This window comes from Salminus brasiliensis, chromosome 10, assembly GCF_030463535.1.
Source record: "Salminus brasiliensis chromosome 10, fSalBra1.hap2, whole genome shotgun sequence".
Classification (NCBI taxonomy): Eukaryota; Metazoa; Chordata; class Actinopteri; order Characiformes; family Bryconidae; genus Salminus; species Salminus brasiliensis.
The window spans coordinates 22,071,867-22,143,955 of record NC_132887.1 but is presented as its reverse complement, the minus strand read 5'-3'; the positions used below and the strand labels follow the sequence as shown (position 1 = coordinate 22,143,955).

General features: G+C 41.4%; 3 protein-coding genes across 4 annotated transcripts in view; 1 reads left to right on the top strand and 2 right to left on the bottom strand.

Moving 5' to 3' along the window:
• The window catches only part of eef1akmt2 (EEF1A lysine methyltransferase 2), a 3,697-nt gene extending 2,345 nt beyond the window's left edge, over nt 1-1,352 (bottom strand). The window contains exons 1-2 of the mRNA XM_072690215.1: nt 1,261-1,352; nt 864-929 (exon numbers count right to left, since the gene is read on the bottom strand). Of these exons, the coding sequence (XP_072546316.1) occupies nt 864-929; nt 1,261-1,352 (158 nt within the window). The remainder of the gene's footprint in view (nt 1-863; nt 930-1,260) is intronic.
• A 1,377-nt stretch (nt 1,353-2,729) lies between these two features.
• Nucleotides 2,730-14,132, top strand: abraxas2 (abraxas 2, BRISC complex subunit). Of its 2 annotated transcripts, none has more exons than XM_072690482.1 (9): nt 2,730-2,815; nt 5,444-5,534; nt 6,886-6,922; nt 7,422-7,488; nt 8,034-8,224; nt 10,025-10,144; nt 10,434-10,518; nt 10,908-11,025; nt 12,643-14,132. In XM_072690482.1, the coding sequence occupies exons 1-9, from the start codon at nt 2,744-2,746 to the stop codon at nt 13,119-13,121; spliced, it is 1,260 nt and encodes a 419-aa protein (XP_072546583.1). In that variant the 5' UTR covers nt 2,730-2,743; the 3' UTR covers nt 13,122-14,132. The 2 variants fall into 2 exon arrangements, with proteins under 2 accessions (XP_072546583.1, XP_072546579.1); XM_072690478.1 differs by having other exon boundaries at nt 10,022-10,144.
• A 6,916-nt stretch (nt 14,133-21,048) lies between these two features.
• Nucleotides 21,049-61,610, bottom strand: arhgap5 (Rho GTPase activating protein 5). Its single transcript, XM_072689715.1, has 7 exons — nt 61,345-61,610; nt 54,718-58,610; nt 54,337-54,487; nt 30,896-30,973; nt 29,519-29,650; nt 25,959-26,064; nt 21,049-23,279 (listed from the first exon to the last, which is right to left on the bottom strand). Exons 2-7 carry the CDS (start codon nt 58,432-58,434, stop codon nt 22,961-22,963), a joined length of 4,503 nt encoding a protein of 1,500 aa, XP_072545816.1. The 5' UTR covers nt 58,435-58,610; nt 61,345-61,610; the 3' UTR covers nt 21,049-22,960.
• Nucleotides 61,611-72,089: the final 10,479 nt, after the last annotated feature.

Genomic DNA, 72,089 nt, shown 5'->3' with positions numbered 1-72,089 from the left:
TGAAGAATCTTATGGACAGTAGATGAACAGCATTCTGGCCTTCAACTTTTTTAAGGAGTTATTGGTCATCTTATTTAATATTGTATTACTATGCATTGGAAGTTTTTAAAATTTGCTAATGAACCCAATCTGTAATGAGGGATGAATACAGGATTAGACAGGAGTGTAAGAACACACAGAGTCCATGATTGAAATTTCCATTTTAGGTCAATCTGAATGAAGAAAAATAATGACTGAATGATCTGAATCTGAATGACCGTTCAGGGCCCCCTTTCCTGCACATTTTAGTGTTTACCCTGCTCTTACCACATCTGACACATCCAGTTAGTAAATGGGTTGCAAGCAGAAAACCACAGGGCAGAAGGTCCTCTAGGGCCACACACTTAACAATAGAGGTGCTACAAGTGGCTCTATGAGCAATGACAAAAGAGCCACTTTTGTTTTTTTTAAAGAACCATGTTTATATGCAAAGAGTGCAGCATTGAGACTCACTGGACTTGAGCAGCTAGGCAGGAGGATTGTGATTGAGTGGGTTGTTGATCGGTGGTAATTAACAGAATGGCCTTTGTATGTACAGGATTACTATCCCATCTCCACAGTGCCGCATATATACAGCACTGGGCCTCTCTCCCTCAATGCCACATTACACTGGCACAATGCCATTCTTAACTGTAAAACTTTATTTATATAATATTATATATATATATATATATATATATATATATATATATATATATATATATATATATATATATAATATTATTATATAATAATAAACTCTATGAACGAATGCTCTATGACTCTATGAAAGTCATGAATATAATTGAAGAAAATGTAAATAACGTTAGACATTAAGAAATTACCATATTTCTCCAACATCTCCAATGTCTTTATACGTCTGGAGATCCCTCTTGTAGGTATTATCCCAACTAGGAGGAAAACAGAATGGTCAGCGCTTCATGGTAGAGGATCTGTCTGTCCACCTCAATGGGGGGTAACAAATAAACAGTTTACCCTGTAAAATAAACTTTTAGCACCAAAGACCCTGTTAAAACTAACATCACACCAGCTAGCTTTCTCTTCTCTTTAGGACTAAGCACGTTAACCCTCTAACAGCAGTCCTGTAATTACACAGTAAAATAACCTGAAATCTGTAAGCAAGTCAATTTCAGGCTGTGAGATATGTGTTGACATAAAGACGTGCTCATTCACGACGTATTATAAACTAGGGTAAAATGTCTCTGTCTAAGAAAAGCTTACTATTCTTTTGTTCCAAGTTTTGATGGAGCAAAGTCGTTCTCCGACTCATGCGGCTCTGAGGAGCGCTCTCTAACGCTGTCCAGTGCAGCCATTGCAGCTGCTAAAAATCAAACATGGCGCTGTAGTCAGACAACTTTCAAAATAAAAGCCAGAATAACCCCCCCAAAATTATATATATATATATATATATATATATAATGTATTTTTGTATATATTATATATATTTTTATATATTATATATATAGTATATTTATTTATATAAATAGGTTTTCTACCAGGAACGATTGGGGAAACCTTTACTATTAAATACTGTTAAATACTGCTATTATTTTTCTTGTCATATTTGTTTTTTAATTAGTTTATATATTTTCTGTAAAATACAAAATTAAGTAATAAAATAACTTAAAAATTTATTAGAAACTAATATTAATATAAGTTTTTAATATAACTAACTTATTTAGTAATTAGTAGATTTCTATAGTGCTATCCACTTCTATAATATCTATAATATTTTTAATTAAATAATCTATAATCTTTATGTCATATTCTTGTGATTCTCTTTTGTAATAATATACAATAGAATACTTTTGGAGTGAAAGTTCTGCAATAGCTTGTTACAAAGCATCCCCAAAACCACCAATACTACCTCCACCATGTTTCACGGTTGGTATGAGTTTCTAACTTTGAAAAACATGTCAGCCAAAAAGCTCCACATTAGATTCATCCATTCATAACTCATAGAGGGTGGATCAAGAGGATCTTCTAGGTTTTTGTTGGTGAATTTGAGATGAGTCGTTCTTTAGATGCCGTAATTGATCAGAGATTCTTAAATCAGAGATTCTTCAATGTGTGGGTCATCTGTCTCTGAGTTGAAGCACAGATGTTTCCTAAAAGCAGCTAAGCAAATGGATGACTCTTAAATAGTAGATGATGCATTAGCACAAACTAACAGGCCATTATGAAATACTACAAATGAAAATATATTATTTATTCCTACATATCATATTTGTAAAAAACAGAATTGTCACAAATTAATTCATAGTAGGAAAATATGTTACCATAAACATAAACTGAAAAAAACATAAATATAAAAAAAAAAACATAAAATTAAAAAACATGAATTAAATCTAAAATAGAATTCCTACGTGCAGAAATGACTTAGAAATGACCCAAAGGTCTACTTTTATGGGAGGAATTTAATTTCGTAGCAGCTTTAGTAACACTTTACTTGTCAAAACTTCATTGTCACATGCTTCCTATGCCCCCTGGTTTTACAGCACCTGTATCAAGTCCTGTAGAAGCTAAAGTAATCAGTAATTGCAGATAAATCATGAATAAACTGCAGGGATATGATGGATGTCCAGTCTGGTAAACAGAGGTGTGCGCTGGGCTGAGTGAGTGAGTGAGTGAGTGAGTGAGGGAGGGAGGGAGTGAGGAAGGTGCGGGCACAAGGCATTGTGGGAGCGGCGGGTATGTTTCCATCATGGCGGCATCGATTTCGGGTTACACTTTTAGTTCTGTGTGTTATCACAGCGCCAACAGCAACTCCGACCACGTAAGTACACCGTGGGCTTGCTCCAGCACTCGGACGCGTGTTCGTGTTGTGAAATGTCGGGCAGTGCCGACGGTAATCGGCTCCCGGGGTGAATGTTGAGGTGTGCTCCTCCTCCTCCTCCTCCAGGCTAAGTCCAGCAGTGATCCAGTATGAGGGCGATGACAGCAGGCTAACCGGCCACTTAGCGCTCAGTCCAGCCCTGTGGCAGCCAGTGCGCTTGGTTTTACCACAGCTGTTGGTCTCTCGGCTGGAAGGTCATCACATGTAGGAGTTGTGGGATTGTTCGGACATGTCGAAGCTGTTGTCTTGCTCAGAAAACGCCCCAAAGGAAGCAGGCGTTAGCTAGCGGTGTAGCCGGCTAACTTGTTCGTGCACTACAGAGATACACAGCTGTGTTGTCACCCCATAGATAGCTGTGACTCTGACAGGCTGGGAGTGCTACAGACGACTTTTTGTGGGAAGGGAAATTAGCTTGAACACACTCGAATAAAGCTTTTTTTCCTGTGTGTGTGTGTGTGTGTGTGTGTGTGTGTGTGTGTGTGGTGATTTAGTCTTCCTTTCTGTTGCTCTGTTATTAGTCGAAGTACAGACAGAGAGGCACAGCAGGTCACGTAGCTTAGCTGTGGTGAAAGATACACAAGGAAGTGGAATCAGTGTCTGGATGATGTTGTGAAATCTGCTGGAACTTAACTCCAACGTTACTAATTAAAGCGAGTAAACAGGGTAACTAAAAATGGATGTTATGCCTGGTCATCCACCCCCTGATCATACCTATTACCCACCCTATAAAACCATTTTACCACCCTGGTTCATAACAAGCGTGGGTTGTTAAGATGTGTGTGTGTGTGTGTGTGTGTGTGTGTGTGTGTGTGTGCGCGCTCACTCTGTGTGGCTGAAAAAACAGTGTAGACATGCACAAGCTAAGTACTTCAAGAGAAGCTGTAAGGCCCACCCCAAAAATGAGGATCAACAGGAAAGCTGTGTTAAATAGAAAGTTACTGAGTTGAACTAGGCTTTGCCAGGAAGGCAGAGAGGCACACCTGTCAGGACTAAAAAAAAATGCAGCTCAGCCAGATCTTCTGTGGTGGAATTGGCCTGGTTTGACTTGAGCTCAGTCTTTAATGTGACAGGTGCCGAGTACAGGGCCGGGGCTTATTGATCTCACTATAGATAATACTGTACCTGAATGGCACCACAGTGTTGAACACACTGACATCTGCCCTTTAATAATGTGTGCATGCAGCCGCTTGACATTTTTGCTGGGTTTCTTTAAAGCTGAAAAAACACAAAGCCATTGGTGACAGTGCTTGTTAAGTGTATAGTTAAGCGTTTATTAATTTGTTGAGGAAGATGAGAGTTTATGAGAATTCCATCAGGCCTGTTGCTGCGTTAATGTCAGCAAACCTTGGTGCCATCCATTTGCAGAGTAACTTAACTGTCTGATTCTGGGCAAGCTTTGATTTTTGTACCTTCTAGAGAAATTATAGGGTCAGAAATGTGAACTCAAAGCGTTAAATGCCTCCAAAAGCTACCTGTCACGGAAACCTATTAAATATAGTGGTGACAGATGTTTCCTGCTGCAGAAGATGTTGTTTTGATGGAATTTCCCTTCCTGTAACATTATTGATGAGCTTAGGTAAACTAGGTATTCAGTGGGAGCCATATATCCTGTGCTTCCTTGAGGGGAGCTTTAGAAATGGTTAACACAGGTCAACAGAACTGAACAGAAAACATGTCAGCGAATTGATTATTTATCACGTTAAACACTGTCTACCATTTAACTTAACTCTCAGATTAGTGATTTTGATCTAAATCTGAGTTGGTTTAGTTTTAAGCAGAATACCAGCTTAAACCTGCAGATTCTGACTAAACAAATATCACACTTCCACTATCCCATACTCCTCGTCAGGGATAGGCTGTATAATATCGTTATGTTATAGTTGATATCTCAGTAAAATTCCCTGTGAATGTTGTCAGTATCATCAGTCTGAATACTAGTCCAGTAGGTATGCGTGTTAACACTATGTATAGATATATAAGGCAGTGGTGGCCTGGCCTTGTGGTGTAGCCATCTAAGGTTTCTCCTGTCTAAAGGAAATTGTTCATTCGGATCTCGCAGAGTGCGTAACTGAGAGCCAGTGCTGTTTCACTGGTGCAGTGTGTCTGCTCAGCCTCAAATATTGATGTACACATCATGTTTTGTGAAAATGTCTTCAGGTAAGGTGATATGTTTCTGCCATATCACCCACCCTCAGCCTCAACTACTAGTGTTGCAATCCTGCATTTAGATTCAGCTCCACAGTCTGACACTGGCTGACACTGCCTGAATAGGGAACATTTGTGCACAACAGAAGTGGTTATTGAAGTTCTGCAACCAAAATAAAATGAGAACAGCCTTCAAAGCAGATATAAAGGAACATGTTGGCTCCTTTGTAAACAGCCCTGACTGACTGAATTCTATTTTAATGGGAGCGCTAGCATTACTGAGCTATTCTCAAGCTTTTGTTGCCCTGCAGCCTCTGTTTTAACATGTCAGTTGATCAATTGATATTGCTTGATGATCTGCGTGAAAAAGGTACCAGTCGTACTAATTGTGATTATTCTGTGTTTTTGGTTTGTTCTTTGCAGGAGGGATTCCTGTTGGGAGAAGTGAGACAAGAAGAGACTTTAAGCATAAGTGATTCTCAGATTAGTAGTTCAGAGTTCCTCCACATAGTAGGTAAGTAGAGTACATGCAGCCCGATGATCCGTTAATAATCAGACTAATAGCTCAATCGGAATACACTAGTCCGATTGAGCTCATTCTGGATACAATTTACAAGTAATCTTTTAAATAATTCATTAAGTAGATGGATAATGGCCATGTAAACACCTGTATCCGAGTACATTTCCAATTCCAGTGCAAGACAACCGCTGCATTCATTATTACTGGAATAGGAAGTGTATGTGTCTACAACGCTTGATGCAGATTTTTCCATTCGCTACCATTGCCATTTGAGGGGGAATTCACATAGAAAGGTGTCAGTCATGAAATGATAGATTCCAAATATTCTCTCAAGAAGACTACTCTTAAAGTCGTTTCTAAAAGACCTTTTTGAATTAAATATTTCTCATTTGTCTGTTTACAGTGGCAGCCAGTGACATGCATTCCTGCTCAAAGGAAAAATTCTGCTTTTTTTATGGCTGTACTCAGCCATAAATATGGAGATTAAGTGCTCTAAATTAGCTAGAAGAAGAGGGTTGTATTAGCACTATTAGAAAATATTTTATTCATAAAAGGCCTTTTTTATAACGAAGTTACGAGAGTAGTCTACTTCATCATTAATTTGAAATATGCATTGTAGACAGACATGTCCCAAACAGCGAGGTGTTGGCGAAGGAAGTAGACGTGCTACCTGACGCGTACCGCTACAGTATGGTCTGCGGCCCGAAATAATCCTTTATCAAGTCACATAAAATCATGAATGACTGCTTTGTCATATAGAAATTTAGCTTTCGCTCAAAATCTGTGGATTTCTTCACTGGCACGACTCTCTTCAACCAATCTGTACTTTACACTTTTATCCAGACGTTTCGCACCATCAGCAGTGGGACTGGATAACTCAGAATGTGTCTCAGAATGTTGCAAGACATGACCTCTTCATCTCACCCTTTTTTAAATAAGTGAATGTAAAGTAAAAAAAAAAAAAAAAACACACACCACCTGAAAAATCACTATAACACACTGCTGACTGGATTTGCGTAATGCTTGGTAGAGTATGCATATAAACACCTCAGTCTGACTCTATATAATCAGATTGGAGAAAATCTTTAGATGTAAACATAGCCAGTTTTCTTTTTTACTGTCTAACTAGTGAGAAAACTGTACAGTATCCAAAAATCTTGCAGATCATTCTTAAATCATCCCTAAAACTCCATGGTCATAAATTTCAGAGCAAGAGGATGACAGCCCCATCTATAAATAACTAGACTAAAATAAATGACCTCACATTGTTTACTTTAAAAAAATGAAGAAAGCCTGACCTAGCTTCATGTGAACTGATCGTTTGTATGTTCGGTTTGCTTTTCAGAGGTCCATAACCATGAACCGTGTGCACAGCTGTTCAGGTAAGAAAGCTGGCATGTACTGTAAGTTAGAAATGTCTAGTCTAGGAATGGTTTGAGGTTTTAGCACTTTTTGTATCACTGTATAATCCAGCACAGTTGAACATCCTAGCTGTTCTTCTTAGACCGCTTTTTTCCTGTCCCAAGTGCCCAGATTGTGACTTAGTTGCATCATCCTCCACCTTTCCATCCTAATGATGTTTATTTCATCATTATTTCAAGTTGGCATCACAAGTTAACTACTGTTTCCTTTGATTGCACTCGGCTGGTGTAATGTCTTGCCTAGCTCTAGACTAGCATGCTAAGTTGTCCTCCATTTTTATATTCCCAAACTTTGTGAAGGTCTAAGGTTTAAAAGGCACTGGAGTTTATTTAGTTTATCCCATGGCAACAGACTACAATGCATGTGATTTGTCTTTGCTCAGATCCTGAAGCCCAGAGCAGATTGTAATTCTTTGTGGTTGCGGTTTGGTGCAAACAGCTATCCTTTTGTATGTTTCAGCTTTTATGACTACGCAGGTAAAGTCAATGAAGAAAATCTCAACAGAATCCTCAAAGACAGAAGAAAAGTAAGCGGTGCTGCTACCAGTGTTAATAATGTCAGTAAAGTATAAAACAGACTTGACCAGATCTCGGTTGGGTTCCCCAAAAGCATCTTTGCACCAAAATGATTCTTAAATGCTAAAGTGAGCAACTCACCAGTAAAAGGCTTTTGGGAAACTGGGCCCATTTCTGTTATTTGTTTCTGGTCAAAGCCCTCTAGCCCTCAATTCTGTAGCCCACAGGTTCCCAAACCTGGTTCTGTACTAGCCCCTGTCTTGCACGCTTCAGTTTTGGTCTGCTGTAGCGCACCCACTTGATCTTAGTGAGGGCATGTTAATTGACTGCGCTACAGCACTACAGTGGGCAGGACAGAGGTACTGCTATCGACTATATATTTTCCCTCCATTTTTAATGTCTTATTAAGTAAGCTGTGTTTTTAAATATCAAGTCGGAAATATAGTTTAAATTGACCTACTGACTCTTAATAGTCTCGTATGTATGAGTGTTTTATAACTCTCTGTATTACACAGTCTTGACGACTCCCTAAACGTTTGTTTATATTTCCCTACAGAATGTTATCGGCTGGTACCGGTTCCGTAGGAACACACAGCAGCAGATGTCGTTCAGGGAGCAGGTGATACACAAGCAGCTGACCAACATTTTAGGCATCCCAGATCTTGTCTTCCTTCTCTTCAGCTTCATCTCAACAGCCAATAGCTCAACCCACGCACTGGAGTACGTTCTCTTCAGGCCCAACAGAAGGTAAAGACATATATAGTTTTGTACTTTCACATCATCACTGATGAAAATGACTAGACACTAGGGCTGCACAGTGTATCGTACCCAAATCAGTTATCTGCTTTCACAACACCGATACAGGACAACTGTATAATATGGAAATGAGCTACCAGCAAGTCACTGAATGATTTTATTGAGACTGTGGACATCCAGGCCATTCATAGATCTTATTTACGTTTTTGGATCATGTAAACGGCATTCACATAATCTAAAAACCTAAGTAATTTTAGATTAACCTTATCATAGTAAGAGTTCAGCAACATTCTCAGAATAAAGGAAGGTAAGCTCTTGTCTATGAAATCTATGAAAGTTTATTCATGGATTGAGAAGAGGTGGTGTAGGACCGGGATTGTCTTGTTCGATGTTTGTAAAATGGGTCGCAAAGCAGATTTTCATACTTGGCTGAGTGATTGCAGTTGGACATAGTGTGAAGGAAGTAGCTGAATTTGCAGGTGTATCTAAGCGTACAGTCATACGGGTCTACCAGCAGTGGCAAAAATCCTAGTCTACAGGAAAATCTGATCATTCTTGAGCAGAAGTGAGCATAGGCCTCTTGTGTGCCACCCTGCTCCGTATGTTTGTGGCATGCAGTTCCCTGCAGAGTGTTTTTCAGAAATTGGTTGTGAAGGACCTGCGTTGACCTCTAGAAGCAATTCTTGACTGAAACCGAAGCAAAGTGATTTTTATTCACAAGCTGTAAAATAAGCCGCCAGTCCCTTTCTGTCAGTTTTGTCTTTCGGCAAAAAATTCTGCCAAGAATTTCCTGGAGACCTGTATGACCGAACACTTCGATACACCTGCAATTTCAGCTACCTCCTTCACACAATGGCCTTTGGTCCACCCAAATGCAATCACTCCTTTTTGCCAATCATGAACATCTGTTTTGCGTCCCATTTTCCACACATCGAATGAGACACTCACTGCACACCTGCAGGTATTTATAACCCCATCATCCTTGTGCATTGCCATTTGCAGGAGCCTAAAGTCATTACCACCTGCAAGGTGGCCTATTTTGCTGACATACATGTTTTTATATATATATATATATATATATATATATATATATATATATATATATATATATATATATATATATATATATATTGGAAAATTATATATAAATATAATTATATATTTATAATTGGAAAATCTTCATTCAACAAAACAGGATGTTGCAGGAACATGGTTGGTTTATTTATTTATTTAAGATGGAGCAAAGAGGCTTACGTCTTTTTTTATTATTTAAAAAGAGCTGCAGCAGTTTAGATGGAAATACAATGAAATAAAATGCAGAAAATCCAGATCAGTAGTTTAAAGGGATGCCCAGGAAGCCAGCAGTATATAACTTTCTACATACACAAAATTATACATGGCAACATGCTTTTTACAGTGATAAACTAAAAGGTATGTGACAACGCACATTGATTGAAATGACTTCAACATGTACAGCGTTTTTAGTGCAAAAAGTCAGTTTGACCAGTATGCACTATGTACCATGTTGCCATTTTGTTGCTTGTAAGTTGTGCAGAAAGTCAGTAGAAACATTGTTACATTGTTGCTACTGTGATGCTTTGTTTACAACATGCATCCTTAACCAGAATTTTCATTATCCTAAATCCTAATTCCTTTGTGATGATGTGTATCTCCACTTGTGTATTGTCTGGGTGCGTTTTTGACTCCCTATTTGTTTGTCATGTCAGGTTGACTTCCCACAGTGTCTTTCAGCTGTATATATCTGCATGTGTTTTAATGAAATTTCAGCAGGTATAACCAGAGGATATCTTTGAGCATCCCAAACCTGGGCAACACCAGTCAGCAGGAATATAAAGTGTCCTCTGTCCCTAATACCTCCAAGAACTACGCCAGTGTTATTAAAGAACATGGGTGAGAATGTTTTTTGTTTTTGTTTTTTTATGTTGAGGATTAACACTGAGCGCACACAACATACTGACCGGGGTGTGTTATGAACTGCAGTAACGAACATAGTTAAAGAAATGGCTAATTAATATTGAAAAGTGTATATACTGTTTTAAGAGTGATATTGAGAATGAGCATTCTGGTACCACAATTAGAAGTCTGTGAAATGCTGTTTGGGCCAGCCATTATTTTTGGGGCAATTGTTAGGGAATGGTTTATAATGATGTTTTGTGTCTTGTGTTTTGTGAATTTATAGGGCAGAGTTCTTTGACAAGGATGGAGTGATGAAAGATATTCGAGCCATTTTCCAGGTATACAGTGCCCTTCAGGAGAAGGTGCAGGTGAGCTGTGTGCACAAATGGCAAAATAAATCTTTATCTCAAATAAGAGATATTTATTTTTACATGTGAATTTTTATTCTAGCTTCATCTTTGTCAGTCTGATTCTTGCACTTGTCTCAAAGTGATCCAGTATCAGCTGTCTGTGATTAGTGCCAGTTCAGATTTAGCTCAGTTGTAGTTCTTTCAGCATTCAGAAAAGGCACAGATGGCTTGCGTCCGCTCGTTGTTAAAACTTCTCTTGGTGATTGTGTAGCAATTGTGTAGTTTTGCTTTCACAGTAATATAGGTAGGCTGTTGAATTATGTGAGATCCCTGAAGTGGTGCCCTAACTTTTTTTTTTTTTTTTTTTTTTTTTCCCCCCCTTCTCCCCCTTCTTCTTCTGTCTCTAGGCTGTGTGTGCTGAGGTGGATCAAAGTGAACGTGTAAAAGAGAAAATCCAAGAAGAAGTAAAAAAGCTCAAAGAGGAGATCACTCTCAGGAAACGCGCCACTGCTGCGGAGGAGAGGAGTATGTACTGGCTGTTATTTGATCTTTCATTTTTTATTTAGGTTGCTTTTGGTTATTTTGTGGTCGGTTGGTTACTTAATCAGGGATTTAAATAACAAATGTGTAGTTTGACATTTAAGGGGGGGAAAAAAGTGTGATCTTAAACTACAGACACAAGCAACCGATATTTTGTCTTCTGTTAAGCAAAACCAAACAAAGTGGAGCTGAATATGGAAATACATTCAAATGAAAAACGGATCTGTTTCGATTGGTGGTATTTGAAAGTATGTGTATTGTGGTTTTTTTGTTTGTTTTTGTTTTTTTGTTTTTTTTTTGCTTCTTTGTTTTTGTTTTGTTTTTTATTCATAATATTTTATATTAGGAACTTATTTCCTCTTTAAATTGTTCATGTAAACATGTGAACATTTGGGTAAATATACCTAAAATGCACATCTAAAAGATTTGTCACAGATAATTCATAATCAGATGTTGAATTAGTAACATTTAGCAAATTAGTTAAATTCGGTAGCTTTTTTTTTTTTAAAGCTAAAGCATTTTCTTTCATTTATCAAGGTGGAAACTGGGGCAATTGATTTGATTTTTTTTTTTTCCATTGTTTTTTTTTTTTTAATCTTTCATCCAAGTTATGCTTGAAGCTTTTATTTGTTTTGCCCTACTTTTTGACAAGAGAGTATTCTATGTCTTAATGAGGCGTTCCACAAAAAACTAAATCCTTAATTTATAGTCAGCAGGAAGGAGTTTTCTTCAGTATTCCTTTAGCATGTGTTAAAAATGTGCAACCTTCTGTGTTTTTGGTGCTTGAGGAATACTAAACCAGTCCACTCCAATCTGTCTCCATAGTAAATAATGGCACCTAAAAAAAGATGCGCTTTTGTGTGGACTGTGCCTTTTACACGTCATCTGGCACTGGTACAGTTTAGCCATTCGCCACCTGTAGTAAATGGCCAGATATCAAATTCCCAGTTGTTGTTTTTTTAAACTCCGACTTGAGATTACATGTTTTAACATCAGCCAGAATGAAAGAAATCTTAAGCGTGTCCTGATTTTAGGCACCAGAAAGCACATGACTGGCTTGCTCCTGTAGTACGGAACTATTCAGGATATATACGAATAGAAGCGTTTGTTTTTGATCTCCTGTATGCTCCCACGTCAGCTGTGACAAGCTTTTTACTGTGCAGTCCTGGTTTGCGGTACTTGGTTAGATGAGAGGGTGAAACGCTTATTGAAGGAGCTGTTATGATGTCACGTTCTGTTTAATCCATGACAAAGATTTACAACACTGTATTATTATTATTATTATTATTATTATTATTATTAGCAATATTGTTTGTAATTGCTTGACAGGTCAGAATGTGCATTCAGGGTCATGCAGATATTCGCTGGAAAAAAAAGACCTGTTAATCCACATGATGAAGAGTTTGAACACCAAAATATGTTCACCACTGTGTCCAAACTTAACATGACTTTATTTACTCCTCCATAAAGCATTTTGAATGCTATTCTAACCCTGTGGATATTTAAAATATTTTAAAATTATCTGTAAAATGTACTAATCTGTGTGATCTGAGTGATTGTTTTCCATCATCTAGTCTTATCACTTGTTCCTTGCTTCCTTAGGACACCAAGAGTCAATAAACACTGACACCCACTCGCTCCAGGATGACTCAGCTCTTTCAGATTCTTCCCCCCCTTCGCTGACTCGCGTGGTTCTCCAGAGTCCCCCGCTGGAGGCCAGCCTGGACTGGCCTGCCAACTCAGCACCCCTGCCACTCTACACTGCTGCACTGCCTCCGGACCCACCCAGCGCCATCCTGCTGCCCCGACCCCAGGCCGTCGGGTCTCCCGGGCACCCTTCCCCCAGCCTGGGCCTGGGCAACGGTGACGGCTCCAGCTCGGATTCCCTCAATCGGCAGGCCATCGGGCAGGAGGACCAGGTGGACGAGGACGAGGAGGAGGACGACGAGGACAGTAGCGAATATGAGAACCTAGTAAGCGAGCAGTTGCAGTCGCCCCTGTTGACAGACACTGTTTCTTTAGGACGGCCGGCCACGCTCTGGCCCGACGGGGACACCCACAGCTCCAGCGGCTCATCGTGATCCGGAAGGCGGATCAGGCTGAGGAGAAAGGAGCTGAAGGACAGAGCTAGGCATTATTGTTGTACGCTGGGAACGGAGAGAAGAGGAAGGAGACGACCAGGGAGGATCAGGAAATGGTGGTGCAGAAAGTAGAAGAGCCCTGCAACGGTTGAAATCTGAGCTGGTCAGCGCACCTGATTGTTAACACCCACCATTTTGACTGACTGACATGGTCCCTCTCCCTCATAGTTTCTCCCTCCCCCATCTCCTTTTCTGATGAAGAAGAGAGGCTCCACCCTGCTTACTGATTACTTATTGACATTGCTACAAATCTAGATCATCCAATTATTACACCATTTACCTCTTGCACTATTTCTGCCTTGTTTTGATCTGCATTCAAGTAGAAAAAGCAAAGGGAATGATGTCTTCTGCGGCCTTCAAACTCATCTCTGTGAGCTTATACCATGACTTTTTTTTCTTCCTGTTTTACTTCACAAATCTTACTGACCAAAAAAAATCTGTTCTGATAAGTGCTTTGCCTGCACATCTCCAAGTCATGAAAACTGAACTTTGCTTTCCAGTATCAGTTGTTTTCTGTTCAGCCACACAATAGGCCCATTTATGGAAACCAACACCAACAACAACAAAAAGAAAAATGTAATGTATGTGTTACTTCTTTTGATTAGGGGTGCTTATATTATTTCTACCAATACAGTTCATTAATTGTTTCACTCAGCTTGAACAAGAACATGGGGTCTACGCTTCGGTCATGCAGTTTGAGTAAACAGCTCTCTTCCAAGCCCCTGATCTCAAGTTTGTTGTCATAACTGGAGAGGGCAAACTCAGAGGCTTCACAGACCTTTCAATCTCAGGATTCTTTTACAACAACTTGCTTGATTCCATCTCTCAATCCTTGCCCACATGGCTTTGGTACAAATAAGACATGAAAGCCCTATTTGTCAAAGCAATGCAGTGGTGGTGGATTTGTCTTGCTGGCCATTCAGTTACGAAGTAAAGCTTTGAAAAGTGGAATTGAAAGGTTGGTAATCTGCTATCTGAACTTTAAAGCTTAACTTGACCCAGATTTACTTCCTTACTCAATTATAGAACATGGAATAAATGCGGCGTAAAGCTTTTTCTTTCATCTATCAAGGTGGAAACTGGGGCAATTGATTTAAAAAAGAAATTTATAGATGTTTTTTTATTTTATATTTTTTTATCTTTCATCCAAGTTATGCTTGAAGCTTTTATTTGTTTTGCCCTACTTTTTGACAAGAGAGTATTCTATGTCTTAATGAGGCGTTCCACAAAAAACAAAATCCTTAATTTGAAGTCAGTGGGAAGGAGTTTTCTTCAGTATTCCTTTAGCATGTATTAAAAATGTGCAACCTTCTGTGTTTTTGGTGCTTGAGGAATACTAAACCAGTCCACTCCAATCTGTCTCCATAGTAAATAATGGCACCTAAAAAAAAAAAAAAGATGCGCTTTTGTGTGAACTGTGCCTTTTACACGTCGTCTGGACACTGGTACAGTTTAGCCACCTGTAGTAAATGGCCAGATATCAAATTCCCAGTTGTTTTTTTTGTTTTTTTAAACTCTGACTTGAGATTACATGTTTTAACATCAGCCAGAATGAAAGAAATGTTCACCTTTTATCTTAAGCATGTCCTGATTTTAGGCACCAGAAAGCACATGACTGGCTTGCTCCTGTAGTACGGAACTATTCAGGATATATACGAATAGGAGCGTTTGTTTTTGATCTCCTGTATGCTCCCACGTCAGCTGTGACGAGCTTTTTACTGTGCAGTCCTGGTTTGCGGTACTTGGTTAGACGAGAGGGTGAAACGCTTATTGAAGGAGCTGTTATGATGTCACGTTCTGTTTAATCTATGACAATGCTAATAAGATTTAGAACACTGTATTATTATTATTATTATTATTATTATTATTATTATTATTATTAGCAATATTGTTTGTAATTGCTTGACAGGTGAAGGCCAGAATGTGCATTCAGGGTCGTGCAGATATTCGGAGCTGTGAAGACCTTGCTGGAAAAATAAAAGACCTGTTAATCCACATGGAGAAGAGCTTTAGATCATGGAGCACATTCAAAGCAGATCTGTAGAAAACTGAAACCTCAAACTACTTCGGAAAGCTTGTGTAACGTATAAACTGGAGTCTCTCGTGACTTATAACCCCTTTGTCCACTTTCCTCTGATTATCAGTGACCTGGCTAGCTGGTTAATATACTTCACGTGACGTAAGAAGTTCACATGACACGTGCCTTACTCGGAGTTCTGCTACATTCTGGGTAATCTGTATCAGCGTGCATGAAAACATAGCCAATGTTTCTGGGTGGTTATTCCTATTTATGAATACTTCTTTTATTGAATCTCCCACATTATTTAACCAAAAATAAATCGCTTTCCAATCCAGCTTCCATAACTTCCCTTACATATACCTGCCTGTTCACGTCTACGCTGTTTTTATGAGTTGGAAAATGCACAGATGAAGTCTTGTTTATAGATTATGGAAGGCCAGGGCCAGTTAGTCCATAGCTATACTTTATATCCAGAGAAGAGCTTTTAAGTTTTGTGTTTTCTGATTGATTGAACCACCTTGGAGGATTTAAAAGAAAAAAAAGTGATTGTGGGTTTCTCTTTGTGATTAGGAGAGATAAGCCAGGACTCGGGGCTGAGGCCAGCATTGGCTGCATTGGCATTAGTGCTGCTACAAACTATTATTTTGATAATCTGTTAATTATTGATTATTCATATTTTAATTGATCAGTTATTTGGCTAAATTGCCAAATAACTCTTATACCACTATTAGCTTTTAAATGTAGCTTGAGGTTGTTTTACACACTAACATTGAAGACAATAAAGTCGCTGTTTTAATGAACTTTCCTGCTTATGTACAAAACAAAAAAAATCAGTTTTCCTTAATCGGTTTCCTGTAATGTTTCGGATCAGCAAAAAGGAAACAAGTGTGTGGTGCTGGTTTTAGCTTTCCGTTTCCGTAAATTTTTTTGTTACTGATTTTAGTAGAAAATCAGTCGGTGCACCCCTCATTGGCATATTCAGTAGTGTCCGAAAGGCGAAAAGCAGAGTGAGCTTGCTTCCCTATAAAGGTCACGACCTGTTTCATGAGGTGCTGGAGAACAAGCCAGATAACTGTGAATGACCGTAGGAGTGCATCATGCATGATTCAGTCTCAAAGAAGCTGCAACACACAGAGACCCCAGGGTATGTCTGCTGTTTGGAGTTCAGTCGCCAGATGAACTTTTGTTGTTGCTGAGACGGCCTGGAGGAATTGGAGTTGAAGAGACATTTGGAGCCTACACTGCTTCACTGCTTTCATTCTCCTCAGTCCCACCTTCTCCCAACTTCCTCATCTTCACCCTCAGCTATGAGTGAAGCAGACTGCCTACATCCCAGATCATACAACCTGTCCATACATTCCCTAGACTTTAATATGCTCAAGTTGCTGTTGTCAGGGTCCAGAGGAAGGTAATACACCACTTCTAGACTGGAGTAGAAGCTGTGGCTCCTGCGCTCTTGCTCGGTGAGCTCTGTCTGCCGTGCTTCATGCTGTTTTGCTCATTGGCCCTTGGTAAGATGTACTTCTGTACCATCTGTACTGTGTAGGGCCTGCTCAGTTTGAATGATTCTTCAGGCCCTCTGTGAGCTGGATCACGTGTTAGGATTAAATAATAATAGGGAAGTGAAAGTTTGCAAGTTCTTAACTTCTCTGATCTAGGATGGTTGGTTGGAGGATGGTTTCTGATCTCTTGGCTGCCCATAGGTCAGATGGGTTTGTATCTCCAGAGTAATTAAGAGGTAAAACTGTCATTTTTTGCAGGACGTTACATTAAATGTCCTGTACATTTAATGTAGAACATGGAACACAGGTGACTGTGAAGGGCATCTGTCCTCTTGCATGCCTAGGGGCAGGGAGGAAGTTCTGCTAAATCAGTTTGTTAGTGGAAGTTCTGGTGAAGAACTGGAGGGAAGGGCGTGTTTGATGTTACTAGAACGTGTGTTGTAGAACAACTTGATCTGCTATATCAGACGTGCCCTGAAGTGCAGTGCTTCCTGATTATGCTACTGTTAATCATGTCTGCAAGGGTGAGCGAATTCCTGACAATTTAAGCTCTTTTGATGGCGTTGTTCTTCTACGTGATCCTTTATTTATTTATTTTTTTGGATTGACAGTTCTTAAGATGTGTTTAATTAGTCGAAAGAATCACATATGAGAGCGACTCTCTGCTGAGGAACTCTCTTGAGGCTTTGATGTAGGCCTAATTTGTCTCGGCCTGCCACTGGAAAAATGATTGTGGAACTGCATGGTGGTGATGGTTTGAGGATGTTCTGCCACAGGCGCATGTTGTTGACATTAGGTTGTTGGAGGATTCTAGGTTTCCCAAAAGCATCTTAGCACATGACGGGTTGAGCGAGCACCACAGTTAAGATAATGGTTAACACTAAGATGATTTCAGGAAACCATGCCTCTGTTAAATGACGGAAGAATATGGACATGGAACTGGAAGGGGGGAGGACCTAAAAATCCATGGACACATGTCAGGCTAGCATAGTACAGGGGGTCAGCACATAAGTTCCCTGCTCAAACACACCTAATTCCGTTGGATAGTTAAAGCAGCATTATGCGGGAATCTGTATTTCTTGCTCCTGGGCTCCCTCTACAGTCAGGAAGTGGAATTTGCGTGTGGAACCACCTCGAAAAGGCATGCGTTACGCAAGCCATGTCCTGCCTGTTTCGCCGAAGTTACACAGAGCCGTTAGCGGCGTGCTAAGCCCAGAGTAGCAACGACGCAGAACATCACAATGATTTTGATTACCCACCCAATCATTAGTACCCCCCCACCCCCTTATCACATATAATGCTCCCGACCCTGAGAGGGTGAGGACTGACGCATGCCTCCTCCAACACATTTACAACCAGCCACTGCCTTTTTTTTTTTTTTAAACTGCTGCCGATACAACATCAGCAGAGAGACAGACAGTAAGACAGACAGACAGAAAATATTGTGCTCTCTCTGGCTCAGGCAGCATGACCTGGGATTCAAACCAGCGACCTTCGGGTCACATAGCCCTCTGGACCCCCTTAGAGCCTTGAAAAATATCAGGTTCCATGAGTATGATCGAACTGGGGTGATTGAACTCTGGTCCTCCAGGATCTGAGTGGAGTGAAGTCTAAAAATGACAAGACTATCAGCATTATTATGCTATTAGCATTAAGCCTAAAACTGCTTCCTCCCCACAGAACCACTCATCTACTGCAGTGTGACAGTGACAGCACCATGTAATTGGAAGGGGCTTCTTCGCAGCGGGACTGGAAATCATGTGAGGATTAAAGGAGAAGAGCCAAGTTGTCCTGAGAGTTGGCTGAAATCTGCTAAAATAACATTTCTCGTGCCAGTCTTATCAAATGTAGGCCTTAATAGTGCCGTAGCTTAATACTGACGTTGCGCTAACGTGCACATGCAAGGTGCAGCTTACTGATAGGAAATCAGTGAGCTCAGGATTTTAAGCACAGGGCTGCTGGGAGGGGAAAAAAACAGTGAATCTCAATTTGATTGTAAAAACCTAAAGGCTGAACAGAAAGGCTGATTCCAGGGCAGCTGCAGTATTTGTCTAACAAGCTAACAGTTGCTAATGCAAAAAGATTTGCATTCTTACTGCAGAACATCTATCCTAAAAGAACAGAACCATAGAATCATATAGTGGTGTGCAAAAGATTGGGCACCCCCTCAACATTTCTGTTACTGTGAAAAGGTAAGTGAGTAGAAGACTTGGATGGAACATTTTTAGCAGGTCTAGAGTTTGAGCAACTCAAAAGCTCTAAATACTCATTAAATAACATTCAATGTGTCATTGTAGCTGTAGCTGTTTCCTCAGTTTGTGAGGTAATTAAGAAATGGCTGTTAACAGTAATGGTGGAGTTCAAGTGGAGGCCTGTGCAGACCAAGATCATTTTCAGAGAAAGCTTGTAGGATTGCTAGAAAGGCCAATCGAAACCCTTTTCGGAAGGTTTAGCAGACTGTGGAGTGCTGGTGCACTGTTCTACTGTGCAGCAACACCTGCACAAATGTGACCTTCATGTAAGAGTAACTGCTGCACTGTTCGGTGGTGCTACCTTTTGAATTTCGGACTAACGTGAGGCGAAACAGACAAGCACCTAAAGTCTAAATCGGGCATTAATTGGGAAACAACTCCAGAGCTAAGGTGCAACAGGAGGTTTATTGGGCGACATGAAAAAAGACACAAAAAAAGAAAACGATAAGGAAAAATATGTTTACAAGATGACCTGAATCCGGAGGGCTGAACCCTCACAATCAAATACACCTTCTTTTTTTCTTTACTTTTCTCCAAAGGACCATGTTTTGGGCTTATGCTGCAGTTGTCACTGGTAAAGAAAAGAATGGGTTCAATTGAACACCAGAAAATTGTGGAAGCAAACTTCACACTGTCTGTAAAAACACAGGGTACACAGCAGGGTAATGATTCTAAACATAACTAAAAAACCTTTAGCTTTAGGGTTTGCCATGAGCCTCAGATTCTCCTGACCTTAACATCATTGAATATCGGTGGATAGAGTCTCACAGAGCTAGAAGCCGGAAGTCAGAGTAGGCGAAAATCCCCCAGACCAAATCGAAAGACTATTAGCTGGATGGCTGGAAGTCTGTTTACAAGGTATGATACTTACCCAAAGGGGTGTTTGCTTTAGGCCCTTTTTGTTATTTTAAAACAGTAGAAGTTGGAAATGAGTAATAAATGAGAAATAAGTAATCTTGCTTGAAATATTAAAGTAATGTGTGATCTTTTGGAAACCAAGTTACCCTTTATTTTGATATTTTGACCAGGTATGTCCCAAAACTTTTGCATGCCACTGTGTTTCTGCATTTCACAAGCTAAACTGCAGTTGGCATACTGTCCAGATGATGGCACACTTCACTAATTTGTCCACAGTCATAGCTTTCAGTTTCAGGATGAGTTTAGTTGGCCTTAGATTAAAAAAAGCTGACCTAATCCTCATTAAAACGCTGGGGTCACAGCGCAGAGGTCATCAAGTCAATTCTGTCTTGGAGGGCCAGAGATCACCTTCATTTATTTAGTTTCCAGTGAAAATGACCATTAGCCTCTTAAACTCCACTTTCTACGGTATTCTCATGATTATTACTGAGTGATTAAATGGAAAGATCTAGGGAAAAAATGCTAAATATTTCAAAGTTACATTAGGTCTGGAAGCAGCAGAGGTTCTGTGGTGTGTAACATTTTTCAGGGTCTGAAAGGATGTGGATCTGATCAAGAAAAGGAAACAGACAGAAAAGAACATTTGCAGATCCAATAAGCTGCTGCTGTTTTAAACACCCTGGTGTTCAGACCACGAATCTTCTGATATTTCTGGAAGTATTCGATTGGTGGGAAGCAAAAAAAACTCTCTTCAATCTCTACAACTGAACTTGAAAGTGTGAAAAAAGTTCCCTTCAATAACTGAAAGCAAGCTCTGAGTGGTCCAGCGGACTCGCAGGCGCTGCCATCATGACTTGCGGATCGCTGGTTCGAATCCCACCACAGCCGGAGCCTGAGAGAGCACAACTGGCCTCTCCCTTTCCCCACATTCCCACAGTGTGATACTGGCAGAGATGGGAGTCGGAATGGGATCGGAAAAAAGGCGGTAGCTGATATCGGTCCTCACCCTCTTCTTGTCGGAAGAACTACATGTGATTGGGGAGGGGGAAAGAGTACAAACAAGTGGTTTAGGTAATTGACCATCCAAAATGGAGGGGAAACATCATCCATTAAAAAAAAAACAAAAAAAACAAAAAAAAACCTGAAAGCAAGACTGAAAGCCATAATAAAAGTTGTGTGAACCCTTAATATTTATAGTAATAATAAACATACAAGAAAAAAAAAGACGAGACCCATTTCATTTGTCAAAATCATTTATTTACTATAATACATAGCAGATGATGTTAATTTTTTTTCAGTTTGTACATCAGTTTTTTATGAGGCAGGTCTATGAACAAATGTTGCTCTTTCTAACTACACAAATGGGATCCTAGCAGCTGTGCGCTTCCCCCAAAACCTATTTGAGCCCTTTCCTCTTGTTATAGTGATTTGACTGAGATATAAATCTTGTCTTTTGAGAAGAAAACCCTAACGTTACTGTGACCGTCCTTTCGCATACAAGCTTCCCCTGTCAACAAGTTCTACACATCCCTGTGTCAAGCTAGTTTCCACACAAAGACTGTAAGCTTTCTAAGCAGCATCTGTTACAGCGGAACAAAATTCAGTACCGTCTACAAAACGAAATGAAAGGAAAAACAAAACAAAACGCAAACTTCGTCATATAGGGAATTAAAGTATAGTCAATTAATCTAACCCCAAATTTTAGTACAGCATACCACAAAGAATTCTGATTACAAGTTTTACAAGATTATACAGAGCTCCAGTACCCCATGATTTATTAGCAAAAGCTGCTGACTTATATATAGTCTATTTATATATATATATTTATATATATATATATATATATATTTATTTATTTATTTATATCTATATATTTTTCCTCCATTTAGGGAAACAAAATCAAAATATGATATTAAAAACAAACCTATGGCGTGATAAAAATGAGTGAAGTACAGTTTTACCCCAATTTAATGATCCCTCAAGTTAGATTAAAAAATAAAAATAAAAATAAAAAGGTCTTGCATAAAAACACTCAAGCTTGTAGATTTTGTTTTGTTCACCTTTACTCTTTCTACCTTTCATTTATTACAAGTGGCAAATGACATGCAAATTTAGTTCAGGAAACAAATAAATGTAATTATTTCGTTGTCTGCTGTTGGTGTGCAAGATATTTTTCAAGAGGCAGAGCGGAAAAAGCAAGAAAAACAGGGTAAAAAAAATCTTTAAAAAAGGGGGACTGAAATCGAGTTAAGGAGAGATAGCCAGACCACAGTCTGAGCCTGGCTTTCAGAGATGTGCCAGAGAGTTCCAGTGGGGTGTTTCCCTTCTGTGGCTTTCCGAGTGTGAGCGGCTATGGGCTTAGTCTTGCTGCTGGTGTTCTGTCCCAGGCTGGTGTGCAGCTCTTGTGTGTGTGTGTGTGTATGTGTGTGTGTGTGTGTGTTTTAACTTGTGTCACAAAGTGTCATCCCGAATATCACATGGCCTTGGGACACCACTGCATTAATTTCCGGTTTCTTTTAGAAACAAAATTTCTTTTAAAAACAAACAAACAAACAAACAAAAACAGTCCATCGTGAAATAATTAAGAAGGGGGGGAAAGGGGGTCCAAAATAGAAATGGCACAAGGCAGAGCCATTGAAATAGATCGTGCATGTAGTGTAGTTTACATCTCAGCGAATGATTGACAGTTCAATTGTCTTTACAAACGAAGGAAAAACTGCCGTATAAATATATCTTCCGTATATTTGCAGTCAAGTCTGCATGCTCGCCATGGCGGACCACATCTCCTTAACAAACACTGAATTGTCACTTTTTCTGTTTTCAGTCGCCGTTTCAAATCTGGTCAAGATTAAAAAAACAAAACAAAACAAAACAAAAAACAAACACTAAAACTAAAGAAATGCATATCTGCGACGACAGTCACATCAGTTCGCCCTCTAGGTACAAAATGAGATTGGACGTTGCTCCACCCCCCTTTTTTATTTGTATTTTTAGTTTTTTAAACAGGCTCCCACACAAGTGCAAGTGTGCAACGCCGCAGCTTAGACAGCTGAGATGGAGATGGTCACTGGTTGTGTGCGTCTGTACGTGTGTGTGTGTGTGTGTGTGTGTGTGTGTGTGTGTGTGTGTGTGTATGTGTGTGGTTTGTTATATGAGGGGCTCGGAGGGCAGCGGGTGCTGGATCTGCTGCGGCTGCAGTGGGGGAGGGAGCTGCAGGGCCAGCAGGGACTCCACCATGCCGTGGCCGTGCGGAGGGGGCGTGCCCTCGGCGCTGGATGGTTCGGTGATGTCGCCGCCGTAGAAGAAATACTGGCTCTGCTGGATGAAGCTTTCGATGACCGACTGGTTGAGCTTGGTGGTGGAGAGTGTGTCCTTGTTTTCGAAGTCGGGTCGCATGAGCGTGGGCCAGAAGCAGATGGAGAGATTGTCGGCCGTCATCAACGTGGTCTTGCTCTGCTGGCTCACTCTGCAAAGAGGGCGGAGAGGGTGGGGGTAACAGGGACACATTTAGGCTTATATAAGACAGTGATAGCTGTATGCTCTTTTTTTATGTAACACTGAATTCACTGAATTAAGCTATGACCGCTGTGTGGCTGCTGAAGCGCAGAAGAGCAGCACTTTTGTCATGCTTGCGTCTATTCAATTAGATTTTATTCAATTACATTTTATACAGATGTTAGGATTTGGTGGGTATGTTAAACAAAAACAAAACCATATAATATAAACTTAATTCATTCTGCCATAACAAGGTAATATAGAGTCCTTAAGAGCCACAAGCATGGCGCTTTGGGGCAGCTAGAACTAGGGACCCCACGCTCAGCAGGTTTTTATATTTTCCCTACTTTAACATACCTCACTCAACCCAGGAGGGGTTTAGGATTATTTTATAAGATTGTTTAGATCTCATAAAATAGAGATGAGTGTCGGGTCTCCAGGAATGGGACTGGAGGCTCCCAAGCTAAAACAGTCACCATGTAAGCTTGGCTGGGTTGAGTAAGTTATAAAATGCTTATGTAAATTAGTAAAGAACAGCAAACAGTGTTAAAGAAAACATGCCTTTAGGTCAGCCTGATGTAAAGGAAGGTTTATAAATGTAGATTCCATAACAGCTTTATGTTTAACATTTTAACACTGAGTATCTCGCTACAGTGGCACTTGTCAAGGAGTGGGATGAATTGGGAATCTTCATTCAGAATGCTGTGTAGACCAGAACTAGGTTTTAACCAACTGCACGTAGCCAACACTTGTGATATTTGTTATTAATGATCAAGAGCCCCTTGCTTGCCAGATGAGTGCCAGGTTAAGGCTGGTCTCAATACCACAATAGTGTATAGACCCCTAAAAAAATATATTAATTGACATTTCTATTAATCATTTGTAAGTAGTTTAGACCAGGATGAGGAGGGGTCCCCCTTGCGTGTCTTGGTTCCTAGCTCCAGCTCTGAGGGAGTTTTTCCCTTGCCACTGTCGTCTTTGGCTTGCTTACTTAGGGTTGAATGTTTTACTCTTTGTTGATCTTTTGTTTCATTATTGTATTTCTGTAAAGCTGCTTTGCAGCAACACCATGAAATCACACTTCATTTGATTTATAACACAGCCACTTTAACTCGGGTAGAGCCTCCATGGCCAGGGCTGAGAGCCACTCATTTTGCAACAGCAGACAGAAGAGATGCTATCTATGCAGTCCTGTTTAAAGACAAGTAGGTGTGTCTGTTTAGATTTTCTTATATCCTTATTCTCCATGTCATATCTGGAAACACAGCCATTCTCACAAGATCTCATCAGCTGAAATGTGGATTTATACTGACTGCAGTGCAGAAATCTGAAAACATTTAGCAAACCGGGATATAAGAAAAAAAGGGAGACGATGAGATGATCGACTTTCATCCTATTGAACAAGAAGTGATTTATCAAAGCCCAAAGCAGTTCTAGCATTTTTTTTACCAACTACAACAACAACAAAAAGATGACCATCATTGGTGCAAGGATTCATTCCTCTGTCACAGCAAAGTACTTATGTCTGATAAAAGAAGGCTGCATAAAAAGAACTCAATATTCAAGAAGATGTTCACTGGGTACATGATCTGATATTTCCACGCAATTCAAAGCATATTCAAAAGGCACTTCACAGTGCACCATTGGTACAGTTCAACATTCTTTGAAAAAGAGTCTACAGTTATCACGTCTCTGTCATCTTATCGCTATTCATCTCAGCACAGTCACCTAGCCAACACGATGGATGCACTATGCCTGCTTGGTAAAAGCTGCAGCCATGAGATAAAAGCATAAAAAAAACCTTAATGCGTAGAACATGTTAAGCACTACAGATAATTACAGTTACATTTGCAAGCTTAGAAAAAAGACCATAAAACATGAGTCAGGGCTGTAAAAAGGCTTCCTTTGACAGCTTCTGAAATCAAGAAAGCGTTGCAAAGTGTTACCTTCGCCTCTTTCAGCAGGTGGCTACAGCATTACACATGGGAAGCTTAGGTTGGAATGGCAGCTAAAACACTGTTACTACAGCCAACAAGCTGAACTACAACCCATTAACATATCCACCTCACAGATGTTCCAGAAGCTAGTACAATATCTTGTGTCCGATTTAAAAATACTGTATAACTACGGAAAAAAAAATCATATTGAAAAGCTAAACAGTGTACCAACTGTTAAGCATGGTGGTGGCATTACACTCTGGGGCTGCAGAAATTGGACGGAATAATGAATAAGGACTACCTAGACATTGACATGGGCACCAAATGTGCCATGTCAGCTGAACAGATTTAAGTATGGCAGCTTCAAATTATCAAAACACTGCAAAGGGTTACCTTTGCCTCTTTCAGCAGTTGGCTACAGCATTACAAATAAAAAGCATATGTATGAATGGCAGCTATATAATATATAATATAACCTATATTTTATATATATATATATATATATATATATATATATATATATATATATATATATATACACACACACACACACACACACACACACACACACACACACTATATAGTACTACCCATTACTACCACATATCCTCCTCAGGCATGTTCTAGCAGCAAGAATAATGCTGTTTATTATCTACAGAGTAAACCAAGGTCATTGAGAGCTACAACCAATCTTAATTGAAGAGGGGGTTTACCTGTTGAGATGAGTGATGACATATTTGAAAACTTCATAGTTCACAGGGGGAAATTTCCTCACAATTTCCTTAAGCACCTGTAGTCTTTCAATGTGGTCCACAATTTCTGTAAGGATGGAAGCACAGTGCACAGGCAAATGAGTAGGATTTAAGAGAGAAACAACAAGACCTTAGCACACAGAACGAAAAGTGCAGTTTCTTCATAATCACAGTATTATGCGAGAATTGTTTTTGTTTTTTTTTGTTGCTCCTGTGCTCTCCTGTGTAATTAACTTTTACTCCGCTGCCCCCCATCCATCCCCTTGTAGAGAGGAACCGTCAATTGAAAAGGACTCTATGGAGCAGATAAACATAAACTTATTGGCACCATGCCTAATGCCAGGCATGGACTAGAGGGGTATAAGGCCCCACAGCATTGAGCAGTAGAACTGTGTTCTCTGGAACGATTGTGCTCCATCCAATACTTTTGGGAGGAGTTGGGGAATTAGGAATGAGGTGGGATTGTGATCATCCAACATCGTGAGCTCACCAGCGCTGTTGTTGCAATCAAACCCTTGAGTTCAAGAGAAATGAATGAGCATATTTTTGCCTATACAGTGAAACGATGACTTTGGTTTGCACAATGTTAATTGGTGGCTATAAACGTCCATTATTTATTATCCATTTAGACTGATGCACACAATGCCATGGCTGATCCAACTACATTTTCTCTGACTCGTTGCTTTAAAATGATTTTTGACAGCAGGTACATAACTGACTGTGTCCAAAAATACCAGTCTGGTGCTCTGCCCTGCTGTTTAATAGTATGTCCAATGGGCATGCACTCATGACAGAGCTAGCCGGCCTGTTGCTAAATCCCCTCTCCTCCTGCAAATGGTGGCGATAGGTCTGGTGTGAAACTAGTCGCAACACATCCAAGAGGCTGCCGCTGACGTCAGCGGGTAAAAATGTTTGCTCAGAGCGCATTGCACAAGGGCTGCCCGAGCTAGAAGAGAGGGCTGGAAATCTGGCTGCGGCTCAAACAATAATCTGCAAGTGGAGGGAAGTGGAGGCGGAGAAGAGGAAGAAAAAAGAAAATAAAAGAAGAAGAAAAAAAGCACACAACACACATATGTGTACATTGTAAACGATGGCTGAGAGCAATCAGAGCGGCGGGCTAGGAGGCAGAAAGACATCAGCCTACTGCTGAGCAGCTGAGGAGCGATCGGGAACATATCACACCAGGCTCCGGATTAGATTCAGCCCTCAGCCCTGAAGTGAAACGTACAGATATATTTAAATTTACCATCGCCAGCCTCCTTGGGGCTGGGATTAGACAGAGTGGAGATGGGATTAATTTCCCGTTGAGTTAGAGACTGATGCTTTATAAATTATACGTTTTTTTTTTTTACTGAATATGTAAAATGAAGAGAGAACCATAGCTGTAGGCACATTTGGGGCTGAAAACATAAGGACTGCTTTTTACTGATCATTTTACCTGCCACAGACATGTTACCATTATCTAATGTAGGCTGTATTGCAACAAATACACCGGACACTAAGCAGTAAAGCACATATTAATATTCAGTGACAATGAATGTGTGCCGTTTAATTTACTGAAGCAGTGGTCATTAACTCTGGGCAATACAAAAACTTATATCAGCACAGGGTTAGAAATACACATTCACTCACACAGTAACATAGTAACACCTGAAGGTTAAAGGAGCACAATGCGGAAATGTCTTTTGAAGCCAATTCCAAGTAACTGCAGACTGCAGGATCACCATGGTCATCCAAACAACTCCACATAATTACAGGTTATTAGCAAGTATCCATTCAGTCTTAAAGAAGCCCCTTCTTCGAAATCGGCACTGGCAAGCTTGACTACAGTTTGTAGCTGATCACATGGACAAAGAAAATAACCTTCTGTAGGAAACGTTCATGGTCAGATGAGACAAATATTGAGTTTGGCCACAATGGCCAGAGATATGTTTGGAGGAGTCAAGGTAAGGCATTCAATACCTAGAACACAGTGCCAACTGTTAAGCATGGTGGTGGCAGCTTTGTGCTTTGGGGCTGCATAGTGGATGGAACAATGAAGGAGAAGGACTCCCTCAGAAGTCTTCAGCGTCACTTATCAGCTAAATTTTCAGCTAGACGGTGACAACTTGAACACAACTGGGTGTTCTAAAAGAACAATGACGTCACACACATTAAATGTGGTTGTAGAATGGACAAAGCAGGCTAACACTAAGCTATTAAATTGCTCTTCCCAAAGTCCTGCCCTCAACCCTGTCGGAAATATGTGGACTGTGGTTAAAAGTCAGGTCTGTGCCAGAAAACCAACAAATGTGACAGAAATGAAAGAGAAGTGGTCAAATATCCAACTGGAATTCTGCCAGCTTGTTGATGGCCATCAACAGTGTTAACGGAGGAACGGAGGAGTCGTATGTTGTACAAACATTCTGCCTCAGTATCCTTTAAGTACTTCCTACTGTATATAATACTGCAATGTGACATTTTTCAAATAATGTCCAGCTCTGATACAAATATATTAATATATATTTTTGTCTTGACCTGGGGAAAAGACACTGTAAATTACAAAGTTATCTCACATTACTGGATGAATGCTGATCAACTGGATGACAACACTAAGTCAAACCAAACAATGTGTTTTGAATGGTTTGCTTGTAAAGCACTATTCTCTACATACTATATACTATATGTCTTAATTTGTATGGACACCTATTCTAATGAATGCATTCAGCGACTTCAGCTGCACCCATTGCTGACATAGACACACAGCTTGTCTAGTCCCTGTAGAGTATTGCCAAAAAACATGGACCTACTGACCCCATGCCAGACATGGGCTAGAGGGGGATAAAGCTGTGGAGCAGTGGAACTGAATCAATCCTCGCAGCAATGCTCCAATATCTAGTAGAAAGTCTTCCGTGGACAGTAGAGACAGTTGCTCCAACAAATACAGGATAAACTCTTTTATTTTTAATACCCTTGATTTCGGAGAAACCATGGATGAGCAGATGCCCCAGTCCATTTTTTTTAAGAATACACAAGGTCATACTTATTTTTCGGATATCTCACCAATGTGGTCAAACAGGAGTACAAATGATTGTTATTCAGCATCTTGCATATGAAATATGCAGTAAGAAGAACTAATGCCTTCCATGCCATGCTCAGAAAAGCACACTGTGATGTAATTTATCACGATTATCATAAATACTGTCATAATGCCCAGCCCCAATCACATTTACTATACTGTGTAGACTGGAGAATAACTGCGCAGTGAGTAAAAGAGGTATTGATTAGATTAGAAAAAACACTACAGAATGATGGAAACGCTACATAGTGCATTATGTCATTAACAGTGAGTAATTCTAAACACAGCTACAGTCTCCCGAGTGCAAGGAGCCATAAGTCTTGTAAAACATTACATACTTACAAGTGTTCATGGTTATTTTTGAAGAACTGTCTAAGCTAACAGCTAGTATGAGTCTACGCCAACCCTAAACCTCCTACAGATAAACAGAGGGGGAAAAAAAAAGAAGAAACAAAGTACTTACTAGCTGCTTCCACCAGCTCTGGATGGAGATTGTAAGGGATGAGGGGGTCAGGTAGATCAGCGAAGAAAGCCTTGAGTGCCCCCGCCACAGCATTCACAGCAACATCCATCACCACAAAATCGACACTGTGGTCTAATTGGACAAACGGCAAAACAGAGAAAGTAAAGAAAGACGGCAACAGCCAGAACAGCACCCTAATCTGTAGGGGAATTTTTGCAGTGTTGTTGCTGGTAGCAAAGCCAACAAAAACAGTGTCAATCGGAGTCATGAGTAAGAGCAGCGGAAACTGAGAATACAGACAATAAAAAAGGCAAAGGGGCGCATCGGGAGAAATAAAAGAAAAGCAGAAAGGGTGGAGAGAGTAAGAAAAATAAAAGAAAAAGAAAAGACCAGAGTGAGAGAGAAAGATAGGGGGGGTTAAGGTGAACTGACAGCTGTCAGAGTAGATCTCAGTAAGGGATGGACACAGGATGAGAGGGAAAAAATGCACTTAATTCACAAAATAGCAAGGACAGAGAGGCAAAGAGAGGCAAGCTAATGGCTTTAGGCCAGTGGGCAGATTGATGCCCATAGTGGCTCTTTTGGGCAAACTCTGGCTCACTGAGTGAATAATCTGGTCACTCTGCGGAAGATTTTCCAAGTCGTCTGCACGGCTCAGCAGGCCGCTATGACTGGGATTTGATGTGAAAGATGGGCGAAAAACAAGGAGCAAAAGCTGCACATTTCAGCCACATAAAGTGGAGTGTAAATCCACTTCCTGCAGTGACTTGAGGAATGTACATGCAGAGAAAATTAGAATGAAATCAAGTACCCAGTTACTCAACACTGTAAACTACTGTCAGAAATAAGCAGCAGTCAAAAATACACAGCATTCTCGAACAACTGGTATCCACTGCAACTTGAGGAAGTGTTGTTTGTCAAATATTTCAAGTGCGTTTACCAGGAAGCACATTCACCACAAGACAGACATTATAAACCGTTTCTGCTAATCTGTTTAGCTTTCTGCCTGGGGCTGCACAGTATCAATGCTGTGTATTTCACTTTTATAGAAGTAGATCAGATTGTTAATCTGTCAGACATTAATGTATTTATTCCAAGTACTTATACTGTATCTCCACGGAGGTCTGTAATAGCCGCTGCTTACCAGCAGGCCATTACATATCTCTGGTGAATACATTAGCCAGTAAAGTGGAGAGGGAGGAAAGGAGAAATGGGCTTTCTGCAGAAATTAAACAGGATGAAAAGTAGGAAATCTTAATGGCCAATTAAAAGGGCAATTGAATTATTAAACAGTTTACCAACACTGTGTTTCTCGGCAATAATGCATTCATTTGACTACAGGCTTTCTGGTTTCTGCAGAGTCACTGTTTGGATTACCTTGGTCAAACTGTTTCTGAATGTTGTCCTGATCAGTCTTGTTCCCGCTCACACGATACAGGCCCTCTGTGGTAAGACCTAGAAAACAAGAGGAAAAAAAATTAGTAAAAAGTACATTCCATAAAGACCAGATAAAATAATAATAATAAAAACTAATGGACTAACGCTGCTAGTAGCTAAAGCCCTTAAAGGTTCAGGTGAATAAAGGAAATACACCACCGCAATCACATTCCTGAAATTCAGACTTTGTCAGCGGTAACAATGATGTGAAATATGAAATAAGGAAGCAAAAAAGACTATAAAATGAACATGAGATGAGTTCAGGTTTGCACTCCTCTATCTGTGAACTATATGCTCATTCATTATATAGCTCCAGATCACTGCTATACAGGTCAGGTTGCATAATTTATCATGATACACGATGCCTCTATTTCAGACCAAACACTGTAAATAAAATAAAATAAAATAAAATAAAATAAATAAATAAATAAATAAATAAAGCTAAATGGACCAGCACAACAGAACATTTGTCATCTATATATACACACACTGTGCCAAGGTCTAAAGTACCTAAGCAAACCGTTTAACATCTATATTTAAAGGAAATACGACATTGCTTGCGAAATAGAACATTAATAAATCTAAAATTCAAATGCAAGAATTTTATAAATGTAATTGATGCCTTCAAAGCTAATTAGGGTTCCTAATCGGTTCCAGATGTCGACACCCCCAGTCATGTGGGGTTTTCACCTTCCATAAATACAAATTGTGCTTTAAGCTCCCCCATATAGACATGCTCTACATGTGCATTTGTTCACAAGCTGAGACATACAGAAGCAGCATCTGAAGTGAAAGAAGGGTGTGGGCCAACATGGTAGTGAAATTTTACAGAAATGATAAATATGCAGCAGAGATGGGAAAAAAAAATTATAGACTATGTATCGGTATCGTCCGAGTTTCGGGCAAAACTTCATCATATTCGTGAGTTAAGGATTATAGCAGGTTTGCAGGAGGCTCCTTGTTCTCAGGACCCTGCAGTTCCAAATGCGATACTGAACTATGGAGCATTACCACGGCTCCAGACACACCACTAATGCCAGTGTTAAACTCTGCTCTGTTGTGAGCATTGCCTGTGATAAGGGAGGAAAAATCATGGGTCGGGTAATAGGCGAGCCAAATTCTAAAAAACATTAATTGCATGACAAATAATGCTTACTAAAAATATACCAATTTCCCCATGCACTATAAGTATAGTACCACACACACACACACACACCTAATGTAACCCTGGCTCACACACGTATATGTACTGACTCACACACTACCCTGCATTTCCTGTCTTCTTTATATCTAATCTATCAACATGTTTACAGAGATAACCTCAGCTTTTGAAGACACACTCAGCTATGACCTTGCAGAGCTCTGAGGTGCTTCAGGGTGCAGTTTCAGACAGGGGCTGTATCAGAGCTGCTTAGTCACTTGTCTTAGGCCAGCAGAAGCTGCTAAGCGCTTGAAGTCAAAACCGCTGCGCATTCTTTAGATGTTCCCACATGTCAGAGCCGGTCCCACCCGCTGTACAGACAGCAGCGGGAGTGTAGGGCGAGGCATGGTGTTGCGTAGAGAAACACAGGCTTATTTACACAGAGGACAGGTGCAGTGAAGCTGAGGGAGTGCACAGGACTTTTATTGCAGAGGAGTCAAACAAGGTAATTCCTCTACCCAGCTAAGAGGACACTGGTCTGACGAAAAGTCTTTGCACCACATGCATTGATCGATAGCAGCTAGCTGAGTAAATCACTGCTCAGGTAAAAGGCTTGTGAGATGTGTGGAAACATCTGGACACATCTGGACCAAACTCAACACAAGCGGAACCGTTTTCTGTATCATCATCATCACCACCACCACCATCACCATCATATCCATGGCAACAGGACAAGCAAAAAAGCCCAGGCATCCTCATCACCAGCCACTTTCCCCAGTTCCTCCTGGACTGACTGGACTGGACTCAGGCCAGTCGGGAGATGTAATCCCACCAGTGGGTCCTGGGGGGGGGGCATTCTTATCTGATGCCAGAATCACTTTAGCTGGCTCTTCTCAATGTGAAGGAGCTACTACTCCAAGCCACTTGCAGATATCATAGCTCTTCATCCTACCACGAAGAGTGAGTCCAGCCACCTGGCATGGAAAACTCATTTCGGCCACTGATGGCCAAAATTTTGTTCCTTTTTTCATTACCCAGAGTTCCTGAGCGAAGGTGAGGATGGATGTGCATTGACTGCTAAATCAAGAGAGCTTTGCTTTATGGCCCAGCTCTCTTCACCTCTTCATTACTGCTGGCAGGTGGTGAAATTCCATGCCTATGTGAGAAAGAGTGAAGAGCTGGTCCACCGCTCCATGGCCAGAGTAGAATCTGCTTTAATCCTTCTGAATTTGAGGTGCAATTATCAGATAGATTTTCATTTCTAGCACTCTGACACAGACATTTTTTCCATAGTTTCCCATAGTTTGCTCATACTTTCCGATCTACTGCTATGGTTTGCCAGCCCAGAGGCACTTCTGCCGAGGTCCATGCCAACCAGGATAGCCGCCCAACATTCAGGGCCTTTAGCAATTCCAGGTGAATCTCCTTCACTAGTGGGATGGTGAACAGTGGTCCTCCTCCACCTCCATAAGCACAAATACCTCTGTTGAGTGCTGACTGACAAATGAGAGGATAATTATCTGCTTATGCAGATGACTCACTGTCTGTTCTTACAATATTTTACAGTGTATAAAACACTGAATGCCATGCTGGGCTTGTTTATGGGCTTATTTATATTATAGCGGCTCATTTGAACAGGCACTGTATTTATTAACTTTAACGCAACCTCAAAAAGATGATCATCTCACGATGTAAAACATTTCATGCAAGTTTATCTTTGATCTGTTTAAGCCCAACCACAACCAGATGTGCTAAAACAATTTGCTGACTGGTAAAGAACATTAACTACAAAATAAAGCACCGATCCTGAGACAAATATGACTTACCGTATGTGATTACTATAATAAGTTGGGTTGTCAGGCATATCCACAAAGAGATGGTACTTACTGTAGCATGTGGGACTACTAATTTTAGCAGTTATGCTCATTCACACGACTGTTAGCAACTGGACAACCAGTGACCTGCCAATGACTCATATGGTTTGAGTGCTGGTTTGTGGTTTGGTTGCCACACTGTGGTGAGGGTTTGGATCCATTCCCTGACTCCCATGTCATAGGCTGGTCATGTGTGTTTGTGTGTAAGAGCGCTAGGCTCAACAGGCATAGCCTGTTACTGTGGAGACTGCATCAGTGCCGAGACTGACAGCTTTGTACGGTTTCAGTCAAATGGCAGAGGAAACCACAAACATAGACCCTAAACAGCCTGCTGAAGTCGTGTCATAATTTTGTTGTCAATGGCATGTTTTTATGCCCATATTTGGCACTCTAGGTCCAAGGATTTTCAATGGCAAAAATGAATGGGGTTTTTTAAAAACATCATTACATTCTGGCTCACTTTCTGTTCAGAGGAAGTATACAGTAACTTAAATCCTCCCAGCCCTGATGGGGGAGTCCTTGGATATTAAGGAATTAAAATTGTGAAAAACTGCTGATTGCATTGTTGCCCCACACTGGTTGACAATGAATTTGTTAATCAAGACATGCAAACCCTCAGCAATAAGAAAGTAAAACTGCATCGTCATTTCATTGGGTAGATTGTGGCTGGCCACAATTATTACTACAGTATTTTGAAATGTAAACTATGACCAACATGTTTGATTTCACTATCCATATCAATCAATATCGCCAATTACCCAACCTATACATATTCTCCCCTTATGCAACGCAATGCTCCCAACACTGGGAGGGTGAAGAGCGACACGCCCCCTCAAACACATGTACAACCAACCACCGCCTCTTTTTTTCCCGAACTGACGCCGCTGTGACATCATCGAGGAACCGGATACCTAGCTCTGATGCATCGGCCAGCAGACGCCAGCGCCAGCCAGTATTGCACTGGAGTGATGTCGGGAGTAAGTGCCATCTACCCACCCTGGAGAGAGCAAGCTAGCAGCATGATCGGGATTTGAACCAGCAATCCAGGCTTATTCCACTGGACTTCTTAAAAATGATTCCCTATTAAACCAAAATACCTGAATCCAGTCTGATTGCAGTTTTCTAAGCACATCAAAGGAATCAAATCACGAAGACAGGTGCAGTACTCACAGCACCTTTTGCTCTACAGCTGAACTGAAATCAGAGGGACCAAATGTCCTTCAAACGCTTGAATCCTTCATTGGCTGCACCTTTGATATTACAGTATCAAAAACCGATGTGGCTTTATTTAGTCAAATGCTGAGAGGAAGGTTGAGGTCAGGGATGCCATGAAAACAGAACGGTCAGGAAGCAGTGGTGAAGGAAGTGATCTTAATTTGGATGTGGCTCAGCAGGATGTTCTACTGTCCCCTCAGAGCTCCCGCATCAGCCTCATCTGCAGCTCCTCATCAACAGATTACCATCACACCCTGCCCCCGCGTACAATAAAGGGCTGTCAGCACACAGGAAGCATAAGACATTACTCAAATCTATGCACAGGGAGACCGAGCCAGATTGCATCAAAGCGCACACGCACATACACACACATACACAGTTTTAAATGGCCTCTCCACATCCCCTCCTTAGATACGGTTGCCAGCTTAAAACAGCATTTGGACTATTTTTCCCCCTGCTGTGATGATTTAACTTAAATCCTGTTTGGACTCGGTTCTGCTCAGGAGAGTAATGGATGCTTCTGTTCACTCCGTTAGCTGCCTCTTGTGAGTGCATACAAATAACAGAAACAAAGCTTGCTGTAGTGCAGTAGCCCTCATTTCCAGTCCTTGGGAACACGGGTTATGCTTTTTTTATTAATATTTTTTTTTTTATACGCCTGCTGCGCTAACTCACCTGACTCAGCTTTTCCGGAGCTTACAGGAATGCTCTGCTCAAACAAACTGCACAATTTCCACCTTACTCTGAAGGTGATCGATGGGCAAAATACTGAGTTCAAGATGGTTGCTACCACTGTTCAGCCATGCAACACACTTTTGTCCATTTCTATAGACAACAGTTTATAATACGGTGTCAGAAACCACATGAGAAGGTCTTCCTTTATTCATTTATTGTGCATCTTCTTCTTCCCAATCAGGGTTATGGTGGGTCTGGAGCCTAGCTGGAATCATTGGATGCAAGGCGAGAATACCCTCTGGACAGGAACCACACACACCCAATCACTCATACAGTCACAGCTAAGATCAATTTAGCATAGCCAATTCACCTAGCATGTGTTTTTTAGAGGTGGGGAAAAAACAAGAGCACCCAGAGGAAACTCATGTAGACACTGGGATAATAGTCCATTATAACCTAAATATTTAGCTCTTCCAGAATATAGTAAATATACACCATGTGTCTAAATGTTTGTGGACAACCCTTCTAATGAATGTATTCAGCTACTTTAAGACGTTCCCATTGCTGGCATAGACATGCAAATGTAAGCATCCACCACTTCTTTGCCAACAGAATAAGACTCTTCGGTGCAGATTAACACAAACCTATTGGCACCATGGTCTAAAGAGGTATAAAGCCCCCAGCACTGAGCTGTGGAGCAGTAGAACTGTGTTCTCTGAAATGATGGTAAACTATCCAATACTTCTGGGATGAGGTGGGGTGGTGATCATCCAAAAAACAGCAATGCTCCAAAATCTAATAGAAGGCCTTCCCTGGACAGTAGAGACAGTTTACTCCAACAAAAGCAGAATCAACTATTTTAATCCTTGTGATTTCGGAAGAAACAATAAACGAGCAGATGCCCCAGTACTACTGTCCATATGGCGCATCACCGAATATTGCTTTGTTTTTAAATTTCTGCCAGATCTTCAATATAAGTTTCTATATGTGTTTTGGTACGCACATTAGCATCATTGCTCCAGTGAAAACTAAAAAAAAAGCAAATGTCAGACAACAAAGCTGTGGCGAGAGGAAAATAGCTAGAGTGTAGTCAATCTTTCACCATACTATCGCTTTAATAACTACCGTACGAGTTAAATCTGTGTTACAATGGGAAAAACACAAAAAAGAAGCCCAGCATGGGGTCCCCTAATGACTCACATTACAGAAGACCGAGCCCTGACTAATCACTCGTTCAGTATATTATTACCTGCTTCATAATATTAACTTATACTGCAGCTTCTATTCCCAATGACACCCGCTCTATAATTACCATTTTGAGATTAAGGTTAAATCAGCTGAACCTGAAGCTTGATCTAAAACTCCATTTACAGCACAAAACAGGGCACCACACCCTCGCTCTGCAGGCCCGCTGTTCTATTATTGTAAAGCAAATTGAAAAGGTTGATATCAGGTTACTTCATGAACGTTTGTTTCCCGGAGGTGCGGGGGGCTAACCTACAGAGAAGTCTGGAAAAGGTCATCTGATTAAACCCAGTAATGCTGCATGTGGATTCAGGGGGGCAGAGTGGAGCTGACTAGATTTATGCATGTATTTCAAAATGGTCATTTAGCAGTTCTAAACACTGCGGCTCATCCAATGTGCTTGTGTTCTGACAAATTCCACAAGAAGTCTGATGAAGATGAAGAGTGTTTTCAGTTTCTCCCCTCTCTCACTGGGAGGCAGAGTCAGAACCAGACACTACATGAAAATCTTAACAGCACAAGAAAGCAAGGTCTACTTGAGGAGAACATGCAAGCAAGGCTAAAGGGGCGAAAAGTCATTAGACTAAAGAAGAGCCGACTGAAGCAAGCACCACTGCGGGTACCTGTGCAAGGAGGCACACAGAGCATCGAGGAAGCACTATGGCGGACTACGTTGTGTGGAAGTGGATAAAAATGCTTACGGCTAAAGCTTAAGGTTTATACTTGATGCACGCCGCGCTTCATTCAAAATGGATGATTTGGGTACTATATCAAATGTCTACAGCATTCACAGCAGTTTAGGCGCCATGTGTGGAATCGTGCGAGACAGTCAAGCAAAACTATAACTGAGCCGATCTGAAAAAAAGGCGGAAAGGTCGACCGGAGGAAGCAAGGGGACCATTGTGTGCCATAAGATAGCCTGTAGAACAAGTGAGTACTAAGCTAACCCAGCCAACTGTCAAACATCTCATTACCTAGTTAACCAAACATTGTGCCGGCGAGGACACAGAGAGGACGGCTACATTATCCGGTAACTCAGGAATAATTACAAAGAATAATGACATGCTATTAGTTGTTAAGCAGTTTATCCAGTTAGGCTCTCCATAACTGGTCCAAATCTGCAGTTTTCATGATCCATGCAGTTGTTGATAAAGCCCTATTTACCACTCTGCATGTTTTCAACTGTGCGTCTCTAACAAGATGCGTCCTATAAACAGAGCTCTGCACGTTCGCGCTGGATTGCTGTTCTTAGCACAATGCTGGGACAAATGTCGCATCAAGAGTGTAACCTTTTAACTAAGACCGCTTCCCGCCGCTGTCGCCAGGGATCCTCGGAGCAGGGCGTGCCTGTATAAAATAAGAACAGTGGCCTGTATTAAACACTTCAGCATATGGTACTATCAGGGCAGGGCTTTGGGCCAGACCCCGTATGGCAGAGCCTCTTTCTGACCTGCTCCAAAAATGCCACTTGCATCTCAAAGAACACTACTTAAGCTAATTAAGTTTTAATCCTCACAAGAAAAGAAGGTTACATATACACCTCTACTGGCAGGTAGTGTATAGCAGTGCGCAATTGCAATACGGTATCAAGGGTAACACACACACACACACACACACACATCCACATAAATCACATGTTAATTAACATTAGCTTACTCATAATAAGGACAACCAGAGCTGACGCAGATCAAAAAGACCTCCGGGATGAATAACAGCCTTTTACAACCAAGCAAATCAAAAGAGGTGTTACTCACTACCTCCACATCAGCTGCTTATCATCTTCAGCACTGTTCAAAAACAGCATCCACTAATAATAAGGAAGAAGGTGCCCTGTACACTGAAACACTAACAGCTGCTTGATCTGGACCATACTGAAATACACTGTATGGACATAAATATTGGGACATCTGCTCATTCATAGTTTCTCTGTGAATAGATTTCATAGTATTTCTGTAAGGATTTGATTGCATTCAGCAACAAGAGCGTTAGAGAGGTCAGGATGTTGGATGATCCCCACCTTATCCCCAACTCATCCCAAAAGTATTGGATGGAACACCATCCACCATTCCAGAGAACGCTAAATGCTGGGAGGGGGATTTACACCCCTGTAGCCCACGTATGGCATCAGGCTTTGTGCCAGTAGGTTCATGTTTATCTGCTTCAAAGAGTCCTGTTCTATTGGCAGTACTTCTCCACAGAGATGCGTTTGCACATCTGTGTGAGCAATTGAATGCATTCATTAAAAGGGGTGTCCACAGACATTTGGACATATAGTGTACTATATTGCAATTGCACTGCTAGATTAATGTCTGATTGACTCCATACTAAGAACTTTGGGCCAGATTCATAAGCCTGGTTACCTCAATGCGGCATGCGAAGTGCATATTACAGTAAATAAGTCCTATTGATGTGGGCATTGGGGATGTGAGCCAAACACTGCAACGCTTCAAGTGGACATGATGAAGAACAAAGTATTTTTCTTGGCATATCCTAATAACAGTAGGTGGACGGGACAAACCAGAAACCTCAAACACTGCAGCCTCTACGGTCAACTTCTAAACCCCCAAGACACCACAATTTAGGTTGATGGGCTAAAAGCTCAACCAGTTACAATATCTTTAGCTGCACACCATATTGAATAGACACAGAGGATAGCAACACTATGCAGTAAAAAAGAGGAGGATGGTGTTGTGTTATAAATCAATAACAGCACACATTTACGAATGAGCCAGTGTCTTTAATGAATCTGGCTCAATGCATTATGCTGTTAAGGAACTGCCAAAATATTCTTAATTCACATTTGTTAGATCATATGAATAACCTTTCATTCAAACTTCCACAGAAGCATCTGTGATTTGGCCAGGCAGCACACAACGTAACATTTAGCGATTGGTTGGGGCTACTTTGCATACTGTAGCCTTCAGCAAAATCGGTACATCAGAATAATGTATCAATGCTCCAATTATGCATCATATAGACATAGACTTTTAACACTTTACAGACACTTACTTGGCTCCTGCAGCAGGAGCTGATGCCAATACCAGCATATGAGCACACTGACCATCCAACCCATTTATGTTAGGCTAGGCCACCTGACTGCTTAAATTTGAACTGATGGTTAATTAAACCAACCGGTCATCACTCCGATTATGAAACATTCAATATTTTACCAGTAAAACACGATGAGGGCTAGATCTGGATTTTATACAACTGATATGCTGCTTGAAGAATTCAAAAAACACTGTAAAAGTAATAGAGCGCTTGTATCTCCCAGAGTCTGGTCAGAACACAATGAAAACCCCCATGCATTATCTGGAGCAATTCAGCCATTGCAGTGTGAAACCAACCGAACCAAATGAAAAAGATACAAAGTCACAAAAACCCAAACTGATGATAGATTGAAAACGGTTTCACGGAATGGGTTAAAGATTCTGCTCATTGGTCTGATAACCCGGGACATTAAGAGCTTAGCACAAGCATAGGCTGATAAAATGAACCATGAAGGAAGAGCTGCTGGCTGATTGTGTTAGCAGAAGGCAAATGTGAACTTGAGTCTACCAAGGCTGCCTTTTCCTGCACTGGACACATCAGCAAAAGCAGACTACAGCAGTTAACATGCACATTCCACAGGAAATTCGCTTAAAAATAAACTAAGTTGTATTACACATTCATCACAGGGTTTCAATATACTTAAACCGATTTAGTCCGATTAAGATGAATTGTCACTGCTTGGACACGACACAAGAGGACGAGTTCCCCTTTACTTTCACACTGGGTTTGAAGTGCTCACACTCGCTATTCTGAGAACTTTAAGAGGGACAAAATCCAAGCAGAGTCATCATTTCCCCATACTAGGGCATCAGTAATTGTCTTATCCTGCAGCTCCCAATAAACTGTCCCAACAGCTGACAAAAAGGGAAGGAAACGGTAAAAGATCAGGGCATGTAAACTGCCAATAGCATTAACTGCACATCCATGGATGCACAGTAGTTGTCTGCTTAAGGGTGGGCGACATGGCAAACATAAAACATATACAGATATTTCGTGTTTCTTAGGTGGGCAAAATGCAGAGCTAAACATGAATATAACATGAGCGTTTTAAAAGGGGCATGAATATAACTATGAATATAATTACTTATTTAATTCATTGTAGCATTAAGAATAATATTTATATTAATACCAAACTAACCTGGAAAAACAACATGCATTCCTCTACCTATCCACTCGTCTTGTCTATTTCAGTCATGTTTTATCTTCTGCTGTGCTCCAACTGGAGTCGTGAGCTAAAAGCTAGCAAATCTCAGCTCTGAAAAACAGAAAAAAACCCAACTAATTGTTTTTAATGGAGTCTTTAATATGGCCTGTGAATAACACACCCTTCCACACACAGGACACCAGAGTATGTTTTCCTATTCAGACAGAAACAAGCTGCTACCAATGCAAGTGCTCAGCTAAACTACACTACACAAACGCTACACTTTCCTACCACTGTAAATCCCTAGCATAAGAGCGTCTGCTAAACACCATTACTATAGACACACACAAGCCATCCATCCAGGTGCACTTGTGAAAGTCTGGAGGTCATTAAAGGCTGGCAGCTGACACATGCTGCTTTGTTGGTAGGGATGGTTAAACAAAGCTGTGTGACAATATCTATTAATACACCAAATCAGCCATAATATTAAAACAGAATTTTGCATAATATTGTGTAGGTCCTCGTGGCGTGGTCAAAAAGTCCAGCTCTGAACCTTAAGCAGCAGATCTTTTATATCCTGGACGTTGTATTAATGGATTGCATCAATGATGCTTTGGGTGCCCATGACCCTGTCATCGATTGTCCATCTTTGGACCACTATTGGTAAGCGCTGACTTGCTGTTTTGGAAATTAGTTTGTATAGCATGATCATTCAGTGCTGCAGATATCCATAGTATAATGTACATCCATGGTATAGTGGTATAGCATTTTAGAAACTAAACGCATTGTGAGGACAGCTGAGAGGATCATCGGAGTCTCTCTCTCCTCAGTCATGGACATTTACACTGCCCGCTGATCCGCAAAGCAACCAGCATTGTGGATGACTCCACCCACCCTTCACACAGACTGTTCTCCCTCCTGCCATCAGGAAGAAGGTACCGCAGCATCCGGTTCAAACACGACCAGACTCTGCAATAGCTTCTTCCCCCAAGCCATCAGACTTCTCAACTCCAAAGACTGAACTGAGGGTTTTTTTTTTCTGTTCCATGCACACACACTCTCTCTCTCTCCTTCTCTCTCTATCTCTCTCTCCAACCATTTACCCCAGACAACATGGGAAGCATTTTGCACAAATAACCTTACTACCTTACTGGACACACTGCATAATTTGCACACTACCCCTAATTATTTATTAATCTTTGTCTGTATTGTGTTGTCTGTCTGCACCTATACTGTGTTGCACTTGTGTTCTGTATGCACTGTGTCTATGTTGCACCATGGTCCTGGAGGAACGTTGTTTCGTTTCACTGTGTACTCTGTATATAGTTGACTTGACTTGGTCATGATTTTGGATGCACGAACACCAGTCCAGCAAGGAAACATTTTCATACCATCATTCATCAGTAGTTCCAATACCAACAACCTTGTCATATCGCCCAGGTCTATTGCTTATTTTTCTATATGAAGGTGCAATGTACAGAACAATTGCCAGACTCCTGTCAAGAAGTGAAAAACAACAAAAAATTGTTCATGTTCAATTGTTTAGCAATGAGACGCAGCAAACATGCGGGTCAAGACAAGGCTTGGAATTGGTCAGGACATAGCAAGCAGCCACTGGATGTAATTTTTGTAACAGCATCTTTATGTGCCTTGAGCAGCGAGCACTTCCAGTAAACGTGTCTGACTGCGTCTTAATACTTGGGCCTCGACAACAGGTTTAGTTATGACGAGATGACAGTTGTAAGACTGGTCTGAGTGCTTTTAAATAAACACTCAAGCCTGCGAGCGGGAAGTGAGCGAGTTGGGATTTATCAAAAGGTGGATGTGTCTGTGTGTGTGTGTGTGTGTGTGTGTGTGTATGTAAGAGAGTGAGAGAATGAGAGAGAGAGAGAGAGAGAGAGAGAGAGAGAGAAGCCCATAAGAAATCTCTAGCAACTGAGAGGATTTAGCAGAAGTGAGGAGCCTTATCTTCTGCCTGCAGCTAAACAGCGTCCCTCTTACAACAGTGATGTGCACCATTCATTAACATAAAGACTATCTGCTCTACACATGCAAACACAGACGACTTGCCATGTTGACACAGGTGAATTCTGATGCAGTAAAAACTTCCAATGCTCTTCAAAAGGCTTAAACTGGAGCTAGTCAGAGTTGGGAAGCCTTACGAAAAAGCCAGAAGTACAACAATTCAGTCTGCATTATCATCAGGGGCAGAGCGGATGCTCTTTTAGCAACATGGCCCAGGGTTTGTGCTTGGACTAGTGAAGCATGCGTAATGCGCTGGCCCAGCTGGACCCCGATGACCTGTGGTCAGCTCGTCCATGGGCTAAACAGTGGGCCCAGGACATCTGTCCTTCTGCAGACAGTGTTGGCATCATTCGCTCCAGCTCATCTCTAATTCATACTGAGCAGATGGGTTGTGGTTAAAAAAATAAAGAAAGAAATATAAAAAAGGGCCTTTTCTATAAACTCAAGCGGTTGCATAATTTGCATGAGATGGAATGTCCCGTTCGGGAACAGCGGGGAGGGGAAGCATTAGAATGGTTTAACTGGCTAAGAAGACGTGATGTAGGCTGAATTCTAACAAAGCTACATCCACCCTGAAACAGGTCTGTCTCTCAAACACTGACGAGCTCAGCTGTAATATTCCTTAAAGACAACAGACGTTGAGATGGCCATCCCAGAGATTTCAAACCTACTAAGTCAATGGATTGCTACTCTGTTTAATGTAACAGATACAATGGCAATTAGGTTCTATGTCCAGTGTGCACTGTGCCAGACTTCTGGTTTCCTGTTAGGTCACAGAGCTGAGGTATTGAGGGTTGCAAATACATAGTGATACATTTGAGATAAATAAAAGGGAATGATGACTGCTTCATTGAGCAACCCCAGAATTTCAGAGATCATTCCATATTGTTAAAATAGGCTTCTCAAGTAAACATAGGACTGCTGTTGCACGTGTTCACAGATCCAGAGTTGCATCACTAGTGATCATCACTGGTGACATTCACACATTCTGAAACAGGCAGTTTGGTTTCACTCGTATGACTTACCCCAGATCTAGTCAGTCAGTCAACAGCTACTAAATATCTGAGACGAGAGATGCTAGGCAAACAAAGCCCAATTCTTAATTTATTTTTTTCAAGAATAAAAAAAATAACTATCAAAAAGATAAAAAAAAAAACATGTATTTTAATATACAAGCTGAAATGTGAACTCTAATTAACCTCATTAATGTCAAGCTATTAACAGCATACATTACTAATTGTGGGTGAGTTTCTTTTTCAGTAACCAGAGATGGGGAGTGTAATAGAACGGCAGAGAATAACTGTCTACAGTCTCAAATATCTACAGATGACGTAGGCTTACATAGTAGCCGTGTACTGTTTAATTGTTTTTATTATACATTTTATTAATCACAAATGCAAAATCTATACAAACGGACTGTACTGGATCTGCACTGTACAGTTCTGCACAAGCTACAATGCTGTTTTTAGTAGCAGCCTGTCGGCGGTTGTGGATGAATATGCGGTTGAGGATTTTGAGCCAGTCTAAAAAATGTCCTTTCTTTTCAGGAGAACTAATGAGGTCCCTGTTTGAAATCTATTTAGGAAGTATTCAGGTTTGCAGAAAAATGTTCTAATCATGTCTACAAAGAACCAAAGCAGAATTTTAGAACAAATGGGAGGTCTTCAATTCTCTCTTCCTATGACTAATCATACAAACTCAGGCTAGAAGAAGCTGTCCATGCATGTGAGACTACTTCAAGCACATCAAGCAGAGGTTTTTGGACTGAAGTAGCTCGATGTCCTGGGATGATGCTGGTGATGCTGACTGATGCCGATGTGGACGTGTGAGTGTGAGGCTGATGTGACGGGACAGGGAGCAGAGCGGGGCCTCAATAACACCTGCACTGGAGTGGCAGGCTCCTCTCACCACAGCTAGCTGTTAATAGATGACAGCTTGGGTGAGTCTAAAGCCGGCAATGGGCTTCAAACAACGAAAGAAGTCAAGGTACACAGGCTACTGCAGAACACCTATTTTCTCTCACAGTAGGATTCTTAAACCCTACCAATTTTAGATCTGTCACAAGTCAAGCAACTAGTGTTGGAAGTAACAGAAAGGCATAATGAGATTGGTTCTGCAGTGTTTGGACTCGTAGCCAACTAGCAGCTAGCAGACTAAACACCACAGCCCAGGTAATGTTCCAGCGAAGGTTCTAGGTTCTATGTCCCAATCAGTCTGTGAGTTCCTATAGTGCCCCCACGTTGTGGCTTTCCTAAATGCACATGGGAAAATTAGCTTATTTGGCCGTGTACTAGACAGACACAGAACAGAAATCTGACGCCCCTGTGTAGTCGGTCATCTGCATATTGGTTGTTGGGCGCTACACATAATTTGTGTTTAAAACGCAATACTCCTCTAATAAAAGAGAAAATCATCCTATCGTTTCAGACATTTCTTGAAACAATTTCAAATGAACGCATAGGAATCATCAAATCATGCAAGAACACCCATCGAGATCATAGGTTTTGTTAATGCAATCATCTCCCAGCTCAGCCTTCTTACCAGGAATGTTTGGTCGCGACTGAACGCGGCCCTACGCCTTAATGGAAAGCACTACAATTCACCCTTCAGACGTTCTGAATTACAGAGGACAATATTTCACAAACAATTAGCATACCATATGTTGTGCTGCCCTAGTTGGCTCATATGTGCAAGTTCTGAAGCTTATGACGTACTGTCCTCTCCCTCCATTTCGCTCTCAGATCTACAACCAAGTGCATGGCCTGATGTGTGGCGACAGCCTGTCAAAGACAATTTGTTCCGACAACCCATTCCCTTGAGCACAAAAGACAGCAGAATGCCAATGGGAATAACAGAACTTTGTGTTGTTGGACATTTACTGCTAAGCATTCACCAGAGACCTTGGTGTGTCAAGGGGGAGAGGGAGGGAACCAAAAAAAAAAAAAAAAAAAAAAAACAACAAGAGTCATGAAACCGTTGATGCCTTCCAGCAAGGTGGCTGTCTTAAGAGGGCAAAGCGAGTGGCATCAGGAGTGGAGGTCAGCTCAAGACTTGGTACAATAAGGACAAATGCAACATCGATATCTAGTCTTAAAAGATCTCTGGTCAAATAGGAGGCAACAGAATACTGTTAGTAGCACAGCACTCTCAGATCCATTTCTCAAACAAGTGGTTTGTGAGGAAACCACAAAAAAGCGGAAAGCAGTATGGACAGAGTTTAGGCTTCAGGACGGCTGGTGTTTATGCTTTTAGCTCTGCAGCACACTTTTCCCCACATTTATTAACACCAGTAAGTGTAAGAAATCGCGTAAGCAGGCCTATTCAATGCTACTTGACACATTTTAAGGCAAGTGTGGGATGACTTACGTTTGCACTTACGTTTGCACTGTTAAATGTTAACTTCTACTAAGCTTCTATTGTATTAGCTATGAAGCTGTAAAGACTTATGAAACTTTATAAGCAATGCTAGAGGTGAGCACTTTCCTGATATCTTGGTAGTCATTGTTTTTAAAATCTATTAGCTATTTTTTTCAAGTGTCAAAATATTGCAGATCATGAAAATGCCTTTAAGTATCATGATATAGGATTACTACCATATCGCTCTGTGGGAAGCGCACAGCAGGAAGAGGTATCAGCTTGACAAGGGGCCAGGTGGAGAAGCCGGACACTTAAGTGGCTAAACCAAATCCACACTATGGATCAATCCTTAGTTTTGTGTTTGTCTCTACTGGTCACGAACTCCGTGACTCAATGTATCTGGCTCTATCGTTCATGAACGTTCTTAAAATCACTCAAACTACTGGTGTGGACCAGCTAAATATGGACTGTCCTCGTGAGTCGTCTGTTTCCAGAAGACAAACTGTTACGGATCAACTAGAAAAGAAATGATTAGACACTGCGTATCACTGTTACTAATCACACTTTCTGGAGATAAACCTTAGTAGCATTTCCGTCAAGTATGAGCCTACTGCCAATCTTCCTCATTAAGGAGTCACCTAATCTCTGTGGTTCAGAAGAATCCTGCAAAGAACTTTCCATTCCGAAACTTTAGCGGTTAGGCTAAGGAGTTGTGAACACCCTGAAGAATGCACTTTGCAAAACAACACAGTCCCAACGAAAAGCACATCGCTGGAACAAATGCATCCAAACTGCTTTCTGCACTGGCTTTTCGCCTCCGTGACCACCATTTGCTGGTTTAAGTGCTTTGAACAACAAAAATATGCATTGTAAAAGACGCATAAGCTACAGTGCCTGAGGACAGCTCTGCTCTAAATAAGACTGAGAACAGCTAAAAAGCAGTCAGTGTAAATCTGTTGGAGCGTTTGAGTGCACTCATATATGGCGTTCAATTAAAGAACCTCTCAGAACTCATTTATCCAGTCATGGTCCTCATGCACTTGAAAAGTAAACAAAACAGGCAAAACAGGCAATTTCAATCCAGATCCAACAGAGCTGATATTTATGCAGCTGGAGTTTTAAAATTACTCTGATTTCAACTGTTATTCAAATTTCAACGATACGTGAGCAGTCAGTAACCCTGCAACCTTAGACTAACTGGGACGGCCAGGGAAGTATGGATTCCCCTTTTGAGTCTTAGTTACTCTCAAGGTTTCTTCCTCATGTTCTCTTTCTTCCAACAGCTTGACAGCTGCTTGTCAACTGTCTGAAAACTGAGACCAAGTGATTAAACAAATGGACAACCTGCAGGTCAGGAGGTCAGTCATGCTGCATAGTAAAATACTACACACAACACAGAAGGGTCAATTGTTAAAAGGTAAGCTACCAAACAAACAAAAATCCAAGCAGAATATCAAATTATATAAATCATTAATTATATATTATATATACAGGATATTGGCTGACACTCAGCATTACAGTACTCGTACCGGTGGGACTATTAAAATAGATCCGACATTTAATTTGAAAAGGTTTCTATTACTCTTGATATTTGCATGTACCTGATGAGGCCACAAAAAGTCAACATGTAAAGACTACTGCAGTAGACCACGTAAACGAAATGCTGGTTTCTACATCCAAACAGAATCATTTGCTTAAAGGCCACTGTGTCCTTCTTGAACGAACATGTTGATTAGAAAAGTTCTCATCAGTATATCCTTTAGAATGTCAACAGCCCAGACTAATCATTGCAAGACTATCACATACAAGTGCAAAGCTATTTTAGGGAGGACATCTTGCTGCTAGGGAACAATGCCAGTGATGGTGCTAAGGTGAGTCATGAAAGTCAACACAAACATCCATAAAATCCACATTTCACTTTCAGTTCCTAATGATCAGCGGTTTTTAACTCCAGTCCTGCATGGTTTCAGGTATTCTCGGTCCTCAATACACACATGATGGGCTTGATAAGAGCTGATGAGCTGAATCACACATGTAATGATGCAGGACAGAGGGTTCTCAGGTCAAGAGTTTGCTCTAGATCACAAAATGGAAGACGCAAAAGATACATCAAAGCATACAGCATGTTCAGGCTGGTAAAGGACTAGCTGTGTTTGACTAATAGTTTCCTCTGGGTTTTTAAAAACGTAGCAGAGAATGAAAGTATGGCTGTGTGTGCGTGTGCACATTTGATGACCTTTTTTCATCTGCTGGACTCTTTCAGGCAAGATGCACTGAAAGGGCTTTTAAATAAAGACCCACAATGCTCAGACACAGCCACGGGCATATTGAGCCATCACTGCAACCGCAGGAAGTCAGCAGTAAACTTAACAAGGCCTAAATATATTTGAGGTCAAGACAAGATTTCAATACCACTGCTTCTTTTCAACAGTGCAACACTGGATTGGATGGGGGGGGGGGGGGGGTGTCCTTTCTTACTACAGAAGTAGAGTGTGCAGAATAGGAAATGCTGCATATTCCATATTCCTGTATTACAATCATAATAATATAATACATAAGTATTTGGTCACCTACAAACAAGAGCAAGATTTCTGGCTGTCACAGACCTGTAACTTTTTCTTTAAGAGGCTTCTCTGTCCTTCACTCATTACCTGTATTAATGGCACCTGTTTAAACTCGTTAACAGTATAAAAGACACCTGCAAGACACCACAACCTCAAACAGTCACCCTCCAAACTCCACTATGGTGAAGACCAAAGAGCTGTCGAAGGACACCAGAAACAAAATTGTAGACCTGCACCAGGCTGGGAAGACTGAATCTGCAATAGGCAAGCAGCTTGGTGTGAAGAAATCTACTGTGGGAGCAATAATCAGAAAATGGGAGACCTACAAGACCACTGCTAATCTCCCTCGATCAGGGGCTCCACGCAAGATCTCAGCCCGTGGGGTCAAAATGATCACAAGAACGATGAGCAAAAATTCCAGAACCACACGGGGGGACCTAGTGAATGACCTGCAGAAAGCTGGGACCAACGTTACAAAGGCTACTGTCAGTAATACACTACGCCGCCAGGGACTCAGATCTTGCAGTGCCAGACGTGTTCCCCTGCTTAAGCCAGTACATATCCGGGCGCGTCTGAAGTTTGCTAGAGAGGAGTTGTGTTTGGAGGAGAGTGAATGCTGAGTTGCATCCAAAGAACACCATACCAACTGTGAAGCATGGGTGTGACAACATCATGCTTTGGGGCTGTTTCTCTGCAAAGGGACTAGGACGACTGGTCCGTGTACATGAAAGAATGAATGGGGCCATGTATTGTGAGATTTTGAGTGCAAACCTCCTTCCATCAGCAAGGGCATTGAAGATGAATCGTGGCTGGGTCTTTCAGCATGACAATGATCCCAATCACACTGCCAGGGCAACAAAGGAGTGGCTTCATAAGAAGCATTTCAAGGTCCTGGAGTGGCCTAGCCAGTCTCCAGATCTCAACCCCATAGAAAACCTTTGGAGGGAGTTGAAAGTCCGTGTTGCCTGCCGACAGCCCCAAAACATCACTGCTCTAGAGGAGATCTGCATGGAGGAATGGACCAACATACCAGCAACGGTGTGTGCCAACCTTGTGAAGACTTACAGAAAACGTTTGACCTCTGTCATTGCCAACAAAGGATATATAACAAAGTATTGAGATGAACTTTTGTTATTGACCAAATACTTATTTTCCACCATTATTTGCAAATAAATTCTTTAAAAATCAGACGATGTGATTTTCTGAATTTCTTTTCTCATTTTGTCTCTCTTAGTTGAGGTCTATCTATGATGTCAACTACAGGCCTCTCTCATCTTTTTAAGTGGGAGAACTTGCACAATTGGTGACTGACTAAATACTTTTTTCCCCCACTGTATATATATATATTGTATACTTATGGCCAGTGGTGGCTCAGTGTTTAGAGCACTGAGTTATTGATCATATATATATTATTATAATATATATAAGCCATTCTTTGGTATATTTGCTACCTTCATATTTAAGCTCAAAGTGAACATATTTGAACATGTTGAGTATCTACAGAATCCAAGCAATCGAAACTACATGGTGGGCACATATGCACATGTCTTGGGTCCGGTGTAACACTTTTCAATGCCAGGAAAAAAAGAAAGAATATGTGATAAAACTACTACTACTAATAATATACTATAAACACATCAAACACATGGAAATATCCTGAAAACACTGCATATAAATGCCAAAAGGTCCTATAAAAGTTGTAAAGGAAAACTCTGGAGCCTATAAATGCTTTTTTCCAGGTAACAATGTGCCTGTATTAGATAGTCCTTATTATAATCACCGATAAGGCTCACTAAAAACGGCAGGAAAGTCAGCAGGACTAGGCAGTTTGAAAGTGAGAAAATACTGCCATGTCCTTCCCATTAGCTGCCCAAAGTAATGCTTTGATCGCATTCACTCTTTACAGTATCAAATAAACAAAAAAAAAAACAAATGAAATGTGCTTGGTGTTAAGAAATTAGTGCTGCCTAGTTTTATATTGACAACTAAAGGTCAGTATTAAAACTTGCATGTGGTCTTGCAATAATCTCCTCTTTTACAGTTGCTACTCTGATTTTTTTTTTTCTCTGGCCATGCTGGGTTTTGTCTCCCTCCTCCCCTGAGAAAATTCCAGGCCTAATTACCTACTCAGTGGTGGTCTGATTATTTTAGCCCCATCCGGATTAACATCTCCAGAATTGTACAGTAAGATATTGTCTGGCACTGATTCATTCATTCTCCTAGCAAGCATAACTGGGGATGGGTAATATGGCATTAATATAATATCACAAATATATATGTATCTCAAACTTCGACACAATAGACTGAGAATCGGCCTTAGTCGTCTACGATAAAATGACCACGTAACATCCAGAGCATCCAAATTCATAGAAAAAAATGACCCACTGTAAACTCACTAAGACAATAGCCATACTGTTTATATACACAGACTATCACTATCAAAAAAAAAGAATAATAATACATACAATACATTGGTATCTAGATCCAGTATACTGCCCAATAGCACATTATCAAATATCAATGCAAAGTAAGATAACAGCTTGCAGTGCACAAATCCTTAAGCCAGCCATGGTGTATGAAAACTATGCAGGAGTCCTTTAAAGAATTCTGCATCATGAGCAGAAACAAACAGCTCCCAAATCCAAGTGACTCACACCATCAATCAATGTCAGTGTGCATTAACCTACCACACATGGGGCATGAGAAGGGCTGCTGTCCCTTCCTCACAAAATCAGTTAGGCTATTAGGACGCCTGCACACGAACAGCCATTCCCTAAATATGCTGACTAGGGGCTATTGCCCAGCTAAAGCTCTACCTGCGTTTAACACCCCGCCAAGTAAACACGACCAGTAATTTAATCATCTCCCCCTTAAAACCACATCATTAGATGCCACATTTTCTTTGACCTCTGAGCCGTCTGCGAATGGTGGCGTTCGGTGGCTACAGCATTCAGATTACATCGCTGAAAGTTGGGCATGTGCCGCTGGTTGGCTGCGCTGTATTGATGGGTATGGCGGTCAGAGTTTCCATTGAACACTCAGTCGGTTACAGAATAGGCCAATGAAGGACACACTACTGTGACTGAACAAACTGCATCTGTCAAAAGTCCATTTAAATGCTACATGGGTCTGGTAGAACTGGATCCAGCCAATCGGAATCCAGGTTGCAAAGTCTGCTTACATATTTTTTTTTATTCCAATTATTTGCTTTTTTTTATTCTTTTCACAGCTATTGACTATAAAAGCCACCTCCTGCCATCTCTAACACCAAATTAAAAAAACACTGCCTACTGAATTATTGCTTTCCACACGCTGTTAAAAAAGTCTTTCAGAGTTCTTTAGTGATGGTAACAGTTCTATACAGAACTCTATACAAAATCTCCAAATTATCTTCATTTGTACTCAAACCACAAACCACTCTTTTCATAAGAGTGAAATTACCGTTTTTACAAGATTATTCTATTAAGTCTTAATTTAATTCTCTCCAATCCTGCGGCAGCTACATCCTAAGGAAAAAGAGCTTTTTACAGAGCTGATTAAAAGCTACAAATAGTGAAACCTTTTTTGGTGCTATTTAGAACCATTTTAAAGACATGGAGAGGTTCCTCATGTATCTGAAAAACCTTTTAACCAGGCAAAGAAACATTCAGGCTTTCAACAGGTTCTTTGACTCGTCTTCGTCTTCGTTCCAAATAGAACCACTCTGTGAAAGAACCCTTGAAAAACCTCCTTTTTTAAGGGCGTACCTAACAGTGTACACTCACTGTAAATCAAAAGAGACACACTCTGGCAGGGTGCAACCGCACTAACCATTCCTGAGCCATTCATTCTCATTTCACACACATCTACAGTAGGTCAGACCATTTAGTGAAGGTAGTGAAGTAATTATAATGTATATAATCTAATGTTTCAAAGTCTTTTGCACGAGTTTCAGGGACTAAATTGCACGTTTCATATCTGTTATGTCATGTACACAACTGAAAATTTATGGGCAGTGGTGGCTCAGTGTTTAGAGCACTGAGTTATTGATCAGTGGGTTGTGGGTTCGACCCCTGGATTGTCTGAGCTGCCACTGTTGGGCCCTTTACGCTCTCTGCTCCAGTGGTGTCGTAGCATGGCTGACCCGGTCCTCTAACTCTGGACGTCTAAAGTGTTATATGCAAAGATAAGAATTTCACTGTACTGCACAAGTGTTTGTGTGTAAGTAGAATAACAATACAGATACTTAAAAAAATGGAAAACAGAAGAACTAAGAATGGGTTAATATTGTAATACTGGACATGCAGCTGGTTTGAGGTGTGGGGAAGATGTTTACCAACAGAATAACTATTTCAGCTCTCAGGATCAGATGCTTTTTCCTTATGTATAATCTTTTGCGTTCTAAAATGGGTTAGGGCTTCAATGTAGACACACAGACACATGTTTGAAGTTTTTTCTTTCATTTTTATAGCTGGAGTAGATTTCCCCTTGTATTTCAGTTTGCGTAGATCTGCCAGAATTATGTTCATTTATAAAAAGGAGGACTACTATACAGGCCTCAATCTTTTAACTTAACGATAATAAAAAAGGTTAATAGTCTCGTTGTACTATTTGAAACAGAAAACCTCAACCAACTTCTCAAAATCGCTGCCAAAATGACCACGTTGGAGAATTTGCTTCCCCTTAATGAGAGAAATATCACTTTAGGCAGAACTGGCCATTGTTGAAACCTGTAGGCATTTAGTTTCCAACAACAATGCTCTGAAGCAGATCCAACGCTGTCACTACAAGAACACAGCATAACAGATAGACAAACTATCTGCCAGCCCCATCATGTCATGCACAGAAATCGACAAGACTAAATGAATGGTTCAATACCTGGCATGTACTATTTAACTGTGCATCGCATACCGAATAAGCAAACCTCAACTAAACAAAACATGAATCTTCATTAATGAATCATAAATAATGCTACATCTTAGCCCATGTAACAGCCTAAGGAGGTACCAAAGGTCTTTGCTTTCATTGCTTAGAAACTGAATGGTTGGTGACTTTTCTTCTTCAATGGCAAACACTTCATCATGACCATTAACTACGACCATGAAACTGACCTGTGCGTTCGATGTAGTCCACACATTTCTCAATAAACAGAGGAATAGGTCTCTCAGGAGTGACCACGTTCTGCAGAGGCACCCCAAAGTAGTTGCTTTCCCAGTTTCTTCGAGTTGGTGGATACAATGGCTTCGTAGCCTTTGCTTTAATCTGTACACAAATGAAAAAGGTCAGTTTCATTTAAACATTTCCCAAAACATACACAAAAACCATGGACAAAACAACAGCAGCAGCAGGCCGAATTCGACATTGCTGATGATTTCCTCCAGGAGAGTGTGGTGTATTTAACATTCAGAACACTGCTAAATTTAGCATGAAAAAGAGTTTCCACATAAATATTTGAAGCATGAACTGAGGTGTAAACACAAATGCTAACTCACCTTTTTGGGTTCCTTGTTTTTTGGTGCTTTCTTTTTCTTCAGCTTCTTGTCATCCTGCTCTGGGTCTGAGGTGATGGCTGGATTGTCTATCCCTCCCTTCCAAGGATCTACGGGTGAGAGTAAAGGGTCCTCTTCGCTGCCCCGGTTACCTCTTCCTTTTTTCTTCTTCTGCACCGCTGGCCCCGACTCATCATCGCTGACGTCAGAATGCACTCGTCTATGGTATGCCTTTGTCTTGCTGAAAAGGATCTTTGAACGGTGTTTGTATTTGGATGGCCTTCTGCCGCCCTGAGACTTCGACATGCGGTCAAACCCATTCTCCTCATCGCCATGAAGACCATGAAGTCCACCATAAGAGTTGCGCATCTTTACTATCCTGCTATGGGTGTCGTCTGGGACGGCGTAGATGTCATCACTGAAGCCTTTAGATTTGAGAAGAGTGTCTGCTGGCTCAGCATAATTATCAGAGGCTTCAAGATCCTCGCCATGGACCATCAGACCTCGCGTTCTCCTGGTGCTTCTCATTCCAGCCTCAATGGTCTTTAAAAGGTTGGGGTCTAACTTCTTAACATTAGGCTTGGTTAGCACAGGTTTAGGTCTCACTGGGGGAGGCACTTTGTGGTTGCGTTCATGATCGCCCACCGGTGTACTGTGGACAGGGTACTCATTGCCTTCCAAGTCAATTCTATACTTCCGTTCGCTAGGAGTGGGCAGCAGTTGTACATCGTCTCCTATAGGACTGTAAGGTGGTGGTCCCTCTGCATCGTCCTCGGAGTCGGGGTAATACGTGTAGGCTGGTGAATGACTGTGAGGTGACTGAGGGAAGACATCTTCAGTGGTGCCCGTTCCATCCCGCGCACTGTCGAACATGAAGGAGCTCTCTATGCCGTTCTTCTTCTCCAGGACCTCATTGAAGAATGGTGTGAACACCTCTGTCTGCCTGTGGTACTGTGACAAGGAGTAGAGCGCTGTAAATTTAGCTGTGATTTCTGTGGCAATGTGCTCCCCCTCAGTCATCAGCTCCTTGATTGCTTCATTCTCAAAGAAATCAGCCTGACTGTCTGTGATGGCCACCATTTGGACTGGAATAACATCCTGGACTTCCGCCAAGAACGCCCTCAGCATAGCCATGGAAGACTTTCGTTTTGCTGAATAGACAAGTATGTATCCATGGACTAATTCGTCTTTTCGGATTCCAATTGAAGAGTGGTACGAGAGGACAGTGACTTGGATGCGCCTGCGACTGTCACCGATGATTTTGTCAAGGATCAGGGTGTTGCTCTGCCCGGGCTGACCAGCGCTGCAGGACTGCGAGTCCAGGAAAGGTGAGAGAATAAGATCCACACTGAACGGATCCCCGCACATGGCGCACATAACTATCCTTAAGTCCGTTTCCGAGAGATCTTTGATGGAGGGCATCGGGTTCATCACATCAAAATTGTGCTTTAGGCCCTCTAAGACCGCTCTGAGTGCCTGTTTTATTTGAGATTCATTAAACTTTCGCGGAAAGGTCCCAGAGGGTATGTCTATGAACGTGCACTGCAACTTATTGGCAAGCTGTTGGCCCTGATGCCTTAAAATAGGCATGTTTTTGCAAACACTGTCTCGCTGACTGGCTAGGATGAGAATAAATGGCAATGGCTGGATAAACCTGTCTCTTCTGCTCTGGGCGATTTCAGCTCGGATTCGGCTTATGCGGTCGCCGATGTAATTGAGCGACTCTATTGAGCTAAAGACACAGAAGAACCCATGAGGCTTGAAAGTCGATACCCAAGAATGGTTCAAAAGCATGGGCGAATTTACATCAACAGGCAAGAGATCTAATTCATAGATCTTTCCATCGAGTGTGTACTCATCGTCGGTGGACTGAGCTCTTATTTCGTTAGCAAGTTCTTGAGCTAGTCCTTCTCGCCCAACAAGACACAAGTTAACTTTATCAAGATTGGCACTGTTGTAGTACAGGCTTGGACGACCATGGTCCAGCTGAACCAGCCTGTTTGCCAGGACCTGTTCAACTTTCAGGTCCACGCAGCTCGCCCCACTCAGGCATGTCTCCTTGGTGGGATGGTAGACAAACCCAATGTGTTTGAGTAAAAGAGACTCCCTATCTGGAGCAAGTTTCTGAAGAGCTCTGTATCTGGGTTCCTCGTTAAGTACGGCGTGGATTTCACTCATTTTGTCACAGCTTGGGGTGGCATTCAAGTCCAGGTCATAAAACAGCTCTGCATGCTCAAACAGCATTTCCTGAAATTCCTCTTTGGCCCTTTCAACTATTTCCTGCTGATGCCGCCCGTAAACATCTCTCCGGTCAGCTTCGGTGATATACTTGTATGCCTCATCCTCCATGACAAAACACATAACCTCCTCCCAGGGTTGACCGGGACTTATGAAATGTACCCGTTCCAGTGTCTTCTTGAATTTTTCCTTCATTTCCAGTCGCCTCTTCTCGGATATCAAATGCTGGACATGGTTTTGATAAATCCTCTCGCCTTCTGTAGTTTTGAGGATGTCAAACGGCACTCTTCGGTCATCGGTTTTGTTAACGTGATCCGTCTCGTCCCAAGGGGTTTGCTCCAACACAACAAAATAGTACTGAAACTCAGCTCGGCTCTTCATGAGGTTCTGAGCCTCTCCCCAGCTCAGGTTCTCAATCTCTTCCAAGTTGTTAAGCAACTTGTTCAAAACTTTTGGCAGACTGGAGAGATAATCCTCTCTCCTTTTCTTGATATGCTCTTGCCTCAGCTGTTCAATGTGCTTCGAGAAGGTGCTCCTAGCCTTTCTGGTGCCTTCTAAGTTGATGTAGTCCTCATAGTCCAGGTGGTTTTTCAACGTATTGCTCACAACTTTCCAGTTTGTGTGATAATCTCTGACAGTTTGCACAATGAGCTTTTCAAACTTGTCCGAGACCGTGGCTACTAATTGTCTCTGGGTTTTGTAAGCCTCCAAATACGGGATAATTTTGGGTTTGCCTCGCGTTTTGTCCATTTGCTGGGTCAGAGCATTGAAACAGAGCTCCACATTGACAGACGATCGAGCTGAAGTCTCAACCACCAAGAGATTCTTTTTGCTCGCAGCAAACGTCTGGACGTCCCTTAAATATTGCTCTACACACTCGTCACATTTCGTTGCAGCAATGACGATGGGTTTTTTTGACTTGGCAATTTGAGAGTAAAGGCTACTGACAAATTTCATCTGGTCATCAAATTTTCTATTGCACCCTTTGCTCACGTCTATGCACAAGACAAAGCCGTCAATAGCCAGCTTCCCATCTGGCATCTGTTTCTGATCAAAATCCTGCTCCAAGCCAAGCTGATCTGTGCAAATATACATCAGTTTCTCGGCGGACTGCAGCTTCGTAGTTGCAGCCCGCTTTGTGTACGGTTGCAAGTTTGTGCTCCGATGAGGCAAAAAGGTCTGGTCATCAATAAATTCAGTCTGTTCAATGACTTGAATTCTACACTCAAGGCCATCGTCCCCTCTGTGTAGCACCTCCCCCCAGTACAGAAAGTGATCATTATTCACCACGCGCCCTCCAAAGTCAATTGTGCTCAGCACCGAAGTGTGCTCCGAGTAGTAGCTGTCCGCGCTGGGGCGCACATATCTGTTGCATAGGCAGGACTTGCCCACACCACAGTTGCCCTTTTCTTTCTCAGTGCCCGAGAGCCCAACAACACTGATAGCGTACGTCGGTGGACGGGGCTCCTTATTCTTGGCCATTATACTGCCCCTCTCATTGCCTTGTCACTCTCAGCAAAGTCTGCCAGCAAGGCAAGGATGAAGTTCCATTTGCTATTGGCGTTGCATTTCCATATCCTGCTCTGGATTTGTCGATATTCCGTTCCCCTGGATCATCTGTTACAGGGCAGCTGCACTTGCCCTCGGGTATCACCTACCTGCAATATATAAAATTCAAATTACTGCAGGAACGTTTTCAGAGACAAATACTAGCATTTCAGGAAACATAACAGATAAGATGAGGCTTCGTGGACAGTTGGGCTTAGTTGTGAATCTAGTTTAACTGAAGCCAACATTGTGATTTGATTGATTGAAGATTATATATGAGGGAGTGCACGAAAATAGTTGACATCATTATCCATACATCAATTGCATGAAAATAATATCTAGTAACATCTAAATCTGCTCATTCTCATATACTGTCACCAGTTAACTATACATTTAAATGGGCACCCAATAGGTAGCTAATTGCATAGTACTGTAGTCATTAAATGAGGTGGTTCTGGCGAGGGTAGGTGTGACATTAAACATGTATGAACACATTTGTGAATACTGTTTATACCACTGTTTAAACTAAGGGTGCTAGAGATGGCATTTCAACATTCATGGGTATCAATATCAGGATGATACTTGTAGGAAACACATCGTCATATAGCAGAGAAAGAGAGGAGAAAGCAAAGGATCCAACACATTCCTGCAACAAATCTAGCCAGAAATAGCACACACTCACAGTGTGTGAGGTCATGTCGTTAGCTGTGTGTTGTGTGTTTGAGTTTAGTCTGTGCATGACAGTCTACTTTTAGATGCTGATCATTAGGAAAGTACTTCAAATTGTAAAGCCCAATAGATCTCTTTTTTACAATAAAGAAATCTGACTGATATTGGTATTAGTCGATATTGTTGGTCGAGATGTGTTGAAAGGGGGGGGGGTCAAAAGACCTATGAGCCCTTCGTCAAGCATGTCCCTCCACTTTACTGTAAAAACGAACTGATTAGTCTTCAACAGCCCAGCAACAACACTGTCTAAGTGGGCACAAGGCCGAGGGGGGTTCAAATATAAGCAATTAGGGGGCTCACATTGGTTTACTTAGTTGATAGGGAGAGTGCTTCCATAACTAGCACCAAAAAATATCCAGACAGCACCCGCCCTGTGGTCAGACCAGGTCATTCATGCAAGAGGTCACTGGAAACATGACTGGATGACATAACGGTGCACACTGCAAGACAACCTGGTACCATCAGTGCAGTATGTTCTAAGTGGGGGTCCAAATCTGGGAATTACACATTGCTACTGTCTGCTGAGCAACTGAAGGTTTCAGCCCACTGTTAGGTGCATGTGTGTGTGTGTGTGTATATACACACACTTAAAAGAGTGCCCACGTTCACTTCTATTGACTGATGTACATATTGACATGTGCTTTGTCTCAGACGGGTTTCCAGGATTGCGAATGATGTCTGGATTTTGAGACTTTGAGGTTTTTCTCTCGGGCTCGGTCCTGGCCCAAGGTCCAAACCATGGTTTAGGTGTTTCAGGGTGTGTTGGGCCGCAGAGGCAACATTAAATGGTGCAGCACAGTGACCTCCAGCGAAGAGCACCGGATTAATGGGAGCAATATCGCAGGAGAGGCTAACACACCTATTTGATAACGGCCATTAAAGCACTAAAGGAGAACTGAGGACGTTTCCTGGATGACTACAAAACCAGGGAATCTAGGCAGTACTAGCTAGTTAGTCATTCAGGACGGAGCGTGTTGCAACACTGGGCTAGCTAGTGCTAATTAGTCACGAAAATCAGGCACGACTGAAAGTCCGGCTAATTAGCTATGCTATATTACCTAGATAGCTAACAAATAGATGCAGTATTTGGCAGTATTGCGAATCTCACCACAAATGTATCTATCTAGCCAACATCTCCTCACTAAACGCCTCCAACGTAGCTAGCACTAGCTAGCTAGCTAACTCGCATCTGAGCAGTACTGCTGGTCCATCGGTTTCTATGTAACCTGGCGCTCGCTGGCTAACTTACAGGCTATTAGACTGTTTTAACGGTGGGAAATTACGAGAAGGCGGTCGACGCAGAAAAGGGTCTGTGAGCTGTTGCTGATTCAGGCAGAGTTATTGTTACTGAGAGAAAAACAGCTCCACGCCTGCTAGCCAACTTACTTAGACTTTCTCCAGAGAACCAACCAACCAACCAACCGCCCCGCGTCGCCCCGCGTCGCCCCGCACACCAACCGACGGCAACGGACAAGAATGGACTCGTACAACTGCAGCTAGCTAGCCTCCACATTTAACGACCCGGACCGCTTCAGTCCGACCGAGCAAATCCAAAAAGGACAGGCAACTACTTGGTGAAACGCCACCCCTTCGAGCAGAAAGGTGGGCTTGACTCGCTCGCAGCGTTAGCCGACACAGCCCTTACGGACAGAGAGGAGCTAGTGCTACTTCGTAGGTGGGCCAGCTATTCGAACACAAACACGGCCGCCCGTCCGTTTACAGCTGTAGCTAGCTAGCTAATCAAAACCAGGCTGAAATGCGCCTCGTTTGAGGGGTTTCGTTAAAGCTGGCTGGAATAAGGAGGAGAAGGAGGAGAAGCTACATCCTCGACACAGGCCTGGCCCTGGACAACGCTTCCTCTGTGTGCGATAGCAATCCAGCTAGCTGGTTGGTTGGCTGGCTGGCTGGCTGGCTAAGTGTCCGTGTACCCCTGAGCCGACTATTGCGGAGAAGCTGTGGGAAGGACATCTGCGTTAGCCAGAGACACACACACACACACACACACACACACACACACAACCCTGTGGCCTCCGTCCTCCTCTGAAACCAAACAGCACAAATCGCAGCGAAAACAGTAGGGAAAGTCACGACACTCCTCCAAGCGCATTCCCCTACCTAACATGGTCGCTCCCAGCTCCCGACACCACAGAGAGGAGGTGGCATTCCCGATATTCCCTTCTCGCTTCCCACCGCGTCGGACAAGGAATGCGATTCCAGATACTCCGTGTGTTTAGACGTCGGGGACGATCCGCGTAATTTTCGACAAGAATCGCTTTAACCGATTTCAACAGTATTTGTGGTATGCGTGTAATCCGAGCCTCACTCCCTCCCCTCTCATTCCAGTCGGTAATGGCGACGGATAGATCCGGCTCGCTCCCTCTCTCTCGCTCTCTCGCTTGCTCACTCCCTCCCTCACCCACTCTCTCCCTTACTTACACTTACACACACACACACACACTATCCACAGCAACTTTTCCATTCCGTTCATCTCGGGAGCGCGCCGCGTTCACGGCTGTCTCTCACCGTAACATTAATAGGCCATTAATAGACTTTGCTTCAGCGTGTTTCTGTTAATCTGACATATTTATAAGAAACCAGATAGATGTGGATAGTCATATATTTACATAACAATTAATATAACTGCTCCCAAACAGACTGAAATTATTAAGATAATTTATTTCCACTGATATTGCTCAAAATTAAAACACAAAATTATTATTATTATTATTATTATTATTATTATTATGGGTATATTTGAGATGGTGCTGGAGATTGTTTTCAGCAACCCCCCACATTTCTAGATCAGAAATTGAAAGAAGTCTGAGTCAGTGTATTCTTGCTCATTACCAATTGATGCCCCCGGTCATCCTACAAGTAAATACTAGCCTGTTTTTTTTTTTACTTCTACTCCAGTAAAAAGTTCAATCTGACAGAATTCTAGTAAAAACACATGTAGTATGTATGTTACCAACTCTGCAGTAAACTACACACTCTACCCTGACTGCTGATTTTATACTGATATTAGTGTGAAGGGACGCAGCATTTTGCTCCATTGTCCACTGAGTCCCACTTCAGGCTTCTGAAAGGACGGGGTTATTTATTTTGTGAGAAACTGTCTGTTTGTGAAATAATACATTTGCAGACTATACTGAACTATTTCTTTCATTTCTTGTTTTGTAAAGCACATTTCGCTAAATTTATCCCTGGAAGTGGGAGGCCTATTGTCCCGTGAGCTTGTTTGGGTGTGGGCTCAGCTGTCTCTCCGCAATTCAAATGCAATACAAAACACCCCAAGAAGAGCAGGACGCCCTGTCCTGTTTACACTGTCCTTTTCTGCTCAGAACTTTAAGACTGACCCTCAGAGTCCAGTTTGAGGTCCATCCTTCGTCATCAGTCATACCGTGTAATAATCACAACCCGTAAGTTGTAACAGTATAATAATACATGTGGGAATCAGAGACTGTCATTCCTCTAGGACAATCTGTTGGAAGTTCTTAGTCAAGGTTCTTGTGCTGAGGTTTGGCCCTTGGCCATTGGTCAATATGAACAGGAAAAAGCAGCTGGAATTTGAGCCCAGAGTGTTTTTATACACTGGGGTGATTCCAACTCATTGCACTATGGCTGACCTCTACATTGTCAATAGTGGAATCCATTAATCGTGATGGGTTTTAGTTGTGTTAAATGAACAAATGAGCTTACCAAGCATTACACTAGCCAGATTTATTAGATTTATTATTCTGTGTTTTATTATTATGTGTGCTTTTATTCAGGGTCTTCAGTTTAGGCTTATAGGTCCCTGCAGTCTCGGTATCACATAAAACAATATGGCAACTCCAACTCCATTAAAGTGTTTATTGGTCACTGAAGGCTACTTCTGCATATTCGCCCACAGATGGTCATGTTGTTCGGTGTGTGGTTGGTTATGACAGTGGAAGTTCCCTTATTCTTCATAGAGCCTTTATACTTACAGTCATACTGCCTGTTACTGTTCTTTCTCTAATGCATATGGGTTTATTAGGCTTTAGTTCCCATGCGCTGAGGATGAGTAGAAAACCAGTAATACTTTAATTCAGTGTTTGTATGATGTGTTTAACTCTGTCTTTTCCTCCTCTCGGAAGAAAAGCTCATTTTTAAGTTGTTTTTTTTTTTAAATAATATTTTTTTATTTTAACAGAGACTGCTCTCATTGGCTATCCCAGGAAAGGGGGTGGGTCAGGGGGTGTGGCAGTTGTGAAGTACAGAAAGATAAATGTGAAAAGTATTAGAGAAATAAAGTGTTTTTTTGTTTTATACAGCTTTTGGGTCCTACAAGATTTGTACTACAAGGAAAATCTACTATTAAAAAACACACCTATTACAGTATATGCCCACTAGGACACAGGCCCACTCATCACCACTTACTTTTTGTCATCATGTCGGTGCAGTGTAGTGAGTTATGAGGTTTTTATTGGTCAAATATGTGCTTAATACTAATGATTATTTGATGTACTTGACCATAATGTTGTTATTAATAAGGGCCTTACATTCCTAGTTGAATATGGTAACATGAACATTTGCTGGCTAGTTAACCCAGGTTTGAAATCAAGAAAAAAGCCACCACCTGATTTTAGTTGTTTAATCACAGAGGGTCCCAGTCTCCAAACAATTATTAGTCAGACAATGATAACCAGCTATCCTTTACAGACAAGCTTGGACATTGATACACTATATGTCCAAATGTTTGTGGAGACCCCTGCCATTGAATGCATTCAGCTACTTTAAGTCTAAAGCACCCATTGCTGACACAAACACAGCTTGCTATGTACTAAGTACTGAAGAATGATGGTTGGTGCTCCATCCAGTACTTCTGGAATGAGTTGAGGAGTTGGGGGTGAGGTGGGGTGGAGATCATTTACATTTACATTTACATTTATGGCATTTAGCAGACGCTCTTATCCAGAGCGACTTACAAGGTAACTCGTATTACAAAGGTGGGTCAGTGTAGTGTTAGGAGTCTTGCCCAAGGACTCTTATTGGTGTAGCGCAGCATAGTCACCCAGACCGGGAATCGAACCCCAGTCTCCCACATGATGTGGTAGCTCAGTGGCAGGTAATGGTGTTATCTGTTGCGCCACACCAACCATTACCAACCAGATCATCATCTAATGCAGCAGAATTTATGAGCAGGTATTGTGTGTTGTGAGTTAGTTACCTTAGTTAATTAACATTAGCCATTGATCAACCACGACATTTCAGCTCTGTCTTGGTCTTTGAATGTTACGAGAACGCTGAGTTTTGAAAAGGTAATGTTTACCACTAATATTAGTGCTGCTGTTGATTTATGGTAAATAAAATGACTCTGATATAGCTGTCTAGTGCCATTGATTAAGTACAGATGTAATCAATATGTGTACATGCAAATGCTTCAATGTTTATTGGTTTTCTTTCAGTAGTGTGGGCCAAACATATTCAAATGTCCATTTCGCAGCAGAATGGGAGATTGCCCTGTACTGGTTGTGCACATGCAGACCTATTAACAGTTTACATTGTATTAATAACAGTTTTTTGTTTACATTTTGTCTTTGCACTTGTCCTCAGTTATAGATCATCAGCACTGTGTGCCAGCATAACACTGTATAACACCACAGCACTGCAGACCACTGCAGCACCAAGTGCCTCAACTACACTAAGCTCCTCAGCAGCCCTCAGGTCAACATTGTACTTGACAGTCATCCGCACATCCTCTGACAACCGTGATGTTGGGGTTCGGCAGACAACACTGCTCAAGCTTAATAGTGAATGCGGTGAACTCTTCTTCACTTCATTTCTTTTTGCCTTAATTGAATCTTCTGACCCTATAAACACTTGCACTCTTTTTGTTTACCTTTTTACGACATCACAAAAGTCTGCACTTCAATAAGGTCTTGGTTTCCCTTACGTTTGACATTGCAATCTTTCTAGATATTACAGCAGTTACAGAGGTCTAGGGTCTGTAGAATTGTCTCAAAAAACTGAACAGCCTGTAGAATCACATGCTTTCTGCAAAAATAAATATAAAATAAAATAACACACATTTCACAATTTTTATTTTTGCCTGGTTGATGAAATTACATATACACAGTAAGTTACATGTGAACTTTCGCAAATATGGTCAATGACGACTGACTGACTGACAAGCTCTAAGTTCTGAGGGCCCATAACTGCATCCAGGCTTCAAATCCTCCACCTCATAAGGATGTCACTTACACACAGTTTCACACAGCAGATATTAAATATATTACGTATCAGTTACTGAGTCTGATGTTTAATGAGAAAAAGATGCAAGTTCTATCGTACCTAGTTTATTTTGGTGTGTTTATGTGGTGACCAGTGCAGTAAATCAAGGCAGAGCAACCTCTGACCTGTGTACCTTTTAATCTTGGACTAGAGGTCAAGTGTCTGACTCTTCTCAAAGGCCTCTAATCCTGCCGAGTAAATTGGACCACACTGTGAGGCTGGGTTTGAGTTACATTAGACCTACTTTCATCAGCTACTGGGCATCCATGACTTCCTTCCAAGGGTTTTCTCCTTTCAGTATCTTAAAGGAATTCTCCAGCATTTACAACCTAGATTCTATCACCCCGCACCTCGAGTATACTGTCAGATTAGCACATATAATAATTACATGTTTCTCTGTTGCTTCAGCAGCTGCCCACTGACTATGATTACAAGTATATTTAGAGTAAACAGCAGTGAAAGGGTTATCAATGGTAACGGACTACGGTACAGAAGCAGCAAGCACGACGCAAGGCCGCCTGAATTGGGCAACCCTGGACTATCTCTGTCTGTGAGCGTGAGGATTCTTGCACTGGTGTGCGCACGTCGTGGCAAACAATGGTTATAAATAGACGCTGTGTTGCACAGTGTGTAGGTTATCAACCGTGCACACTCCTCGCTTGACCCTCTATCACCACCCGTAAGACATTATGCAAATTCTGCTTTTCCTTTGCCATAAAAGGCCACTGAAAATGCCCTGTTATCAGCATAGCAGCAACAGGCTTCCTATTCGTCTGTGTACAAGTCCTTTTTGTAACAGAGAAAAAAAGTACTCTTTTTTTCCATTAGGAAAAGCTATTAAATGTGGCTTGTTGACACACTTTCTCCTGGGAACAAAGCCAAAATAAACCTATCCATTCTCTCATTAATAGGCTACACGCCATGCTATTTGAACCAGTATAATGTAAATGTTTGATTTCACTTGTCAAATGTTCATTAATACCTCATTAAGAATGAATGGGATTGCACTGTGTTGTGGAATATGTATGCGCATGCGCCAAGGCTGTGGCATTCATGATGGAGCTGTTTAACTAAGCAGCCAGTGTGTTTGTTTCCTGTAAAAAAAATCTATATAATAGTAGAATTAATACAACTAAACATCAGTCCAGTACTCAAAACATCACTGCTGTTCAATGAATAACATGCATCTCCATCTCTGTCCGTTTTGTACACTGTGTAAATAATTCTGGATAAATGGACCAATAGAATTGCTCTAAATGACTTAAATAATCATACACTCTTATTTTACATTGACTTGCATTCAGAGTTTAGAGCATTTTTTGCCATTTCCTGTAAAGGTACCATTTTGGAGATACATGTTTTTCATTGGACAGCGACGACATGTTGTTTTCAGGATCATTATTCATATGCTGGTTGGAAGAATACAGTTTAGGCCTGTCCTCTCTGTGAGCTCCAGCCACTGCATGCATTTGTTCAGTTCCACCAGCTGATTTCATTGACGAGATAAACTATGTATTGGATGGTAATTGAAAATACTGGACTACCTTGAGACCAGACCACCTCCTGAAGCCTTATCCAGATATAATCCTGATACTCAAGACAGACTCGGTGTAAATAGGGCCACAATGTATTGTTCACATATTTGCACTTATTTGCATCCAAGACTTTTTCACAGCACAGTACAATGTACAGTATATTCATATATATACTTTCCTATATTTTCAGGCAGGTGAAAGTATGTTGAAGGTACAGTTTGGCAAGAAATGATCCAAATATGCATTTGCATCAGTCAAGGTGTATTTGTTTCGTCTTTATTTACTTTTATTATATACTTTTTTTAAATTCACAGCTTTCCTCATGATGTAATATATGTAATGGATGCTTACAATCACTAACTGGCATTCTATAAAGCCTATAAAGCCTTAAAACTTCACAGACTGACTGTTTTGTCAAAAAAAGTATGTGAAAAATCATACTACTATTTTTTCTTAGGCATTGTGTGATGCTTCTGTCTATTTGTATTAATACTGATCATACAGTATCAGAAACCACACAAGCACAAGTCTATTGGAAAAAAAAACAAGTCCCATGGACTAAGGCATTTCAAATAGAACTGTACGTTTGGAGAAAAAAGGGTGCGGAATATCGTCTTCAACTGTTATAACTCCAACTGTTAAACACAGGCTTTGGGTTTGTGTTGCAGCCAGTGGCACTGGAAACATTTCAGTGTAGAGGGAAGAACGAATGTAGTTAAATGCCAGCCTTTTACAACAGGATAAATCCACAGTAGATTTCAGGAGGTGCAAGCTGAAGGTTTACATCCCCCCTGACTTCATTGACTAACATCATTGACAATCCGTGGATAGACCTCAAAAGAGCAATGCATGCAAGCTGACCCAGGAATCTCACTGAACTAGAAGCCTTGTGCAAGGAAGAATGGGTGAAAATCCCCCAACCAAAAATGAAAAGAATTACCTGGCTACAAAAGGCATTTACATGCTGTGATACTTGCCAAAGGGGGTGTTACTAAGGACTGACCATGCAGGGAGCCCAGAGTTTTGCTTAAGGCCCTTTTTTCCCCCTTTTTTGTTAGTTGGTTTGGAACTTGGTCTTCTTTAACTTCATGACTTAAAAAAAATCAGGGCTTTTACTTGCTCAGCTATTCACAGTAACAGATGATGAGTCTAGGCATTGCCTTAAATATAAGGAACCACTGCTTCAAGTGCATGATGTAAACTGTTGGCTAAGCTATTATTACTTGTTAGCTATGTTAGCCTTGTAGCCCTGTGCAAAACTAAAGCAGCAGACACCAAACATTTCTTGTGTGATCGACTACATTAAATTGTGTGGAGTAGAACAGAGTCCGTGTCAGAGCTAACTAACTTGTGAGTGCGACTTTGTGCTAACATCAAAAGCATTGCACAGCAGCAGGCTTCACATATCAGCCCTTGCCTGTCTGCCTGTGCCTCCCTCAAAAAAAAAAAAATCTCCCCCACCTCTTGCTCCTCTCCATCACCATGAATTATTCACCTCCCCCCCTACCCCCGAAATCTCCAGGACCTGCTTCTCTCAGATCCGCCAGATCATGGACAGCTGCCCTGAAGGGGCCAGCTGAGCACGCATGGTGCCCCAGCTCTCGCTAAATAAACTCATTATGCTGGACAGGTCTAATTATTTTAAGAGCTAAGTGACTGACTTGAGCCAGTTTGGATGAACCTGAGCCATGAAAAATCCTTCAGAGACATAAATGATGTGTGATCTTTTTGGATGAGTGAGTGTCATTGAGGTGTCTGCTCAAAATGAATTGCCTTCAAATCCTGAGGGCAGCTCGCTCAGCTAGCAATCAAGCATTGATGCCTGCTTTAGCTGAGCTAGCACAAAGCTGTAATCAGAGCAGAGAATGGTCAGAGCTGGGGGTGGACTGCCCCCCTAACCTACCACCCCCAGCCCCTCTAAAGCATGCAGGCAGTCCCTGATCAGGCAGTGCAATTGGAACCAGCTGCGGCTATTTACCCTGGGCAGCGCCGCAGCTGCATCGCCATGGTTACGGGTCCACGCTCAGGCACACTGGGCGGGGCCAGGTATCAGAGGTCACCAGGAATGGGGCCATGAATGGGGAAACTGGGAAATCATGAATGAAATGAAATAAATACTAATAATAAAAAAGGACCCTTCAGGACGTCGACAGATACTTACAACGATGCCCGAATTCAGTATTTTCGCCAAGTTCTGCTAAAGCAGAGTTTGTGGAAAGGCTGAGGACTTTCTGAAGCCGTATAGAGAGTGAAAGTCCTGCTGAAATTTACAGCCCTGTAGACTTTTCATGACGCATCCATTTTTCCCTAATTTTGGAATGCAGGAAGTGGCTTTTTAACTGCGGAGCCTGTCTGGCAAGAGCAGAGTAGCTGACATGAAACAAAGACCAGGATGAAATGAACTTAGAAAGACAAGCATCGGGCCTTGCGTAGGCCATACGACCCGACGCCTTTGGAAATCAGCCGTCCACATCAAACATTTATGAGAATTTATTTTAAGCATGCTAACTGCTCAAGCTAACACTTTGAAAAACCAGGGCTCCAACAGGGGGATGTCACCCAGTCTCAATCAATAATACATGATTATCTACTATATAATACATGCAAATGCCATTTCAGTTGAGATATGAAGACATTCTGCAGATTGGATTTTACTCAGAATCACACATATTCATTTCTTAGTTTGTAACATGAATAATGAAAAGAATGTGGCTGGTAAAACTATGCGAAAACCTTTGAAATGATCATTTTTCTTGACATTATGTAGATCTGACAGTTGCTCTTCACATTGAGTTGGAATTTAATGATGGATGAACCAGTAGAAATGCTCTGAAATTGCACTGAAAGTTGAGAAGTTCTTTTCCTCCTGTAAAGTTGTCATTTTGGAGATACAAGGTTTTTGCGTGACAGCGATGATATACGAGATATAAGAGACCACCCTACATTATCAGTTTCTCTGGTTTTACTATTTCTAGGCAATGTGTTTAGGGAAATCAACATTTTCATTGTATTTCATAAACCATGGACAACATTTCCCTTAAATTCCAAATTAAAAATATTGCTATTAAGAGCATTTATTTCCAGAAATGACAACTGTTCAAAAACAAGTTATTATTCAAATTTAAACAACACAGTACTAATATTTAAACTTTGAGAACATTCGGAAATCATCATGGTGAAATAACCTGGACTGCCAATCACAGCTTTTATGTTTTGGCTGGCTCTCCACTAGTCTTTCACATTGCTGTTATGCCATTCATAGGCTGCAAATGCAGGTAACTCAGCTTTGTTTGATGAAATGCCTGGAATAAAAATGGCTTCCGTACATGCAAATTTAAGAAATGAAATAATTAAGTGGTCTCTTTATTTTTTTTCCAGAGATGTATTTTGCAAGTTTGTAGTTTCATTATATCTCAGCCAACAATCCTTGTTGATAACACTAAAATATATATATATACAATGGAAGCATTGAAAAGCTACAGTGCAGTAAAAGATGAAGTCATTCTCTTCCACAGTTTACATGGAAGAGCTCATTTTAAGGCATTTAGCAGAGGCTCTTATTGAGAGCGACTTACAAAAGTGCTTCACTGTTTACCCATAAAAATACCCTTACCCTTATAGAGTTTGTATATAAGCTTAGACACTACTGAACACAAAAGTCCACAATACTGCAGACCACAATACTCAACACTACACTTCACCCAAGTACTCTCGGAAGAGCTGGGTTTTTAGTCTGCATTTGAAGACAGCAAGCGACTCTCCAGGGGAAGTTCATTCCATCACTTCGGTGCCAGGACAGAAAAAAGCCTGGATGCTTGTCTTCCGTGGATCTTAAGAGTTGGCGGGTCAAGCCGAGCCATACTTGAAGCTCAAAGGGCTCTTGGTACTGATCGACTAAATGGAAGAGCTCGTTTACAAGGGCTCAGATTTAAAACCTTGACACCCATCAATCAGTCTTTGAACAGTCTTTTAAAATTTTAAGCACAGTTCATTTTTGTCTTGTATAATTTTAGAATGAAATAAGAAAACAAACACCATACAAAAGTTTGGGCACTGCAAGAGATTTGCAAGAGAGCTCTAATAACTGTTATCAAGGTCTTAGACCTTAATTAGCTTGTTAGCACCATAGCTTGTCCACAATCATTATTAGGAAAGGCCAGGTAATGCCTCAAAGCTTTAGAAAATCGCTCTTCAAACCATGTCTCAACAATCAGCAGCTACCCAGAACTTGGAAAATGTAAATAATTGATGCCCACAAAGCAGGATAAGTGAAGCAAGGGCATGTTTGGATAAACAGAGGGTGCTGAATTTCATGAAAAGAACACCTCTCCAACTGTTAAGCATGGGGGTGGATCCATCATGCTTTGGGCTTGTGTTGCAGCCAAAGGCACGGGAAACATTTCACTGGTGGAGCGAAGAATGGATTCAAAGAAATACCAGAAAATTCTGGAAACAAACATCACACCAAAGCTAGAGATGAAAAGAGGACAACATCTGCAGCAGGATAATGACCCTAAACACTGAAAATCCACAGTGGAATACCTCAAGAGGCGCAAGCTCAAGGTTTCGCCATGGCCTTCACAGTTCCTTGACCTACATATCATTAAAAAATCTGTGGCTAGACCTCAAAAGAGCATTGCATGCAAGAATGCCAAAGCACAGAACTAGCAGCCCTCTGGAAAGAAGAATGGGTGAAAATCCCTCCAACACGATTAAAAAGGCCCTGATTACAAAACGTGGCAACAAGCTGTGGTACTTTTCGAAGTGGATGTTACAAAGTACTGACCATGCAGACTGCCTAAAAAAGAGATATTGCTTAAAATATTAAAGAAATGCTTCCTTCATAACTTTAGGCCTTTTGGAAACCAGGACATATTTTACTTATTTAACTATTCTCGGTAACAGATTTAACAGTTTGACCAGGGGTGCCCAAACCTTTGCCTGCCCCTATATTTTTGCAACCAAACTCTTTCATATCATCTTACCGACATCAACACACAGTGAACGTTTGATGTTATCCCTCCACATCCATTTGGCTCATATTCACTTATCCTCTATTCCGTCTTATCA

Bases quoted from the DNA above. Each gene is read 5' to 3' on its own strand.
- arhgap5 (XM_072689715.1), bottom strand. From the start codon at position 58,434: ATGGCCAAGAATAAGGAGCCCCGTCCACCGACGTACGCTATCAGTGTT. The intron at 26,065-29,518 runs GTAAGTACTTTG...CCATCCTTACAG, and splicing joins AGAGCTGGTGGAAGCAGCTA to AAATTGTGGACCACATTGAA. The intron at 23,280-25,958 runs GTAAACCCCCTC...CCCTCTTTGCAG, and splicing joins GTCATCACTCATCTCAACAG to AGTGAGCCAGCAGAGCAAGA.
- abraxas2 (XM_072690478.1), top strand. From the start codon at position 2,744: ATGGCGGCATCGATTTCGGGTTACACTTTTAGTTCTGTGTGTTATCAC. The intron at 10,145-10,433 runs GTGAGAATGTTT...GTGAATTTATAG, and splicing joins AGTGTTATTAAAGAACATGG to GGCAGAGTTCTTTGACAAGG. The intron at 10,519-10,907 runs GTGAGCTGTGTG...TTCTGTCTCTAG, and splicing joins CCCTTCAGGAGAAGGTGCAG to GCTGTGTGTGCTGAGGTGGA.